Source organism: Beta vulgaris, chromosome 5, assembly GCF_026745355.1.
Source record: "Beta vulgaris subsp. vulgaris cultivar EL10 chromosome 5, EL10.2, whole genome shotgun sequence".
Lineage (NCBI taxonomy): Eukaryota > Viridiplantae > Streptophyta > Magnoliopsida > Caryophyllales > Amaranthaceae > Beta > Beta vulgaris.
Window position 1 is genome coordinate 62724307 of NC_079206.1, and position 60556 is coordinate 62784862.

Below are 60556 nucleotides of genomic sequence, written 5' to 3' on the forward strand. Positions count from 1 at the left end.
TTATATGGCTTGAAGCAAGCTTCAAGACAATGGAACAAAGAGCTCTGTAAGTTCTTGAAGAGTTTAGATTTTGTACAATCTAAACAAGATTACTCTCTGTATACTAGGAGTAAAGATGGTGAATTCTTAGTTCTACTGGTATATGTTGATGACATTTTGGTGACTGGTACTTCTTCTTCTCAAATAACAGTAGTGAAGCAGGCTTTGGATAAAGCTTTCACTATAAAGGACATTGGTGATCTTAATTACTTCCTTGGCATTGAAATTTGTAGAACTGATAAAGGTATTTTCCTTTCTCAAAGGAAATACATTAAAGACATTCTTGAAGATGTTGAGATGCAAGACTGCACTCCTGCTGCTGCTCCTTTATCTTGTGGATTAAAATTATCTACTGATGTGGGTGACTTATTACCTGAACCTGATGTATATAGGAGGCTAGTAGGAAGATTGCTTTACTTGGGAATTACTAGGCCAGATTTATCTTACTCTGTACAACATCTGAGCCAATTTATGAATTCACCAAGGGTTCCACATCTCAAAGCAGCATTACATTTGGTTAAGTACCTAAAGGGTACTCTTGATACTGGTTTATGGTATAATTCAGATACTGATTTTATAATCACTGCCTATAGTGATTCTGACTGGAGTTCGTGCCAATTCAGTAGTAGATCCCTGAGTTCTTATGCTATCTTTCTTGGCACCAATCTCATCTCATGGAAAACCAAGAAACAGTCCAGTGTTAGCAAATCTTCAGCTGAAGCTGAATACAGAAGCTTATCTGCCACTGCCAGTGAACTTGTTTGGCTTCAGGGTTTATTAGAAGATCTTCAAGTCTCAATTTCTCTACCTATCACCCTCTATTGTGATAATACTTCTGCTCAACATCTTGCTCATAATCCTATGTTTCATGAGAAAACTAAGCACATAAAAAGGGATATGCATTACATCAGGGAGCAGGTAGAAGAAGGTTTTATACAAACTGCTCATGTCTCTAGTGCTAATCAGTTAGCAGATTTGTTAACCAAACCACTTGCCTCTACTCAACATCAGCTTCTATCTGCCAAGCTTGGACTCATTTCTAAGGTCCAGCTTGAAGGGGGAGTATAGGAGTATAGGTGGTTATAAGTTATAAGTTTGTTACAAGTTAGTTAAGTTGGTTATAACTTCTTGTAATATCTCTCTATATAAGCTATCACCTTAGCTGTAATATGATGCTTGTAAGATCATAAACTGAGATTGGAATATAGAGTTTATTCTTCTCTCTAAACTTTCTTTCTCTCTCTCTTATATCAATACTGAAATTCTATATTAGTACAAGTTCTTTATTGCATAAGATAACAAAGAAAACTAAAAGCAAGGATCAAACAGATTTCTCAAGAGAGAAAAGGAGGTGGTGGTGCAATAGGGACATGTTGACGCCTTGGGCTCACGGTTGGTGCTGGTGGTGTTCTTGGGTTGCCACTTCTTAAACTCCTCTCTAGTGCTCGATTTGAAGGTCGCGATGCTTCCTGCAAGCCAACTGTTTTGAAGGCAAACAAACAACAAGAACCAATTCAAGTAAGTTATGCAGTACGTTGATCTCCTATTAAACTGTTTAAAGTAGCTACTTCCTCCGTTTCATAATACTGACTAACTATTTATGTTGCTAACTTAACTTTTAAAACTTGTATATAGCTTTCCATATATTTGGTTTACATACTAACTTTTCATTTATCTTCGTAACTCTATTGTTTTTCATTATTTAACTCATAGTAACGTAATCAGACTTAGACCTTCTTAGGCAAGAATTTGCGTAGTTTATTCAATTGAATGAAAGAATAACAAATAATGAGAACAATATTCTTAGAATGTGATACATTACCAGCTAAAGAAATTTCTGGGGCTAAGATGGCCAGTTGGACGAAGAACATTGCTAAAACTGATGCGGTTAACTTTGCTTGAAATTTTGGCATATTCTTGAAGCTGGAAAATAGCCTAAACTATTAAAGTGTCTAGTGAGATGATGGAATGCAAACTTTAAGCTTCATTAAACTTCTTTTATTGTAGTCTGTGTGTTTTGATTCAATTTGGCTACTTTCTATTTCAGTTAAAATGGATGTTGCCTAGAAATTTAACAAATCAATGCAAAATTCTTCCCTCTCAATGATAAAGTAAGATTTGACTATTGAATGGTTCCACGCCAAGGAAAATGAAAAAAGATGTGTTCTTACTAGTTTCATTTCCATCTTGGACTTGCGCTATATATCCTTAAGACTGTTACTGCTAACTTCATTGAGAAGAAGCAAAAGTTCCCACTTAAAAGAAGTCTTATATTGACCTTTGAGTACAAAAGTTGTAATTAACTCTTGACCAATTATCTTCATACATATTGATTACGATAACACCAAGTTTGCTTGGTGTAGTTGGTAAAGTTATAAGATCGAACCCTTCCTATTACAATATTTGGGAGTAGGGATTACCTTTATCACCATTCTCCTCTACTCTCAAGTGTCTAACCCGTAAATGATATTAGACCAAAAACATTGAACTAGTTAATTAAAATATAAACAAAATCCTTCTCCCGATCATAAAAAAATAATATTGATTTACGATTATTAATAGCGCACAGACTCATTTAAAGTACGCTACTCTACAAGTAGTACACAAAATCGTTGGTCAAAGTTTGATCACCTCAACACTACCCCTATAAATGTTCTTTTCACATTTCATTAGTAGTTTATGAAAATATTTAAAAAATAAACAAATAAACTCCATATGTATTCAAGTTTTTAAGGCTTTCCTAGAAACTACTCAGAGAATATCTTATAAATCTCTGTTCCTTTTTAATAGTTACACTTTTACTTTTGACACTATTCATAAATTTCTTTTTGACTATCATTTGTGATTTATGGTTACGAGAAAATATAATCATGTAGAGTCTTTTTTATTCATCTCGATATGTACTTCTAGAATATCGACCTTTTATATTTTTCCCAAATACAAAATTAGATGTAAAAGCTCAAATTAGTGCATCGACATGCATAAAAAGTGTAAGTGAAATCGAAAGAAATAGACTCCTCGTTTATTTCATTCCAACTTGGGTGTTCATATACACCAATATGACAACGTGATTCTTGGCTACAAATCATGCTAAAGATCATGATTACAATATTCTAAAGTCAACCTTTCTAATCTACAATATAACAGTAGATACAAATATATGGCAAGAATAATGTCTAAATATACACTATTCTAACACTAACTATTATTTAGAAACGGAATTAGTATTCATCACGTGTTATTAAATTAGTTTTAGTAAATTTCTCTAGTTACTTTGAACAATTGAAATTCACAAGATATTCGATCCTTAAGATGTATTAGAACATCACTTGAACAAACTTGCAAATAGAGTATGTATGTGTGGAGATATTTGGATGAGTTAAGAGGAAGTTAGAAGTTGTCATGGTTTGTGATAATAAGAAGCTCTAGTGTAAGCCTGGAAGGAAGAACAAAGCTACTAGAGGCACGCTGCACGCTCGTGAAATAGAGTCCACGCAGCACACCTCGTGCGAGACTAAGAATGTCTGTGCAGATGTAGTCTTATAAGTATTTATGACTCTAAGATTATAGAGAGATTTTAGTATCTTGCATTCGTTACACATACATTAGTATACGACAGAATTTTTTTACGGATATTTGTCATCAAATACATAAGTTTCTTTAATCTTTTTTAAATTAATTAGTAAAGAGAAGTGTTTCGGTATCGAAAACGGTGTCGGACTTTAGCACTGTCAGACAATGAAGTGACTGTCCGTGAGGGATGATCTGCAAAGATAACAAACGTGAGCTACCCTCGGGGGTGTTTCGAGAAAACCCCCTCCGACGCTCAAGTCAGCTAATGCCCAAAAGGATTTAAGAGAGAGAGAGATAAGCTATTTTTAGTATGAGAGAATGTACCCGCAGGAATAGTACTGATTGGCTATTTATAGGCGTACTATTCACCTGACAGGGTGCGTAATCCTGTGACACTTGTACTGTTGTGATTAACTTGTCAGAGGGAACGAAGATTCCCTTTGCTTTGTCGTTTTCTGCAGCCGCGACGGCAGTCTCGGCCAATGGTCAGAAGGTATGTGCTTTGTCTTTTGTGAGTTCACGTCCTCATAGTTTGCTTCCGGTCCACACAGATGTCCGCTAGCAAACTTTGGTAGCATAATTTTCTTGTGTTTCCTTATTATCGTTGTTTTTTTTTTTGAAATTAACATTATTATCGTTGTTTTTTGTATGTTATATTTGCATTATTTTTCTTGTCTATTGTAGAATTAGTTAGCCTTCTATTTTATCAGTATGCATGAATCATTACTATCACAAGTTTTATATAAACATATAACATTTAATATAAAAATTCCAAATAAAAATTTGGTCTTACAACATGAGCTTAATTACTAGCTGGTCTAGTGACCAATTGTTGTGATTTTCTTCAAAATCACCATTTCCATCAATTCATTATAAAGTTATACAATAAATAATAATAATACATAAAGCAAATAAAATCCATCATCCCATTACAAAAACTTATGCATGACTTGTTATTCTACAAGATCTTAACATGCATCAATAATATCTTTATAGTAGACAAGGAACTTCGGCAAAGATAATAATATCGGCCACCAACTTCTCAAATAAAAGATGATGTGAGACTAGGAACTAGGAGGGGGTAGTGGAACCCTTTGGCTTGCTGATGGTGGCAGTTGTGGTGGTGGTGGTGGTGGCGGTCTACGTGCTGGCCCTGGGGTCGGTACTGCATATGGTGCTCGGATCGGCGGCAGTGGCGGCGGCCACCCTCTTCTAGATCTTCTTTTCTGTAGACTCCCCTCAGTTGCAATCTTTGTGCTACCTTCACTTACCTTGTAGTAATTGGAAAACCACGATTCTTCTTTTAGTAAGCCATCTTTTAAGGATACATAAAAACACGAATGTCAGATACAGCAAAATTTAAATTATTATGATTTATGGTTCAATATTGTATGTTCAAAATTCAAATATAAACAAGGGAATGAATCGAAATTAATTGATAAAGATGAAATTGTACCGTTCGCTGATACTGCAAATTCTGGTGCGAAGATAACTACTAGTAAGATGATAAATAAAGCTAATGCTGCTATATCATGTGCTTTAGTTTTCTGCATCTTCAATCACAAAGTCTGGAGAGTGGAGGCCTAGCTAATTATTCTTTTGTTTCAGAATAAGTTATAGTACAATTCCTCCACGAAACAATGAACAATGATGGCCACTTATTAAAACATATGATCAAGTCAATTATTTGTGTTGATTAGTATGACGAGAAACGAGACTGATTTGTCTTACTACCGTAGTCTACGTCAAAAGAACTGTCTTTTAAGACTGGACACACTTTTTTCCAACTGTGTGCCGACATCCACACATTGGATTTGCATTCATTATGCACTACTAAACAACCAACATAACATTTTATAATTAAACAACCAATATTTCAACATCCAACATAAAGAGGGTTGTGACTTGTGACTCTAAGTCGATGTTATTTTGATTATTATAAACACTTTTTGCTATAACATGTATGTATGTAACAGTGATCTAAGAACGCTATCAAGATCGAATATTCATGAAAGCTCAACAACTTGAAGATATGAAAACTTAGGTCTAATTATCTTCTTAATCAGCATGTTTATGCAATGTAATTAACTTATTGGAATTTTGTGGCATGGAGGGTAGTAGGGGGTGGAGGACCCCAGTAACCCCATGGGGAGGTGCCCCAAGGCTGTTGCTGCCACGGTAGAGAAGAGGAGGAGACCCCTCTATCCTGGTGGCAACCGCTACCACGCCCAAAATTATTGTGGCGATCACCACAATCATCATTGCGGCGTAGTTGATGGTTATTAGTTTGATGAGAAACACCCCTATTGTTGTGAGGAGGGTAGGAGAGTCATCACGGGAGGAGTGAGAAATCGTCAAGGCCATGGTGTCAGCAGCAACCTCTTGTTCAGCGTTGTGGTTGCAGCTAGGTTCTTCAAGAACAAGGCAAGATCGGGCTTGATAAAAGGGTGAAAGTGGTTCTCTTTGTTCAATGAAGGTAGCAATAGTACTATATGCAGAAGTGAGACCTTTGACAAGTTCTAACACCAAGTGTATGTCAGTATGTGACTAAGACACCAGCAAGCTGACATTGGCGAGTTGATCAGCCAAGGATTTGAGAGCTTAGCAATAAGCCGAGACATAGAGAAATTAGCTAGTGAAGTTTTTGTGAATTGATCTTCTAAATATACGGCACGAGAGTTCTTATTATCTTGAAAAATATCACGAACGCGATTCCAGGCATCCATGGACTTTTGATCAGGGGAAATGATGGTGTAAAGAAGATTTGTGGATATGGTAGATTAAATCCACGTGAGAACTATGGCATCAACGTGGTTCCATGCAGTTTTATTGAACTCGGAGAGGGTGGTTTTGTCGCTGGTGGAGGGAGGTATAATATGATCAAGAACTTGAAAAGCTCGAGCATTTACCTTGAACAGCTCGGCCCAAGTGGAATACAAGCCCTTTTCAACCTCAAAAGTGATGGGAAGGTAGGTTTTGATGTTGCTAATTGCCTGAGCAGGGTGCAGGGGCTTCTTGGCGTCAGCCATGGTGGCCGAAGAGGATAGACAATGAAGGAGAAAAGGGGGAGAAGAGTGCAGCGGGAAGACGGCCGAGAGAGAAAAAGATGAGATCGAGAAGCCCTAAACCTAGCTCTAATACCATGTAGAATAATATTCTTCTCATTGATTTGCTTAACGTAGGATAATCATATATACAATATAATTAGATCCAAACTATCCCAAAATATCTCAACTAATATTTCACAAATATACACAATATCCAATCTATACTAATACTAGAAATATGAAATTATGATGATTAATTATGTTATTTGTGACTTGAAATCTTGTGAATGGCATAAGTCTGACTTTGAATGCACATATCTCTTAATCTATAAATGGTTTGATGTGATTTAAATTGGAGGTGATGGCTTATTTCAAGAGCTTTCAATGATATGTCATATGCCCAATTCCGCTGAGAAACGAGAAAGTTTCACCCGTTTACGAAGAATTGCCGAGAGCATACCACGACTCGCGGCAGCCACCACGCCTCGCGGTTTGCGAGATGCATTTCCGAATCAGTTTTATTTTTAGGGTTTTGTGTGGAGTATATTCTACGGTTTTTGTGCAGGATTCCTTATGTTATAAAAGGACCTCTTAGTGATGCTCATTATTTGACACAACTTATGAAACACTTTTTGCCTCTAGAAGTTTAGGTTTCCTTGTAATTATTCTATCTGTATTTTTTACCCATCATAGTGAAGAAGCTTGAATCCCCCATATGTGGACAGAGGTCTATTTTGATCGAACCACGTAAATCTTTGTGTTCTTCTGTTTATCTTCTTTATTGCTTTTTTCATCCTTATTATTTTATTGATTTTGTTCTGCATTAAGTAAACTAGAATACTTCCAACTCTACCAAAATATTTTCTTAGATTTAAGAAAATAGGTAATTACATTAATTCATGTTTCTATATTTGAATAATATAAAAAGGGGAGTTTTTAATTTTGAAAATTAGTTTTAAAAGGAAAGAGTTTTTCCGATAAAGAGTTTTCTAAAAACTGATTTTAAAGAAAATGTTTCTTGAAAAAATATTTTCGAAAAAAAAGAGTTTTAAAAGAAAATCTGATTTTTAAGAAAAAGATTTTGATAAAGATTTTCGAAAAAAGAAAAAGAAGATTTTCTTAAAAAAAACTAATTTATAAGAAAAAGATTTTGATAAAAGATTTTAAAAAAAACTGATTTATAAAATCAGAGTTTTTAGTTGGCAAAAGATAAGGAAGAATCTTTATCTTTTAAAGACAGCAAAAATTAGTTTTATTAAATAAAAGATAATCTTTGATTTTGGAAAAGAAAATATTTTATCCCTTAATTTTAGGAATAAATTATTCAATAAGATAATCATATCTTTTAGAATAATTCTTATTCAGTTGATAAATTATATAATGGTTGGAATCAGAATAATAACTCATGTTTATAGATTTATGAGATTAAGATTATGAGAGCTAAAAATGAACTTCCAGAGCACAGTTTACGGCACAAAGATCTAGTAAGTTAAAGTTTCTAAACAACGATTGTAACGATCCTCTATTTGCTTGAATAAGAAGCACGCTTTTGAGAAATCATTATTTCTATAATTCTCACATTATAGAGAGTGGCAACACTTAGGGTTAATTGTTGGGGAGCACTGTTAGAGTTAGTAGTGGGGGAATCATATTGTATCAAAAGTTTGATATTTTAAGTTCAAATAATAAAAGAGTAGTTTGTTTGGACGTATATCTCAGAGGTGAGATTGAACCACGTGAAATTCCTGTGTTTTATTTAATTTCATTGCTTTTTGTTTTGATTTAAAATTAGTTTGAGCAAAAACATCAACCGAAAATTTTAGGAGTGAATAACAAAGTGTGAAGCACTGTGCCATAGGAGTGTTTTTGCGAAATCAACTAATTTATGTCACTCAATTCAAACCTCCCCCTTTCTTGAGTGTCACCTTCTACTCCAACCAAGAACCAATCAAAACAACCTATCATAGCAGCAAGCAAGCAAAACAACCAACAACTAACTACCAATTTATTGATGCTAAACGACACTGCCAACACTTTTAGTCATAAGTTAAAATTCAAGCTTTGGGGAGAGATTATTAATGACACGTGTGGGATGCAAAAATATATATATGTATATATATAGGGTTGGGTTTCCAGTAAACAATCCTTATATGAAAACGTGAAAACACTTTGTAGATAATCCTTTTGTCTAAAATTGTAATCGTTATTTTTTTCTTACGAGCTAGCCCAACCCTACAAAGGAATACATTTTCAAGGATAAAAAGTTATCATATAGAAGTAATATCTTTGAAAAGGATTATATATATACTAAAAATAGATTATTATTCTATTATTCTCTCGTTCCATGATTTTTAGGAGTTGTCGAGTATATAATATATTACTACATTTGTTTCTATTTTATTAGTCACACTTTATTTTTTTAGAACTGATGTAGTCAATATTATTATTACTAATCCAAAATTTAAAATATTATCTATTTGAGATCTTGCTACATATAACTCGTGTGTATTTTGACATTATAATTAACTTCCTATACATATTATTAAGATGTAATGAAAAACATCTTCTTTTTTTATCCAATAGAGGTGAAAACACCTAGAACAAAGGAAGAAACTAACACAAATAAAAACGCAACAGCAAGAAAACTAAAACAAAACAGTAAACTAAGGGCCCGTTCCTTATCGTTTTTTGTTTTCAGTTTTCAGTTTTTTTGAAAACTAAAAACCAAAAAAGGAAACGAGAAAAAGATGTTTTCACTTTTTAGTTGTCAGTTTTCAAAATCATCATGTTCTTAATAAATTTGACTAACTTTTTATTCATTATTGGACATATATCATATGACTTTGAAAATCTAAAAACCAAAAAACAAAAAACTACAGTAATACCGAACGGGCCCTAACTAATAAATTAAGGAGGAAGAAGCCGAGGGATTGACACTCCCGGAAATCTTCGTCAATATAACATAACATAATCAATGAAATCACTAGGAACATACTACCTTCATTATTTTAGTTGTACGCAACAGTTTTAGGCTTTTAGCACATTTGCTTACATACAAAGTATTGATATCTTTTACTATGTACAATTCAAGTTTATAATTATTAAAAGTTGATATTATTAAACTATATTACGTTATAAATTTAATAACTGTTGAAATTCATTAAATGTCCACTTGTGAGTGTCCCATATTGGAGAAAGAGGAAAGAATAAACCACTTTATAAGATTAGGAGTTACTCCTCCTATCACCAGTTGGTTTTAGGATGAAATCTTAAACTCTCCTCCTCCTTATTGGGTTACCCAGACCCATTTTTATATAATCTAAAAATTAACAAATATTTCATATGAATATTTTTTTTTCTTATCTATTGATAATAGGAGGTTAAAGTGAAATATATGATAATATCAAAAGTCAATATGGTGTAACTAAAAAAAGAGATGGTAGCTTTTATCAACTTTTTATAATTATTTCCTAACAGTATCTATTAATCATTACAAGCACAATAAAATATATAACATTATTACATTCTACATAAACCCCTAAAAAAATTTGTTTTACATTAACTTACTAGTGGCTGTGATTTTGTTCAAATCAACTTTTCCACCAAATTAGAAATTATTCCATGCAAAATTATCCATAATCCAAATAAAATGATTTATGCAAACTCTTATAAGTTTGAGGAGTTACTCTTATTGTCAATATTAGTATTAATATACTTTTTTTTTAAGGGGAAGTATCAATATACTTCATATTATCAAGATGTGTGAGAAAAGATTGCAGTCTCCGCGTCACCTTCTTTAAAGTTGACATGTCGACATCTGCATGACTTTTTATTGTACTCCAATAAACAAGGGACAACGTAAATAATGCTACTAGGAACTAGCTAGCAAGGGTTGCAACAACCCTTTGGCTTGTTGCTGGTGGCGATGGTGGTGATGTTCGTGGCGGTAAACTTGATGTGGCGGATCACCCGGCTTTGGTGACGGTGGCGGAGATGGTTTTCTCCTGCTCCCCTCAGCTGCTATCTTTCTGATTGCCTTGTAATTGAAATACCATGATTCTTCTTGTTGTAACCCTTTTTCAGTATAGATAGATCAACAGCAATAACATTCAACTTGTCAGCATTTAATATATTGTACGTACAAAATGAAGAGAATAAGGTTATGTTTAGTTCACCTGAAATTTTCTGATCTGAACTTATCTGATCTGATCTGAACTTATTTTTTCTGATTACAAGATCTTATCTTTTAGATTTTTCTCAATATATAAGAAAAAAATATAGTCATGTGGGTCTTGTTTGATTCGTCTCAATGAGTACTTTATTAATATTCAATTATTATAATTTTTACTAATATGTAATGAAAGATAAAATGATTTTTAATTATAAGCATGATCTGAACTGATCTGATCTGAACTTATTTTTTCTGATCTGATCTGATCTGATTAGATCTGAAATAAGCAAAAATAAAGTGGACTGAACATAGCCTAAGTATAAAATTGTACCGTTAGAAACTGCTGAAAAATCTGGTACAAGGATAGCTAGTAGTAAGAAGATTAATAAAGCTGAAGCTGGTTTTGATTTCTGCATCTTCACTAGCTTGGAGTTGGACAGTGGAGGCCTGACTATTACTATCTTCTGAGTTTATACTTTATAGTAATAAATAAACAATGCGCACTTCAGTTGTCAAAACTCGTATACTCTCAAGTCTTAGCAACTTCCGTTGACAAATTAAAGAGGAGAAGAAATGTGACTAGCTTGGAGTATTAGGATCTTAAGTCAAAAAGCAACGGCCAAAATTTTCCAGAATTTTGTCTTTTGAAGATCATGATAAGACAAACATTTTTAATTCACATAAATAAAAAAAACATCGGCCTTGCCAGATCGGCACCTCTCGCAAGTTAACTCAGTCTGGATTTGCGGACATACACTTTTGAAGATCATAAGACAAACATTTTTAATTCACATAAAAAAACACCCCATGGCCTTGCCAGATCGGCACCTCTCGCCAGAGGGGTAGATGAGGGTGTGCAAGGAGCCCAACAGCACAGGGCCCCCAAAATTATAAAGGCCCCAAAATTAATTATTTTGAAATTTGTACTTCATATATGAAAAAATCATCATTGTTTCCCACCCTTAATAAATTTGTCAATGATTTATTTTTAGATTTTCATCTTTCTATCTTTAAAACTCTAACCTTTTATCTTTATTTTCTATAAATTTAGGGGCCCATTTTTCATGTTAGAATCGGGGCCCCAAAATTTTCAAGACGGCCCTGCCTCTCGCAAGTTAACTCAGTCTGGATTTGCAGACATACACTTTGAGATTAGGGGGATGTAAGGAGAAACCATGTCCCAAAGTGCTCCTAGTGAGGATCGAACACCCAACCTTGAGGTTGGAAGGTTCTTTCCATACTTTTAGGCTAAGCTTAACTTGGTATCACTAGTGGAAAAATGAAGAAGGGCTGCGCTAAAAAAGGCATGTAGGGCTGCGCTTTTTGACAGCAGCCCTTTCAGTAGCAGCCCTTTCAGTAGCAGCCCTTCTGGGCTAGAAGGGCTGCGCTTTTTCCTAACTAGCGCAGCCCTTCCTACCAAAAATTATAAAAAAAAATTTGCATGAAGGGCTGCGCTTTTTCCTAACTAGCGCAGCCCTTCCTACCAAAAAAAAAAAATTTTTTTGTCATTTTTTTACTCATAATCTCACATTTTCTGAAATTAAACAGAAGAGAAGAGAAACGAAACGAAAATACTAAACCCAAAACAATAAAAAGAATGAAACGAAAATGAAAAAAAGGAACAAAAACTAATATACAAAGAGAAGTATACAATAAGTATACAAGAACATTAATCAAAACAAAGATGAAAATACAAGAAATTATATAGAAAGAGAAGTATACAAGAACATTAATCAATATAAACAAAGAGAAGCATACAAGAATAACATTAATCAAAATAAACAAAGAGAAGTATACAAGAACATAATCAAAACATATAAACAAAGAGAAGTATACAAGAACATTAATCAAAACATATAAACAAAGAGAAGTATACAAGAACATTATAGATCTGAAAATACAAGAACTACAACCTAATAATGTTTAAATACATAAAACAAAACCCAAATACATAATTTAAGGAAAAAAAAAATTTCGGAAAAACTTAAAATGGCTATTTGGAGGCTTAAACGAACTCGGATGGCTTAAAAAGCCTAAACGTCAATAGCTGTGAGTTTGACTCGTTGGCTCGTTCCGCTTCCGAAAAGGTATCACAATAGGCAATTGGACTCCGTCGCCATGTTTAGTGCAAATCATTTCAAGGTTTTTGTCGCAAATGTTTATGGGAGATTTTGAGAGAGAAGAGAGGATGAGAGGATAAGAGAGAAGGAGGAAAGGAATAATGAGGGACGTGAGAGAGGAGAGAGAATGAGGATAATATATTTGACGAATCCCCGCTCAATATTTCAAACGCCGGCTGCGCACGCGATCCGAAATTTCAAATTTTTTCAAGGAAGGGCTGCGCTTTTTTAAAAAGCGCAGCCCTACTAGCAGAAGGGCTGCGCTTTTTAAAAAAGCGCAGCCCTTCACTTAGTAGAGGCTGCGCTTTTTTAAAAGCGCAGCCCTTCTTACCTACAGAAAGGGCTGCGCTTATTTAAAAAAGCGCAGCCCTACTAGTGAAGGGCTCTCGCTTTTTTAAAAAGCGCAGCCCTTCTGCTTAGTAGGGCTGCGCTTTTTTAAATAAGCGCAGCCCTTCACTAGTTGGGCTGCGCTTTTACGAAAAGCGCAGCCCTTCCTGCGCAGCCCTTTATGTTTTTTTCCCTAGTGTATGTATATAGAGATAATGGAATACGCATTTAAATATTCACTTATATATTTATAAATACTTAAGGTAAATGTAAGGAATCCGTATAAATCTTTTTTTTTTGTTCCCTTTTCAGGATCCCGTAGTAAAATGATTTTTTTCTGAACTGCCCTCGCACAGGACCACTCACCTAGAAGCCCAACAAATCCCAACCCTCTTCTCTCTCCCACAATATTAAAATTTTGCTTCCACCAAAATTTGGTTTTTACTTATTTCTATCATTCTATCATAAGTCCCCCAAAGACGTACCATTATTATACTTTAGTATGCAAGTTGATTGCACATTTACACTCACCAGTCACCACTCAGACACCCACCACCGTCCACAATCATGACTTGTATACATTTGGAATTTAGAAAGTATATGTCAAAATTGGTAGGATCTGTATAGGTTGACAAACTCCGTCTCAACTAGATAATATATGGACATTGTTACACCTATCTATCGGGTGAAAAATTCACCGGTAATAAAGCATTAAAAAATTATCATTATATTAAGTTGGATTCCGTTATCATAATATTTGACAAGTCTTCATTAATAATGGATAGTTTATCTGATGGATCGATTTAGTTTTTTCCGCAATATATCTTGAAAGTGAAATAAGTTACCAAGAGAAACACTATATGAGAATGAATCAATGTGAACTTGGATTGATTTGATCCATTATTATTGAATTAGATATTTATATTGCATGTGATATAGTTGAGAAACACCATATGAGAAGGAATCAATGTGAACCTGAATTGATTTGATCCATTATTATTGAGTTACATATTTATATTACATGTGATATAGTTTTTGGAAGTATTTGTGATTAGCTCTTAATCGACACAAAATCCAATACTTATGCACTAACAGGTCATATGATCAAATTGTTTCAAAATATATATTGGTTTATTTATGTGAATTGTCCAATATAATATTACCTCTTTGTTTCTTCTTAATATAAAAACCGTAACGTTGTTATGTAGGATATACTTTACTGTGTTAATTTGAATTTTTAATAATGTGAAAAATGGACATAAGCAACCCATATGGACGAGGAGAGTTCCCGCCTCGAGTTTATAAGGTGATATTTTCTGTATCTAGTCAATGTGTTACTACTCATAGATGGATATAAGTTGGTTTCAACATAAATTTATTAGAGCTTATATCCTTATAATTTATTAGACTTAAGGTTGGGATCAGTTGTACGGACCTCATAAGTATCTGAAACCATGTATTATTCCTCGAAATTTAGTTGCATTATATTAAAACTACTTTCGAATCCGACAATGTAATTTTCATAAGACCTTTTCGAGGCCATTGAGGTGCATTGTGATGACTAGACACCTGATGATTGAGACCTTCTAGATATATATTACCTTAAAATACATTCTACAACTTTTGACGTTCATAACTTGTCATTTCATAGCATGTTCCTAATATTCATAATTGGGCTTTGTTATAAATCTCGCCTTTTTGGTCATAAGACTATATTCCCGTGGAAAGTCTTTACCTTTTTATATTTTTAGAGGACATTTGTATGCAGTTTCAAGAAAGGAAAAGACAACATAATACAATAATAGTGCATAATCCATGAAAAAGATACAATAATTCCTTTTTTGTGGAAATGTAATGCATGCATATAACATATATCTATTCTTTTTGGTAATGTTATTTTAATAGAAAGAGATTTTAAAATTACAAGCTAGCTTGATGTTGCAAATGTAGCATATGGATGAAGAAAAGGTTTATTGTGCTACTGCTACCAATGTGGAATATTATTCACCTATTCTCCGGTACCCCCAACAAAGAGCTATTTTCTTGAGGATAACTCTTCTTAAGTGATCATCACTAGAATAACGTAAAGTTGAGATTATGTCTTATATACTTGTACCATTATATAAACCTGATCCTACAACCGCCCCTAAATATGCGGAGTGAGGATTGGACTTGGATCATCAATGCAATTCCAAGCTCAAATACTAATATTTATTGGCAAACATTCACCTTATAAAATAGTACTGCTTTTTTTTATAGAGAAAATCCACCTTTATGCTAAAAGTAGTTTAATTTGAGTCTCTAGTTTTTCACCATTTTGTTGACTGGAGGCAAAATAGGGATTGGATAATTTAGAGGCATATTGATATGAAGATCAATTGAGGGTTATTGTTAAGCTAAAAAGGATACCCAATTATTACTAGAGTTTTTTGTCAGAAACAACCTTTTATAAGTGTCATTTTGTCAGAAACAACCTTATAAAATTTTTTTTGTCAAAAACAACCTTTAAACTCAATTTTTTTGTAAAATCAGACCTGGTGCCTATTTTCCGGCATTGACCGAGATTTTCCGGCCTTGACTTTATTTTTACCCGCCTTCCCTCTCTTTATTTACTTGGTATTAACTTTCCCTCCAATTTCATGCTTATAATCCACCCTTATATAACTATTTCTTCTCTCTCTTCCTCATTAATCCCAAATTCGAAAATTCCCCAACCAAAATCCCTAAATCTGGTGTGTTCTATTTTAGGGTTCTTCAATTGGTAAGTTTATGATTTTTCATCTCAATTAATTTCTTCTTGTTCATAACATTTAGGGTTATCTTTTGAATTGAATTAGGGCTTATCTTATTAATTGAATTAGGACATTCCTTTGAACTTAATCTGTTATTTTCATCACACAAAAAAGGAAAACACACAATCACCAAAATTAGCAAAAAGAAGAGAAAAATGTACAGTTAAGAGAGAGAGAATTACTGAAGAAACAGAGAATTATTTACTGAAGAGAGAGAAATTACAGCATGGGAAGTTTAATGGCTCTTACTTGCTATTGCACAGAAGCATTCAATCACAGTAGCTAAGGTCTTCAATGCCTCTACAGTTCCAAAGAGAGGAGAGAAGGGTGTGGGTTTTGAAATAGGGTGGGTTTTAAGAATGAAATTGGAGGGAAAATTAATACCAACGTAAAATAAAAGAGAGGGAGGGGGGGTAAAAAAAAGTCAAGGCCGGAAAATTCCAGTCAATGCCGGAAAATAGCCACCAGGTCTGATCTTACAAAAAAATTGAGTTTAAAGGTTGTTTTTGACAAAAAAAATTTTATAAGGTTGTTTCTGACAAAATGACACTTATAAAAGGTTGTTTCTGACAAAAAACTCTTATTACTAACAAGTTTTTTTTTTTTTTTTGAGAGGCATTACTAACAAGTTATGTAAGGTGCAAATTACTCCTAATCAAGCACTACATTAATATGGTGTTGTATTTTATTCTCACAAAAATTGGTTTTATCACATACAGAGCTCATATTAAAATAAAATAAAAGAGCAATAAGCCAATGAAATTTTACCCAAAAAAAATAGAGAAAAACATAATGATCTTCAGATCGAGTTAGAAATAAGATATCATCAAAAAAATTGGTTACAAAATTACATACATTTAAAAGGACACAGATCCTATAATGTCAACTGGCTTAATTAGTAGTAACTACATATCACTCTTTTGGCTATGTAACACAAAGAAGACATCAATAATTTGGATACAAGGGAGTCATAAAATATTGATCGACCATAAATTACATTAAATATTTATCTTCGTTAGATGAGATGCCAAAGTCTATCCCTATAAAATACTACTCCGTCCATTTCAAAATATAGTTTATGTTTCTTTCTGCACAGTCTCGAAGACATACTTTTGACTTACAATATCTTCGATTTTGTATTAGTAAAAAATATGAAAAATTAATATTATGAATGTAGACATTGAGGCTAATCTAACAAGACCCCACATGAGTATGTTTTTTTTTTTTGTATACATTAATTAGAATATTTGGTCAAATTTTTAAAAATTTCACTCCCAAAATAAAACATAAACTATATTATAAGACGGAGGGAGTAATTTAATTGTTAAAAAAGAAAGGACGATGAATCCATGAGTCTTAAGAAAAAGATGGATAAAGCAATTTGCATACTTAGGTTGTATTCTGTAACAAAATACGTGAAGTTCTTATTTCAAAGAATTTTAATCTCAAAAAGACAAAAACATATACATCCTAATCAATGCTAAGGCAAGAAATTATGCTACCAAAAAAAAGAAAATTGTTGACTCTTCAAACGACAAGTTTGCTATGACATTGAGGTAGCACTACTTGTTTAACATGTCAACTTATTTTCACTAATGCAAAATCTATTAACAACAGCTTTATTTTTTTGTTACAAAAACATGAATAGAACCTAAGTCTTCTGTTGCAACTGATGAATGTTCATATGAATATACAGTGGCGGATCCAGGAATTTATGAATAATTGGTCACTACCGATTAGGTTGCATAGAGACGGCTAGTCAGAATATAACTGCACATACAACCATCATCCAATTTTCTTTTGAACTTGTAATTGAGGAGGATTGTCACAGAACCATGCTGGAGGTGGCCATAGTATGTCAGAATATCCAGGATAACCTGATATCAGCCGAAATTGTCGATCCTCTAAATGATACACTACAATTTCCAACTCTTTGCTTGCACCTTCGAAGAAAGACTCATCAGAATATGTAAACCCAGTTCTTACAGGGAATGCATCTTTCAGCAAGAATACACAATTTCCTCTATAACCTGGAAAATCAGCAGTTGATGCAAAAAAACACCAATCAACACTAATAAACAATACTCTATCATCGCCGATACTATTAACTTCGTCCCATTTACACCTCTCTTCATTCAACTTGTATACCTTAAGAAATATCAAACTCTCACCAAGATTGATATCTCTCTGAACAAGATACAACGTATTATCGGACAGATGATCGACCACTAGCCGCGTTCGCCAACGGTTATTACAGGCACTTAAAATAGGAATTTTCACAATACATTCACCAAACAAAACATGGGAAGAATTGTTTGTCTCATTCTCATTTCTTGTATGTTTTGAGTTTCGAGTTCGAAAGACATAAACTCTCCCTATACTATCAACCGTGTAAAACAATCTCTTAGAAAAAACAATGTCATCAAATTCGAAGACATTCTCGCAAACTAGAGGCTGTCGTTGGCGCAAGCTTACCTCCAAACTAACTCTTCCAGTATTACGGTTGAAGTCAATAAAAAAAGAATGCTTCTTGTTATACTCATCAAGATATGCGCTAGTAAGAGCCTTATAGTATGATGTACTACCGCTATTGTGGTCTGTTCTTGTTAAAATGAACCCATTAGTAATCAAAGAAACATGAAAATCCGACATATTCAGATACCCATTTTGCTTAATTGGCGTTCGATTTCGAGTTAACGGATGGAAAAGCCGGAGCTTACCTTGGTAGAATTCTTCGACAGTAATGAGAAACAGTTTCGAGTTCGAGGATTCTTGAGAATTCAGAGGACGGAGGAGATAGATTGCATTACCTGACAGACGGAATGTCGAATTAGTACTCTCGCGAAAACTAGTTACAGGATAGCGAGAAAATATGATATGTAGTGTTTTAGATTGTTTTATAGAGGAGAGTGAAGAATGCCATTTCTTGCATACTGCTCCAAAACTATGAAAATCGCGGCTTATTTTCAGACGTCCGGCGATATTAGGCAAGATTTTCTTTCGGCAGAGCTCCGACCAATCAATGTCGCGTTTCATTCTTTTATGTAGGAGAGGAGGATTCATCATAAAATGGATGAGAGATCAGAAGAGGCTAAAATTGAAGAATGGAGCTAATTGTATTAATTCTTGAATGCAAAATAATGTAGCTTAAGGTTGTATTTATACACAACCTCTTAAACAAATTGTAACAAGCTGTACCAACTACTTTTCCCGCCAAATCTAACAACTTGGATATTAACCCAAAATAGTAAGAAAATAAAATCTCCAGCCCAAACAATCTACTACACATTACACACACTCTTAAGAGTACACTATAAATAGACATCTCAATTCTTTACACCAAGAAACTCTTAAGAAATTCACACATTCTTTCATACATGGCTTCCCTCCTCCTCCTCTGTTTCTCCCTTTTCCTCACCCTCTCCACCTCCACCTCCACCGCCTCGGCCGCAGTCAATGCCACCATTGACAACCAATCCCCACTCTCTCTCCTCACATTAACACCAGCACCACCACCACAAACCCACGTCCAAAAACCACCACAACAACTCCAACTGAACACCATCATCGACTCAATCGTCGGAGCCAGCGATTTCAACAATTGGGCTTCCATGATCGCTGAAGTTGACCCTTCCATCTTCCCTCTAACCGCCACTCTTTTCATCCCCGACGATGCCGCTTTCGTCACCAAAAATCCTCCGCCGTATCCTCCACCGTCCACCACCGCCGTAAACTTCGCTGACCCTCTTCTTTTTACGTACCACATTATTCCCCGACGCTATTCTTACTCTGAACTCCGTCGCTTTCCTACTGGGTACCGCCTCCCTACTCTTCTCCCCGATAATACCCTCTTGATCACGGACAATTCCGCGGGAAACTTCACCATTAATGGCGTCCTCGTCACTCAGCCTAATCTCTTCCAAAATGCCGTCGTTTCTGTTCACGGTGTTGGCAACATTCTTGATCACACCCAGTTCGGTAAAACTGTTCCCTCGCCGGAAAAGTCGCCGGAGACGGTGAATACTCCTCTGCCATTGTTGGAGGTTTCGACGAGCGCGGTGAATATGATAAAGAATATTTGTTTGTTGGCATTGCTTTGTATGTCCTTTTTGGGGTTTCTTGGCATCGATCTTGATATCATTCTAGTTCAAGCTTTATCAGCCTGCTGTCTTTGTGCTGCGACAGTTAGTCGAGGTTTTTACCTTTACATGCAAGATGAATTTCGTTTTTTTCTGTGGTGGTGTTTGTTGTGCATAGTGGCTTTGATTTCTCTACTTCAGAGTTTTGATAATTGGGGGTTCTGGCCGTAATGGTGGGTTCGCCTGAAAGTTGTGAATGATTGATTCTAGCTTTCAAGCTTTATAGATTAATGGTTTAATGTGGTTTTTGCCACTTTGATGTTGAAACTTTGTTGATGTATAAGTTTTGTTTTCGTACCATTTCTTTTTAGTTTCAAATCTTTGAACTAGAAGTGATTAGTATGTCAAGAGTCAAAAATTAGCAATTAGCAATTTGCAATAATGGTAATGTAAATATGTTGGTATTAAGACTCCCTCTCTTTTTTTCTTTTTTTTCACAATGAGTTGTTACTCTTTGACGTGACCTATTTGTTCATGGTAACATGGGATGATGAGAAGAGTGTATCATACGTGTGAGGAAAAACTTAGTGTAAAAAATGCTTCATAACTAAAATATTAATGATTTAGCTCAAATTGAATGATAAAGTACTACCAAAAATATTTAAAGTATGCCAGGAAGAAATGTAAACCAAGGATTTGTTCATCTCCCGTATATTTAGAGAGCATAATGAAGCATGCTTATCTACATATTAGATCTTTACAAAAAAAAAAATTATAACTAAATGAATAGATAGCCAATTAAATTGAAGAATACTCTTTATCTTTTATCGAGACGATACGCAGTGGGAAAGAGAAATATTTAGCATGCAAGACTTAACAATGTACGTTGGATCTATGTAAACCATACCAATATTGAAGTTGTTTCTAAGAACAAGTTGTGTAACCTTCAAACTCCTTAAGTCGCTTAATGCCCAACTTGATGATATGGTAACATGGTAACATCATATGTAAACCATACTAATATTGAAGTTGTTTCTTGAAATCCAAGTTCGAATTGTCGAAACAAATGATTAACTTCTTAATCTATTCGAGCACATCCATACATGCATTTTCAGTTCTCGCCCTTCAAGAGGTCAAGACACTAATCCTGACTCTTAGGTGTTTCTCACCATATTCTAGCATAAATATCACCATTTGTTAATGACATAAGTCATTATTAATTTCTATAAATTTTTAACATGTGTTTCTCACCATATTCTAACATAATCATCTCTATTTTACGGAATGGTGGGATTTTAAGATCCTACAATTCGATCCTACCAACCCCTATGATTCAAAGTAGGATCTCAATCCTGATAACATTGATAAGCATACTTGAGAACGCCTTTTAATATATATTTTCTCCATTTCAAAAAAGTTGCATCACTCTTACTTGTACACATACCCTATTTTGACCTATTTTTCAAACCAATATATGAAAATAAAAGTTATTCTATAATATGTTATTGGATTTATCGTAATGTATATTTTCACAATATAAACATCTTATGATTTTTGTTAAAATATGATCAAAAATATAAATGATAACAGTTGTGTATTAACAAGCGAATAAAAAGTATAGCTTTCTTGAAAATAGTTTAACTTTTGGTAATTAGTTTTGATTTATGCAGAACTGCTAGCTTTAGCCTTTAGCTATTATTCTCTTATTATATAAGCATTAAACAAGCACTACATATTACACAAGTGACAAGTCGATAGTATTGAAAAAACCAATGTCTGGGAAAGACGGAAAACGATATACACCGTCTGTCTCAAACTAATACTTCTTCTGTTATGTTTTAAATGAAATATTGGGCAAAATAACACTATTCATTTATCAATTTTGACTCTAATTTATCACCATTATATAAAGAAAAAATAGTCAAGTGGGATCTTGTTAGATTCGTTTCGACGCATACTATCAAATTACAACTTTTTTATATTTTTTACTTCTACACGACTAAAGATATTAATGATTAAATAAGTGTATTGGGTTGCATGAAAAAGCAAACGTTTCATTTAAAACCGAACGGAGGAAATACTTGTATTTCATTTTTCACACAAGAATTAAATTAAAGTAAGTAGAATATGATACGATAACAATTAATGTTGTGAGAAAAAAAAATTGATTTTGATGAATAATGGGAGAAACAGCATTATACTCCTTCTGTCCCATAATAGAATGCTTGTTTCTTTTTTACACGGTCTTCGAGATAAATATTTGATCTTTAATATCTTCAATTCCTTATTAATAAAAAAAATATAAAAAGTTGATATTATGAAACTACACATTGAGACGAATCTAACAAAATCTCACATGAATATGTTATTTTATATATACAAATGATAATATTTGGTCATTAAAATTTGACCTCAAGAGAGTGAAACAGGCATTGTATTATGGGGACGGAGGGGAATGTATGATTAATTTAACCTTTTGACTAAATAAACAAAAAATAGAACTTATTTTCAAGGAGAAAATAAATGATGATAATTAATCAAGGAAAAACTTGGAGTAAAAAAAAGATAAACAAGCAACATGTTGGCGTACATTTAAAAATGAATACAAACACTACATTATAAAATTATAAAATGAATGGAGTATTAAGACTTTGTTTTTTTTAACTGAACTGAATAATTCATCTGAATTGAACTGAAATGAATGAAAACTATTACTTTCTTTATTTTTATTTTTTTACTTGCAACACTTTCTTAAGAGGGAAATAATTAATTGCTTGCAACACTTTCTACTTTTCCTTTTCCTTTCTCTCTATCTCTTTCCAATCACATGAGAGTTGAGACCCTCTCTTTCCCTCTCTACCTCTCTCCTAACAAAATTTTATATTGGAGTTGATGAAAAAAAAGTGTTGCAAGTAAAAAACGGAGGAAATATATTAAAATAAGTGAACTGAAATGAACTGAATTTATCTAAATTAAATTGAACTGAAATAAATTTTTATTAATTCAATACAAAACAACAGGACCTAAATAAGAAGTATAATTAAGAAGTAAATAGCCTTATTCAACGCGTAACTTTATAATAAATTCCTTATAGGTGGAGGGGACGGTACTTCTTGGTGCTTACTGAAATTCGGTATAGGTGAAGGCGGAAACCGCCATGGACCACCTGCTCGTAGACTTCTCTCCGCTGCACGACCTCTGCGTACACTCATCTTCCCGATACCATCACCTTCGACGTTATTCAAGGCCTGTGACCCAACTGCTTTTGTATACGTATTTGTTGATGGCGAGAGAAAAATAAAAGATTACAATAAATAAAACATACAAGAGCTAACATTATCATCATATACCAGAGAAAAGATTAAATTCTAATACATCCGTTTCATTTTAATAGTTACACTTACATTTTTCACGCATGCCGATGTATTATTTTGAGCTTTTGTATCTCTAATTTTGTATTTGTAAAAAAATATAAAAAGTTAATATCTTAAAAGTACATATCGGGACGAATCAAATAAGACTCCACATGATTATATTTTCGCTTAACTATAAATCACAGATGATAGTCAAAGAAAAATTTGTGAATAATGTTAAAAGTGAAAGTGTAACTATTAAAAAGAAACGGAGATACTACTAGAGAGGAACGAATAATTCTACCATGGTATAAAGTAAGGAAAATAATTAGATCAGGACAAATATTTATTCTATATAAGAATGAGAGAATTTTATGTAAGATTACCAGTAAGTAGGAAGAGGATGAACATTGCTAAAGCTGTTGCCACCAACTTTGCTTGTAATTTTTGCATCTTCAGACTCAGGAGTAGAATCTGGAGAATTTGGGGATTTCCTACACTCTTTAATAGCTATAATTTATGGTATTTCAAATCATTTTGACTCACTGAATTGGGGAGTACTAGTGAATTATTGAGGTGTTGTTAATTTGTTATTGACTTTGACTCTTTATGTCACAAAAAGTTGAATTCTTCCGATGAATGGACAAATAGAACTTTAATTTCTTGTAGTCATGTCGGCCACAGTGTCATACAAACAAATTTTGACGATTTTAGCTTGAGATTGTTTTCCATGTTAATCCCACTATAAATCTTGGTGATGCGCAATTAGCTTGTTGTTTTCCATGTTAATCCCACTATATAATGTGCTTGGGTTTTACATCAATATATATCCCACAAGTTGTGTATCATTTGTATGCCAATTTATCTATTAACTCTATTTCGTAGAAGAGAGTGTCTTATAACTTATTGCGTAACATGTATAATGACATACACTTCAAGAATAGTGAGATGGGATATTCAAATAATTACTTCCTCCGTTTTTTTTAGATGTTACACTTTCTATTTTAGAAAGTTTTAAATTAGATGTTACATTTTTATTTTGGGTAATAACTTCTCTCTATCTCTCTCCTATCACATGTTCACATACATGGGACCTTTTTGTTTTCATTCTCTCTATCTCTCTCCTCTCCAAAAATTACCTAGGAGTCCGTGATTTGAAAAGTGTAACATCTAATAAAAAAGGAGGAAGTATATGAATCTTATGTTATTTTGTCATCTATCTCATGTCATTTGAATATTTGTATGTAAAATAAGCGGGAATTTGTGGGTTGTTACACTATAAAGTATAGAGTAACGGTTATACTTTATAATTAAATTTTGAATTTTTTTAATCAACCAATAAAAAATAATGACACGCAAGTAGTACATAAATTATGAGAATGAAGATTTGAACTCTTTGTTAGCTACTGTAGGATAATTGATTCCTTCACTATCTCATTAACATAGAAGAGTGTATATATTCAAGCTAAACTTGCCTAATACAAAATATGACCAAGATATCCACATACTAGATATATGAATATTTACATTTAAAGAATATTTACATATATTCTAATATCTCTAATACACCCCCCAGACCATAGCCGTAATGGGCAGGAGGTTGTAGATTGTCCCCAAAATCAGTGAAGAGTATGAGCGAAAGCTCCTTTGTTAAAATATGGGCAATTTGATAACAGGAGGGAACATAAAGGACACAAACTTAATCTCCTGCCACTTTTCCCGTACAAACAAAATTTCTAGTTCAATATGCTTTATGTTGATGTTGTACAAGATTACCGGAATGGTAAACAATACTAATAACATTCTCATTGTACACCAACATAGCCTTCTTAATGGGATATTGAAGTTCCAAAAGTAGGTTTCGAATCCAACAATGACTCAGCAACGACATTAGTCGCACCAAGGTACTCAGATTTAGAACTAGAACAAGACAAAGTAGCTTTTTTTTTTGGACAACCAAGAGATCAAATTATAACATAAGAGACTTAAAATTTGATTATTAGACTCAGGGTCTGTTCTTCCCAATTTATTTTCAGTTTAGTTTAGTTGCAATCAGTTTAGTTCAGTTCTAATCAGTTCAATTCATTTCCTAATTTATTTATTATCATTACTATTAGGGCCTGTTCTCCCCAGCTTATTTTTAGTTCAGTTCAGTTCAGCTCCAATCAGTTCAGTTCAGTTCAGTTCAATTCCAATCTTTTATAACCATTTTGTTAAATATTATTATTATATTGGTATAATTTATTTTACTAATTACTCTTACTATTATTATTATCATTATTATTATTATTATTATTATTATTATTATTATTATTATTATTATTATTACTATTATTATTATTATTATTATTATTATTATTATTGTTGTTGTTGTTGTTGTTTCTATATATTATCTTGTTTATTATAGCTTTACTCATTATTATTACTATTATTAGGAGGAACATGGTTTAGGTCAAAGCACAAATAAACCCACTTTTTTTAGCCCATAAACCAATCAAATCGCGTCAAGATGGTTTATGATGTAATTTTCGCGGTCTAATTTAATTCAATTCTATTCAGTTCAGCTCCAATAAGTTCAGTTCAGTTCAGTTCAGCTCCAATAAGTTCCGTTCAGTTCAGTTCAGCTGTTTTATGCCAAAGAGAATAGGCCCTTAGTTATTATGATTTGATTCAGTTCAGTTCAGTTACAATAAGTTCAGTTCAGTTGTTTTATGCTGAAGAGAATAAACCCTCAGTGGGACAAAAGATTAGCCATTATCCATGATGTACATTCATACAATATTGCGTGACAATGTTAGAGAAGTACCACTCTTTTTGTCTTCAAATAATAAATCATGTTATTATTAAATTTAATTAAATAGGGGAAGATTTGCCTTTTGTTATAGAGTTTTTTTTTAGCCAGAAAAACAAAAAACTAGGGAGGAACCCAATTAACAGACCACCCTAAAGCATCCTTAAGGATGATTTTGGAAAAAGCAATATCAAGAACTTATTGGACCTTATTAGACCTTATTGGAACTTATTACCCTTATTAGACCTTATTGCAACTTATCTGTACTTATCTGAAGTTATCTGAACTTATCTAAACTTATTGGACCTGAAACTTAATTTTTTAAGTTGAACAGAACGCATCCTTAATGAGATTGAAGGAATATTAAATTAAGTTATCAAAAATCCATGTGAAAAGGAGGAGAGAGAGGGTAAAAAGTTGTGTTCAATAATAGAAACAACATTTTGGTACACCCAAAATGAAATACGAGAACTATAAAATGAGACGGAGCCACGGAGGGAGTACTTCCTAAATCTTGTGTCAAATCAAATAAGCACTGAAATTCTAGGATGTGATGGGATGGTGCCCGTGGTGGTGATGACCACAATAAGACTGATAGGAACCACTGTCTTGCTAGGCTTAAACTCTTGAACACACATGGATGATTGTAAATTGCTTCGACATCAATTAAGAGGTTTTACTTGGTGCAGCTGGAAGATGCGGGGGAAGTAAAGCAAGCAATTTTGCTGCAAAGTTCCACTCTTGCCATTGCTATGTTTTAGTTCACCAAATCACCAATCACCAAGTAGCAAACCAGTAGGAACAACTAAGAACATTACTAAAACATATGCCAAAAGTTCATTACTTTCAGCTGAATTAGAAGCATATTGAATTATGAATCAGGTGCTAATGGTTGCTGCAGACTGTAAGATGGTTTCCCTCTTGCAAAATTGACCCTTTCTATTCATAAGCTTTTTCTGAAAAGGAATTATGTTTTGGGGAATAAACAGGGCTGTTATCATTCACACGGCGCCATTTAGATTCAGTTCACACGGCGCAAATAGGAAATCATTAGCTCGACAATGAAGTCGGGAAGCAATCGTGTGAACCCCAAGAAAAAATATAAGTTCTGAATGTCCAAATAATAATTACTCATAGCAAAATGTCAATATGATCAATGCAAAGCAAATTTTGTGATTGAAAACAAATGCCAACATGAAAAATGCACAAGTGAGAGTCTATCAGCTTATGTTACTTGGACTATTTCTGCTAACGTAGTTGCACAAGAGAAAGATGCCAACAAGTATCGTTCTATCATGTAACCTTTTTCTATGATTTAGCACAAATGAAGATCATATTACAAGACTAAGCAAACAATAATACAATTTCAACTGTATCATCCAAGAATCAGGAAAGAAAAGAGGGGTGCAAAGATCACTTACAAACCAACACATGTATTATGTTCATTACACAGCACAGATCAAACAAGAAATCAATATGATTTGGTTGATCTTTCAGAAGGATTCTACATACAAAATTCAACACCTAATTTAGCATTTCTATCATTCCCTAAATTTGAATTTGCAATTCTACTTCTTTCCCAATTCCACCATCTTCATTTGGCAAGAATTGTATTTACATCCCCCAATGACAGAAACGAATTGGCAATAACAGTGAACTATCTCATTTCTCAAGTAATCCAATCCTAAATTAAAACCTAAAAGCATAGCATAAGAAGAACTATCCACCAAAAGGAGTCCACATATCAACATAACCCCTCAAAGACTTAGGCATTGCCTTCTTCCAAGCAATCAAATCCGGAAAATCGCCTGTAAGAGCAAGGGAACTATCATCCTCCCTATTCCCAAGTCCCAAAACATACAACTGACCAGGAAAAACCTTATACATTGCCTTCAAAGACTCTTCCATCACTAACTTCCCGTCTCTCCTCGAATCCTCGGCCTCAACACAACTTCCTCCTACATTAACCATAATCCTTCCACCTCTCCTCAACTTCTTCTTCAAATTCTTCCAAGTCAAAGGGTCCTGAAGCTCAGGTATCAAACTCCCTTCACTAAACAAATCAACCAAAATCCCTGAAAACCCATCTCTCACACTAGCTTTCAATGCATCACCAATGTACACAAAAACCCTATCAGGAAACTGTTTTTCGAGCTTCGAAAGCCCGAAATACTTCCTCCCCACATCAATAACAGCAGGATCAATCTCCCAACCATGAACCACAACTTGTGGGTATAACTCCAAAATGATTTTAGCAGCTGAACCTGCACCAAAACCCAAAACCCCAATTGGCCCAGGTGGTAAAATTGGAGGTAAAGTTGCAAAAACATCAAAGTAAGTATCAGTTAAGGTTCTAAACAAGAAATTTATGCTGTGAATATTACCAGGACCATCTAAAAGGAGGAGTCTTGAACCTCTAAAAGGGTGGTCTGACTTTCTAGAAACTTCTAAAACCCTAATGTAGTTATAACGAGACTTGAATTTAACAAGGGTTTTGACGTAATCAATGGGAATTCCATCATCTTGAGTTTTTGTTGGGGAAGATGAATTGTGGGTTTGGTCGGATTTTGAGGATAAGGGTTTAGGAATGGGAATGGGAGGGTGGGAATGGGGTTTAGGAGAGAGAAAGTTAAGGTTTTGAGTGGTGGAGGAGAGAGAATAGTGGGAGAAATTAAGTGGGAAAGAGGTAATAGTGGGGAATTGATGAGGGAAAGAGAAAGTTGAGAGGAATGAGTTCATGGAAGTGTATGTAACTGGGTTTTTGAGGTTCTCAGCCTCTCTTCGTTTCTTCAAGCCACACACTGATAACTGATAAGTGACACAAGTAGCTTAAATGGAACACTCTCGTATTCAGCAACTGGCCAGGGAAACGACACATCAAGTCTTCTATTATTTTGCCGTTTTCGTTTCCTTTTTCTTGCAACGTTTTTCTCATAGGGACCAAGGAGAGAAGAGAGATAAAATATTAAAAAAAAAAATGCATGTATTTAAGAGAAAGATAGATATAATATATTACAGAAAATAGAACGTTGTAAGTAATAAAGAATTGACAAAAACAGAAAACGTTGCAAGTAAAAAAAAAACAGAGGAAGTAGTTTAATTTTGTGCAAAAAAAAAAAAAAAAACTTGATGTTGTTACAATTTGGTGAAAATCAGCTCTTATTTTTATTTTACTTTTTTTTGAAAACGCTCAAATGGCACTTTTATCAAAGTAACTATCTTTGTACATTGCAAGCAAAAAGTCAAACATTTGATGAAATATTGACCTTTGACACTTCCCTATTTTCCTCCTATTTTACGCGTGAAGTTATGAAGATACACATCATATAATTAAAGGACGAAACATATCAAATTCAAGCAAATAAAACCTCCCTCCAAGAGAACGGTGATCATTTTAATTAAGATACAGGCCTAAAACACTTTTGTATGCCTTCTAATAGTTCTATTATGTCATTGTTTCTTCATATAGTCTTTCAAGAATATAAGAGCAACTTTGGAGCTTTATCATTGAAGAAAACTCATAAAGGCTAAAATTCCCAATCAGTAAACTACAGTCACACCATACTCACATTGACAAAGTGAAAACACCCCAAAAGGCTCAAGTGAACATCCCACCCGCGCTATTAAATGTGCTTTCAGGTTGAACCATATCTGTAATCAAGTCATCTAATGCCACAAAGAGCAGGAAAGGAGAAGAAACTAACATGACAGCTTTATACTGAACTTCTAGCTTAATGTTTACATATATTAACAAGAATCACCTATTTGAAGAGTTACACGAATCGACTAATCTGTCACCCAAAATAGAGGCAGTTTTGCCAATGTTCAAATAAGGTAGTGCCCATGCTAAGTGCTAGCTCCTTTGATCCTTTTCTTTACGTTCCCCGTATAAGAGGATGCACAGAGATTAATTACACCTAATTAATTGACATTAATACCATCTCTTTTGTCAAGTAAACTCCGAAAAAATAAAGTAATCTCCATCTTTAAGGATGGTCCAATGTATGTTTCTGTTCGAGCCATGATGCAACTATATGTTCCAATCCTGCATAGGCGTTGCTCTCACACTCCACATCTCAGATGTTATCTGCATAAAGCATTACACATAATATTGTCTTAGCTTGATACAACCCAAACTAAATTCTTCATTAAAAAAAAAAAAGCATAAACAGGAATTCAAATCATTAACACGAATATAGCAAATGAGATGTAGTAAAACCAAGAGAAGACAAGGTCACAAAAAAGATGGTATTATCAAGGATTGAAGAGAGCATAACAATCCCCTTCTTGTAAGCAGATGCTTTTAGTTGCTGTTAATAAGTCGGAAAGACAATAAAGAGAAAAGGCTCGTAGCATTAAAAACAAAGTACTGGTATCACAATGTCGAGTCAAAAAAGTAACTCCTTTTTTTGTGCTTTGGATTGCATTGTGAGAAAGTATATGCACCACTCTGTCCTCCCATTCGCATATGTAAGGTTCTGCCTAAAACAGCCTCCATGGATATCCTAAACATGGGTGCTCGACTAAAGAAGGGAACAGTTGTGGCTACAAATCATTATACTAGAACACCACCCAATGAAAATATCTTGAAGATCAATCTCAATATGGATCCATATACATCCTATTGTTTGTTTATGGCCTTACGGGCAATGGGATGAAATTAAACACTGGAAACACAAATAAGGATTAGGTAACAATATCAACCATACATGTTGTCAAGCATTAGACTTACCTCTTGCCATCATTTTCTACAAACCGTCCTCAGATTTTAAAGTCCGGTGTTAAGGCATCACATGGTCCTCGGGATCAGAATCATAATCCTCACCATTCCAAATGCGAGGTTTCATTCTTTGATCCTTATCTTCTTCTTCTTCCTGTACCAAATACCAACACAATCTCACATATGATTAACATCAGCACATTTTGGGGACAACACTCAAAAAGTAAAAACCAAAAGGTGGAATTAAAGATCAATGTTGTAGCAGTGGACCTCTTCTGGCTCCTTTGCGTTAGGAGGAGTTGTCTGAAATGGAACACTTGGAACATGAGTTATTCTAGATAGTTGCTCTAGAAGAATATTCCTGCAAGATTATATCCAAAAAAGGCATGCATCAAAATTAGAAGACAAAGGTGATAATTATAGTAACCGGAACAAAATCCGGTACAAAAAACCACTCCATTAACTCACAAAACTTTATTTCAAAAACACAGCCCTTGATGCATACAAGTAACGGCGCAGAGAAATGATACATGGACACATTTCACACAAACATGAAGTTGGTTAGTTCTTAACTTAAGAAAACTAAGATTGTGTGTCTTAGAGTAAAAAGGAAGAAAACAAAATAGGGAAAAAAAAATATAATCGAACGGTGTGAATTACTTAAAGCACAAAAACAAGACAACGTAAAATTTACTTATTGAAATTACCAGAACCTACAGTCTCTTACCACCGTGCTCGACCATAATTTAATAATCTATAACCTTAACATGATCTCTTTGAATGGACAATATAATTTCTAAAGAACCAGCTCATACCCTTAGCTGTATCCAGTTCAAAGTCAATCGATTACTGGACACCCAGAAATAGATTCTGAACACCCAAACCCGCACTTATCCTGGCACAATGGCACATATGAAGTATTTACTGGAGTTCAGCGGAATGTGTAAAGCCACGGTTAAATTACTAAAGACTTGGATATTTAAGATCATCTTCTCATAAATTAATAATTCAAAGATAAAGAATTCACCTAACTAAGCATTGAAGCCATCCACACCAGGTATGGGGCGTAGAGCTGAGTCGATAGACTCAGATTCTCAGACCAGACTTACAAATATATATGAGGAGACTAGCATCACCTTCAAACTGCACATTCCTGAAACATTACTCTGAAGAAAATTTATCCCCCTTATCAATGGTGTAAATTAGAACTAGGGTCAAGGAAATAGAAAGTTGCAGTGCACATCTCACTAGAAGAGGAAAGTGGAAGACTATTTAGGAATGCATCCTCAGCAAGATAGCCATATGCTTATCAACCAGACAAAGTGAGATGAAACCTCAACAGAAAACTCTGACAGATTCTAGCAGGCTTATGCAGACTGATTATTTCTTTTTAGCTTACATTGAGAGTTTCTTGGAAAACTAGAAACTTGTAATGTTCAAAATTTTAAATTAGCTAGTCACCTCTCTTGAAGCAATAATCTGTTGATCTAGCTGCCTCCGAAGCCACAAAGGACTATCTAAATGGATTCTTTTCCGCTGAAAAGCTCCAATTGCATCATAGGAATTACAAAAAAAAGGGTTCTTTCATATACTTATAATTATTATCGTCAATTCTGTCATTTTCACAGGATTTGTGATCGCGAATCGCGATCCCGCGAGGGTGAGCTAACCCCAAAAACCCGTCCTCAATTCAGATTGTAGGCTGCAAACTTGCCTGCATGTAGCCGGAATCGCTAGTAATCGCTGGTCAGCCATACGGCGGTCAATTTGTTCCTGGGTCTTATACACACCTCCTCCCGTCACACTATGGGAGTTGGCCAGGCCCACAGTCGTTACCTTAACCGCAAGGAGGAGGATGCCAAAGGCAGGGCTAGTGAATGGACGGATATTTAAAGAAGTGAACATCATTTTCAGTGGCAGGGTCCGGCAAAAGAATAGGAATGGTAATTTCACTATATCTTTTCCCAGGAAAAATAACCTCAAAGGAATTCTGTATAATTAATCCACAAAGTTCAAATAAGAAATGTAAATTACCGGATTTTCTCCAAATCTTTGGGCGAGTTCTGGTTTTCCATGTTGCTAGGCTCCACATGAAGGGTGTAATCTGGGCCAAAATACTCATAATACTCATTGTAAGGAAGCTTATTATCAGGTTCTATACCAACTGCGACTGCTGTCTGCAATTAATAAATCGAAACTTGTATTAACAGTAGAAGTTGCAATAAGTGCAAAGCAGAAACACACAAGCACACACATATACACAGAGAAAGAAAGAGAGAGACCTCATAGCACCAGCAACGAGCTACATTTCGTATAGTGTATCCTCCTCCACCCAGCACCATTAGAGGGACGTTAAAAGATCTAAGAAATCGCAAGCAATCAGCATGACCTTTTACAGACAAGTTGAAACAACCAAGCCTGTCACCAGAGAGTGAATCCGCCCCGCATTGCAGGACAACTGCATCTGGCTGGTATATATCCATGACTTTTTGAATGATGGGCCTGAAAAGACCTCTGAAACTGTCATCATCTATTCCATCATTGAGTGGAACATTTAAAGAGTAATGCTTCCCAGAATTAGCTCCAATGTCTTTGATGTGTCCAGTTCCAGGAAAGAAGTCACCGAACTTGTGAAAAGAAACTGTCATAACTCTATCAGTGGTGTAAAAGGCCTCTTCAACACCATCTCCATGATGCACATCAATATCGATGTACAGCACCCGCTGCACAAAGAGAGAGTGAGATTAACAGACAAAATGAAGGAGATAGCAGCCTTTGTACTCTCCATGAAGGGGCGGGAAAATACAAAAGCAAAGATTCCAGATTTAAGAGTGACCCTATAGGAATCAATGCAAAGCCTGTCAAACCTAGAAGGACAGGCCAATCAAAAGACCACATGTGAAAGCACAAATGCAGGCGGAGTTGGACAAAGATTAATCAGCATGAATAAATAAAACATTCACACAGCTCTCCCAAATCTATACAGGATAAATGCCAAGTAAAACAGCCAAACAAGTAACTCAGTAAACTCATCATCATAGAATACTTAAGCTAAACCATTCACACAATTCTCTTCCCATCTCATTCCCTACTCTGGCTTAAATAGTAAGTCACACATTTCAAGCTGCCATGTCTTGAGGGCCAAAGCTTTAGATAAAATTGACAGCAGATTCATCCAACAGAACACAAACCTAATTTTATTTTTTAATAGAAAAGCTCGATTACAACTTCAATCCTAATACACAAACAGAAAATCTAGATCCAAACTATTTCTGCCAAAGCAAACACTAATCCTGGGTTCATAGAATGCAGCAAAACAAATTTCCCCATATAGAGTCCTGTCTCCTATTGAAAGCCATCTTTGCCGCAAGTAGGTCCAAGATCAAGCCTCTATAGATTCTATTAAACACTTGATGCAAAAACGTATGAACCATCACAAATTAGAAAAAGAAAAATGAACAAGCTCAACGACCATAGCATGTGATTTTTAACAATTGAAGAAGCCAAACTACAACATCATCAAAATTGAAATGAAAAGATCAAGTAGCATGAAACACACACAACACAGCCTAAAGAAGAATGAGTAGGAGTACTTTGACAGATACTTTGACGTATATTCTCTCCTATCTTCTCCCAAAAAAACTTCTCCACAATTTTCTCCAAATTCCAATTAAATTAAACTCGGACTAATATAAGAGTTTGTCCTAAATTATCATGGAGATACGGAATAGTAGCATATCGAGAAAAAACTGGGAATTCCCCAACAAAATATGGGGTATATTGGACAGTTCGAGTCTTTTTTTCCTTACAAATTACAAAAATGTCATCGTGATAAGCATTATTCACATCAAATGAAATCAAATTTGGACTAATGAAACCTAATTCCAACCCAAATTCATCAAAAAAAAAAAGAAGAAACTCCTAAACTAGTCCTAACCCAAAAGAATACAGGATCATCTAAACACCAAAGCAGTTCACACTCGCCATTACTCTATATAGTAGTGAAATTTCAAGAATCCTACAACACATTAACAAATTGCTTCGACATGTATACTCAGATGTTCAAAGTGAAACTCTTAAATGATGACAAAAAAAATTGCAAAATCGAGCAAACTTCATTCATGTAAAGATAACAATCCCTTAAGCAAGATTCTTACTTCCCAATTTCTTTGGTTCCAATAATCACCAAAAAATAGTACTATGACACTAAAATTTTGCAGTGATCAAGCGAATACCAATTAATGCAAATTGATTCAAGGCATAATCTCAACAACTAAACTCAAATGAACATTCATAAGAAGACAACAAAAACAGCAATGTCACACCCTTAAAATAGGTTGACAAAAAAACAACACCCTTAAAATAGGTCTACTCCATGAGTTAAGATTTTATCTTCAATAGTCATCTATCAAAACGGAAACCAACACACCCAAAATCAAATAATATTTAATGGGGTCGGCTGCATAAGTCAAGATTTTTAGTCATCTATCATGAGAGAAACCAAAACCCCCAAAATCATATACTATTGGGGTCGGATGCATGAGTCAAGATATTATCTTCAATAGTCATCTATCATAACGGAAACCAAGACCCCCCAAAATCAAATAATAGTTTATTAGGGTCAGCTGCATGAGTCAAAATTTTAACTTCGAAAGTCATCTATCAAAATAGAAAAAGAAAAATGAACAAGCTCAACTACCATACCATGTGATTTTTATCAATTGAAGATCCAAACTACAACATCATCAAAATTGAACGAAAAGATCATTTAGCATGAAACACACACGACACCGCCTAAAGAAGAACGAGTAGGAGTACTTTAGACAGATACTTTGACATACATTCTCTCCTATCTTCTCCCGATAACTTCTCCACAATTTTCTGAAAGTGACACAAGCCTGTGTTACTCATATACTATTTGGGGTCGGATGCATGAGTCAAGATATTATCTTCAATAGTCATCTATCATAACGGAAACCAAGACCCCCCAAAATCAAATAATAGTTTATTAGGGTCAGCTGCATGAGTCAAAATCTTAACTTCGAAAGTCATCTATCAAAATAGAAAAAGAAAAATGAACAAGCTCAACGACCATACCATGTGATTTTTATCAATTGAAGATCCAAACTACAACATCATCAAAATTGAACGAAAAGATCATTTAGCATGAAACACACACGACACCGCCTAAAGAAGAACGAGTAGGAGTACTTTAGACAGATACTTTGACATACATTCTCTCCTATCTTCTCCCGAAATAACTTCTCCACAATTTTCTGAAAGTGACACAAGCCTGTGTTACTCATATACTATTTGGGGTCGGATGCATGAGTCAAGATATTATCTTCAATAGTCATCTATCATAACGGAAACCAAGACCCCCCAAAATCAAATAATAGTTTATTAGGGTCAGCTGCATGAGTCAAAATTTTAACTTCGAAAGTCATCTATCAAAATAGAAAAAGGAAAAATGAACAAGCTCAACGACCATACCATGTGATTTTTATCAATTGAAGATTCAAACTACAACATCATCAAAATTGAACGAAAAGATCATTTAGCATGAAACACACACGACACCGCCTAAAGAAGAACGAGTAGGAGTACTTTAGACAGATACTTTGACATACATTCTCTCCTATCTTCTCCCGAAATAACTTCTCCACAATTTTCTGAAAGTGACACAAGCCTGTGTTATTCAGACACGGATTGAGTGTATACTCGAATACGGGTGTCCAAGTGTCCGACTTGGCTATTTTGTAGAAAAAAGTCAAGTTTTTAGTTTAGAATGAAGTATCCAAGTAAAGTGTCGTGTCGGACACGACGCCCCATTTTTGAGGTAAACGAAGGTGTCGGAGTAACACTGACACAAGCCAAGTCCCCACTGTCACATAACTCTATGACACTTGCAAATTCCAATTGGATTAAGCTCGGCCTAATATAAGAGTGTGTCCTAAATTATCATGGAGATAAGGAATAGTAGCATATCAGAAAAAAAATTGGGAATTCCCCAACAAAATATGAGATGTTTATGACAGATCAAGTCTTTTTTCCCTACAAACTACAAAAATGTCATCGTGATAGGCACTATTCACATCAAATGGAATCAAAATTGAACTAACGAACCCTAATTCCAACACCCAAATTCATCAAAAAGATAAAAAGGTCCAAAGCATTTTACAGTCACCATTAACTCTATAGCAGTGAAAATTCAAGAATCCTGCAACATGGTAACAAATTGCTTCGACATGTATACTCTGATCATCAAAGTGGAACTTCTAAATGATCAAGAAATAGATTGCAAAATCGAGCGAAATTCATTCATGTAAGAGACAAAAATCACTTAAGCAATATTCTTACTTCCCAATTTCTTTGGGTCCAATAATCACCAAACAATAGTACTATGACACAAAATTTTTCCAATGATCAAGAAAATACCAACGAATGCAAATTGATTCAAGGCATGATCTGAGACAACTAAACTCAAATAAACATTCATGAGATGACAACACAAACAACAATGTCACACCCTTATGATAGGGTCGGCTACATGACTCAAGATTTTATCTTCAATATTCATCTATCAAAACAGAAGCCAAAACACCCAAAATCAAATAATCTCTATCTCTATTATATAAGACAATACATAGACAGCAAAAATTAGAAAAAGAAAAAAAAAGGGTAAGGTTAACTATATCTCTATTATATATGAATAATTTTATATGCTTTCGCACGCATTATATGCATACAAAACTAGTAATGTATAGAAGTCGGTTGCATGAGTCAAGATTTTATCTTCGATAGTCATCTATCAAAACACAAACCAAAACACCCAAAATCAAATAATAATTCCAGAAAGACAGAGATAAAGAGAGTTTAAAAAAAAGCCACAATACCCTATGATATTTAAGAAGCTCAAGAATCCCAAGCACAATATCATTAACATAACAAAACCCAGAAGCTTCAGACTTCTTAGCATGATGCAAACCACCAGCCCAATTAATAGCAATATCCGCATCCTTACGATTCAACTTAACCGCCGCACCAATCGAACCACCAGCAGACGCTTGACAAAACGAGAAAAGCCCAGGAAAAACAGGACAATCATCGCCAACATTAAACCTCTTAAGATGCCTAGAGTGCGAGTGATCGAGCGAAGAAACGGAAGAAGAGATAGAATTTGCGGCACAAAGTTCAGGTGAGACGGTGGAGAGAAAATCAACGTAGTCGTCGGAATGAAAGCGACGAATATCAGAAGATGCAGCGGGAAAAGGGCGGTTGATTTCCATGCGACGATGAAGAGAGTAGTGGACGATGAGATTGTGGGCCATACGAATGCGGTGAGGTTTCATGGGGTGGCCTTGACCGTAGTAATAGTCGCCGATTGAAGGTTCGTAGAAGTAGGTTACGCGGCGTTTCTTGGCGTCGGTTGATGCGGGTGAAGGGAGTGATGCGCCTCCTAGAATGGCGGGATCTTCCATTGTTGTTGTTACTTGTTAATGATGATGCAGTCTTTTTTTTGTTTTCTTCAGTTGTAGGAGTGATTTGTGGGAGTGTGAGGAGGATTTTCTTGCAAAAATGAGGGGGAAGAACTAGGAAGTGGAAAGGGGGGGAATTGTTGTGTGCAAATGGAGAGGCAAAGTGTTGTTGGGCCAACTAGTAGGCTGGGGGCGAGGGATTCCTAATTCGTAAGTCGCAAGTCGCAACTATTCGGAACAAACTAGTTATTAGGTCCGGGCTATGCCCCAGGTAAGAAAAAATTTCATTTATTAATATAATATTTTATGATAATAACGCTAAATACAACTTAGCCTAGTGATTAGAACTTTAGTATATGTACTTGAGGTCTTGGGATCAAACACTCTTGTCTACGTTTCTGGCTTTAGTATATGTACTTGAGGTCTTGGGGTCTTGGGATCAAAAAGAACTTAAGAAATTGTACTCATGTACAATAAAAAATTAAGAAATTGTACTTATGTACAATAAAAAATTAAGAAATTGCATAAATGAACTTTAGTATATGTACTTGAGGTCTTGGGATCAAAAAGAACTTTAGTATATGATATTTTATTGTACATGAATTATCTCTATTATATAAGCCAAGGGAGGAGGTGTGGTGTCCTTTTTGAAGTGACTAAAATACCCTTAATGATCTAATTAATGGAATGAAAAAAATTACAAAAGCAAATCATTTAAAAATTCTCATTCCAACTTGCCATTTAAAACAAGTTTAAAATGGTATATGCATTAAATACTTCAATCGAAAATTAAATGGACAAAATATTTATACCTTATAAAAAAAGATGGCGGCATACATAAAGTACATATGAAAAGTCTGAACATTCACTACCTTTGATAGTCTTTAATCCAGTTAAACCAACTCATTATTTTTGTTCTTTCTGTTCAATATTCATTCACAAAAAATTAATGTTAACAATCACTCACAGCCTTTTTATTTTTTTACATTAGCGAATTAATATATCTAAATTCATCTAACTGTTGAATTTTTCACATTTAAGTTTAATCATAAATAAAATACGAATGGAGTATCTAATAGAATAACAAATTTTGAAATTAACGCACGCATCGCGTGTATATGAAGGCTAGTATGAACTAAGACTCCCTAGGGAGAGCGTCACGTGGCACAGTTTCACACTTTTTTAATATATTTGTATAGATTAGGAGATGTTTTGGATGTTAGGGGAGAAAATATGGGGTTTAAGGAGAGCGTGGAAAAAATAGGGGTATATTGGTTACTTTATTAGAGGGGGTTTGTATTAGATTTGAGAAAAGTGGACACGCCACGACGATACGATACGAGCGGGATAGTAAAAGAATGGTTTAGAGTTGAGGATTTCCAATCTGTTTAGTTAAATGGGACGACACGATACGACATGTCTTGCTAGATAGGTCGTTTAGTTTTCAGGTTTCTAACACGAGTAGTAAAGAGTATCTTAACACGATACCGAATAGGAGACGAAAAAAGTTGTGGAAGACATAACTTATTAGAACATGCAACTTTCTATAAGACTAAAAACTTCACATTATCTTATTACATGGGAACTTATGTCGATTAATCAAACATTGGAATTTGAATTTCCTAGGAAGTACAAAATAGGGTAGTTGTTTGGTATGCAAGAAATAGGAAATTCATAAAAAATAGAATTTCCAGGAAAATGGAAATTCCTATGTAGTATAGGAAATTAATCACCAACCTCCCCCTTAGTGATTATAAATTCATGTGTCAATTACAAATTCTTATGCTCAACCAAACACCCAAAGCCATTTTCTAGGAAATAAACAAGGAATTTTATTTCCCATAAAATAAGACTTTCCATGAGAATTAAATTCCAAAGTTAACCAAATGAATCATAAGTTTTCAGTGAGTATATTGCAATTTCCTTTGGGGTTGGGATTGAGATGTAGCATTTTCTTATCACGTTTCGATATTTGAATTTTAGATATACAACTTTTCCCATATGAGATTATAAATCACTTTTTGGGGTTTTGCTAAAGTAGGGCGAGAGCAATTTGCAAAAAAACTTGGGGAAATAGGGCAAAATCCCTTTAAAGTATTAGGTCACAAGCTTCGAAGCTCAGGTGAATTTTTCGGCTCCCTTCGTAAATATTATGTTGATTTGATAATGATCATATATGTGACACTTCCTTCATTTCCTTTTGCAACATGATCAGGAGATACGATATATTATTTAATATTGGTAATGAAAGAAATAAAAAGAGAGACTCGTGAGATGATAAGTGATAAGAAATTATATGTAAAATAGAGAATGTTGCAATTTTTTCATAACTTTCTGGAAAAAAAATATTGCAATTAAAATAGAAATAAGTATATTTTCAGGTTTATTGAGCAAAATTAGTGATATGAGTACTTATGAGCATGACTACTTGCTAGCTTAGTGTCTTAATTGGTTAACTTTGTGTAGGATGGTTCCCACGATCTAAAATTAAATAAAAAGACCTAGTTAGTCTTCTCTAATATGACTCAAAACCTGAAGTTATTGACTCCTTAAGGGTCTGTTCTCCCCAGCTTATTTTCAGTTCAGTTCAATTCAATTCAATTCAATTCAATTCAATTCAGTTCAGTTAGATCAGTTCAGTTCAGACCAGTTCAGTTCAGACCAGTTCAATTCAGACCAGTTCAGTTCAGCTCTTGACAATACTTTTGCTCTCACATATCACTATTCATTTCAGTTCAGTTCAATTCAATTCAATTCAGTTCAGTTCAGTTCAGATCAGTTCAGTTCAGTTCAACTGTTTTATGCCGAAGAGAACAGACCCTAAGAAAAGCGCAAAGTTATGGCAATTAATTAATTATTTTTTAATAAAAACAAAACAAAAAAAAATGTATGACATATAATAATGTTCTTTTAAAGTATAACTTGTGTGTTTTGCTAGATGGTATAAAAACTGTAGTAACTAAATAATGAAATATTCCCTTCTTTCTTAAAGAGAAAAATATTACAAGGTCCGGGAAACCAATTTGAACTATCTAGCTATAACTAGACTAATAATTACATGTAATTATTTTGTGAAGTATTTCTTATGATAGATTTATTACTTGAAAAGTAGTTAAATACCAAACATGAAACTTTCGTAATAATTTTAAATTGAATATATCAAACACTTCTCATATATATCAAGTGTAGAAAGTTCATATTCAGTATTGTAAAATGGCATGTTTGGATGAAGTTAGGATTGGCAACGGGGACGAATTTGGGCCAACCCGGATCCAAACTTGTTATAGACTTTGGATCTCGATTTGACACGGATCTGACGAGTCTAGATAAATAGGACATGGATTCATATACTGCGGGTTCGATCGGGTCGAAAATGAGTATATTATTTTATACAGTTTACCTACTTTTCTGTGTTAAAATTTAAAAATTCAGCAAGCTAACCACAAATTTGCAACTATATTCAACAACTTTAACACGACTTGAAATCATTAAATTAATTCAACAATTCCAGCAACAAACCACAATTCGCAAATAAATTATAGCAATTTCGCAACTTAAAAATGAAGTAATCTCAAAAGAATTTACGGCTTTTCAAGCAGGGAGTTGTTGGTGCGGTGGTGCTTATGTGGATATGGTGGTGTGCGCGAAGAGTACGTAGGGGAGCTATTGGTTGCGTTGTGGACTAGTGGTGGAGAGAGAGAACTCGTGTGGGCCGTGGTGGTGGAGAGAGAGAACATGTGCGCAAAGAGGAGAGAACCAGCGTATCGGCTTTAAGTTCGATGGTGGAGCGCGACTTTTGCTGAGGGTGGGAGGTTGTTGGTCAACGATCATGGGTGGATGCTGAAGAGAGAAAGAGATACGAGGGTTTTGAGTGAAAATTTTACAATGGACTTCTCATGAAAAAGACTACCATAATACTTTAATGTGATCCACGCATCTATTTCTACACGTCATCAGTATGTTATTTATGGCTAGATATTACAGATAAAGTCAAATACGTTATATTCTTATTATGTATTTTACTTAAAGCAGTTTTGACTTTTCAAAATTAGGTATAGATAATATACTAAATTATACTCTATAAATTCTAAAATTGGGAATGCATGCTATTAGATTAACTTGACAAGCAATCACTATTCACTACCAATAAGTGGGCCAGAAGCGAGGTCTTATGCTTTGTGGATATTTAGCGTATTAGAATGGGTCACCCACGCGAGTCCAAGTTGGACTAAGTATTGGATCAATGCACGTCTGCGCATTAGTGGGCTTTGTGATGATTCCTGGGGGAACTTCATTAATCAAGTTGGTTTTTTGTAGTAAGAACTGACTGAAACGGGCATACCTATCTCTTATAACAACATCATATCCATCTAATATATCGACCATTTATCGACTAGGCCGCTGCAACGCTGCTTATGGTGGGTACATATCCAATATTTTAACAAAGAGCGTCCAATTAGGAGCTTCTATGATGTGAGTCGAGTTCGACTTTAAGATAGCTTGACTCGACTCGTTAACATTGTGAAGTCGAGTTTGAGTTGAGCCGAGTTCACTCGAGTCGAGTTTTAGCTGAGTTGGACATTGACCGAATCGAGTTTTAGCTGAGTCGGACATTGACCGAATCGAGTTTTGATCTGGTAGGTTTAGGGTAGCTTGCAAGTGTCTCATGTTAAAAGCAACTATAAGGCAGAAAAATGTTGAATTTTAGGGATTTTGCTATTGATAATTGATTATTCGAGCTTCTCACGAGTTTTTGACTCGAGTACCGAGTTCCTCAACTCGATTCACCAACATCTTGAGTCCAGCTCGAGTTCGATTCGAGCCGACCTTTGACCTAGTTTTAACTGATTTAGTGTATTACCTCGCGAGTTGTCTCGCTCGTCTCATTTACACTCATACATCCAATATTAATTTCACTATCACTTCTCTTCCTGAATTTGCTCAATAATATTGAAGTTGCTCTAGAAGTTATGCACCATCCAATAAGAACATCCAGTAAAAAAAGGGCATGTGGCTTGTATGGAGCAATCATTAAATGATTCTAATATTAGGGCATGTTTGGCGAAACTAGCGGTTCTAGTAGCTCTTAGTTGTTGCGGTAGTTGTTGTGTTAGTTGTTAGAGTTAGTTGCTAGCCGTTAGCGATTAGCGTTTGAAATACTTATTTAATTAGAAGTGTTTGACAAAAGTAGCTTTTAAAATTGTAAAAAACAATCGGTGATAGCTTTTAGTTGTGAAAGTAGTTGTTAGGTGTGCTGGTAGCTGTTAGTGGTTTGTGTGTAACTTTTAGTTGTTAGCTGTCCAAGTAGCGGTTTCATATGTGATGTTCGATAAAAGAAGCTGTCAAAGTAGTTGTTTACTAATAAAACTTTAATAAAACGTTTATACATCACCACTAAAAATTACTCTAAAATCTACAAATTATAGCTTTTGACAAACACTACCAAGACACTACTTCTATCACTAAAAGCTACTCATACCACTACTTAAGCAAATACTCTTATTTTTCTTAATTATGCACGCGATTCGTGTGACAATATATTAGTATTAATATTGATATCCAAAATCGTAAAAAAAGCATTAATATTAATGTAAAAAATAAACATGTTCTTTGTATTTACAATTTAGTTTTACAAAACGTAGGACTAAAAATGAAGATAAAAAAAGTTGATATACGCTTACTTTTTTTTTTCATTAGGTCTAACTATTTTGCTCGAATAACACATTGACTACGACAATTACGAAATCGAGAATATATGAGTTATGATGAAAGTTAATCTAGAAAATTCTAGATAGGTCATGTAATGTAAGGAAAAATCTTATATGCATGTTTTAAATTGTCTAGAAAAATCTTGTAAAATATCTATGTAAAAAAATCTAAGTTTAGAATATTTGAGTGTGTGTTAGAAATATCAAGGTCTAGAAAAATCTAGAAATTAAGGTACAACAACTATAAATATGTTGTATGTGTATGAATTAAGAGAGAGCTCAAATGATGGGGAGCCAAACAAAGTGAGCTCCACACAAAATATTAGAAAAGGTAGAAACAAGGGATTCTACCAAGGTGAATGAGAAACATGAGCTCTCACAAACACACTTGTACAATTAATTATCAATGAAAATTCAATTTTACGATACTATTCGAGTCCATCAAAACTCCCGTATGCGCCACAAATTCTATCATGGTATCAGAGCCAGAACGTGATAACACCAACATTCGAGTAGCAAGAAGAAGATAGAAGATGCAAATTATCAATTTGAAGGTTGAAGCAAGATAAAAGAAGTTGAGGTAAATGTCAAATTTAAAATATGTGGAAGAATTTAAATTAGAGGTGAAGATAAAAAAAAATTGTGAAGATGCATTAAGGATAAAAGCTTGAGGAGAAATTAAAAATGAAAAGGTATGTGAAGAAAAGATTAAAAAGAATCGAGAAATAGTTTAGTTAGTGACATGAGCACTAAAAAAAATGATGGGGGAGGTTGATGACATGAACATCAACAAATGAAATTAACATTGGAAGAAAAGGAAAGAATGAAAAAAATGGGAGGATATTGGTGACAAGAGCACCAATAGTTGAAAAAAAAAATGAAAAGAAAAAGAAGAAAAAGAAGTTCAAGAGAAGGATTTTGGAATTTGCTAATGACATGGGCATTAGCAGAGATGATTGGTGACATGAGCATCAATAAAAGAATGATATTGGATAAAGATATGTGAACAAGAAAAATGAAAAAGTTCAGATTAGGGGGAGTGAGTTGGTAACATGGGTACCAACACAAACAATAAAGATGAAGAAAATGTGATGAAGCTAAGAAATAAAGGTAGGATGGTTGGTAACAAGAGTACCAACACAAAGACAGAAAGAAAAATCAAGATCGGAGACTGTTGATGACAAGGGCATCAACAAAAAATATTTTGAAGTACAAGAATTTTCAAGATTAAGGGGGAGTGATGAAAGTTAATCTAGAAAATTCTAGATAGGTCATGTAATGTAAGGAAAAATCTTATATGCATGTCTTAAATTGTCTAGAAAAATCTTGTAAAATATCTATGTAAAAAAAAATCTAAGTTTAGAATATTTGAGTATGTGTTAGAAATATCAAGGTCTAGAAAAATCTAGAAATTAAGGTACAAAACTATAAATATGTTGTATGTGTATGAATTAAGAGAGAGCTCAAACGATGGGGAGCCAAACAAAGTGAGCTCCACACAAAATATTAGGAAAGGTAGAAACAAAGGATTCTACCAAGGTGAATGAGAGACATGAGCTCTCACAAACACACTTGTACAATTAATTATCAATGAAAATTCAATTTTACGATACTATTCGGGTCCATCAAAACTCCCGTATGCGCCACAAATTCTATCAAGTTATACTCTTCTTTAGGTAATTTTATGAATTTCTAATTTATGTACTTTGCAATTGTTATTGAATATCTAGGTAAAAGAAAACTTTGTATTTTTGGCTTTACAATTATTGAAAATTTTCTTTGTTATGTTAAATTAGTTTCCTTGTCGTAAGTAAAATTTTAATGGCAATCTTAAGCTTTTTTATGCTAGTTCTCTGTTTTTATAATTTTCTTTATTATGCATAATTGTAAATCAGGAAATGAATAAACTTTTTTAAATAGGTCCAATAAATGACATTTATTGAAATATGAAATTAACTAAAATAATTTCATTAGTTAGTTTAATAGTTAAATTCAAAATTTTCAAAGAACTTAATTACATAGAAAAAAGAGTATAAGACTTTTTAACTACCTCAAAGAAATGTATAAATTTAAGATAATAGTTAACTCTCAAAAAATTTATATTACCTTTTTAACTAAAATGCTTATGGAATTTGAAGTATAAAATATTGTGAAATATCAGTTATATCTTCTCTTTAAAATAAATATTTAAATCACACCCCTATTATTATAAAAGAAAACAAATGAATTGCCATTAAAAAGCAATTAATAATCAGAAAAAGGAAAAAGAAATTAAAAACATTGTTTCATAATTCTACGTTATACTATTATAGTATTATGTAGTATTTATTCACTAGTTCGCTGCCTATAAATCTAAAGCATTACCTGCAGTAACGTTTTACAACCGCCACCATAATCTATTTCAACCGATCCACGCTACTACAACCACTACCTTATTACCAAACACTTATAATTTTTTTGAATAGGGATATATTGTCGTGGATAATAATATGCTATGCCTTTTTTTTATACAAGATTACTCATAAATTTATTCGAATTAGTAGTACTATATGTTGGTGCCAAATGTATACATAGTTTAGGAGTTCAGACTATGGTTAACAAAGCGCATAATGGCTATAATGCATAAAAGGAAAAAAGGTAACAGAGTTGAAAACCATCCCGCGAATGGCCATCACTACTAATTTGGACTTCTGAAGTGATCTGAACATGGTCAATTCCTTACCATGTGAAGTTAATAATAATACTTCTGTTTTAACTTTGTTTCATAATTACACATATCACCGTCAAAAAAAAAAAACACTAATTACTCATATCAAAACATCAACTATGTTTCATAATTACTAACGTGCTTTACTTGAGGTAACACTAATATGGCGGTTGTCATTATGTTAGTTATTAGCATTAGTCGCGGGGAATAGAGACATGTGTCTTAAACAAAAATACTAAAAAAACAATTGAAGGTTGAAATTAGGAGTTCAACTTTGTTTAACGCCATTATAGGAATTCAAGAAAATACTACTTTATAGTTTATAGTACTGCAATCCTACAATCTAATATATTTCCTCCGTTTCATATTATTCGCTACACTTCTTCATTTACGGACTCCTATCCTAGACAATTTTGGGAGAAGAAAGAGGTAGAGAGTAAAAAGAAGAGGAACCCATGTAAGAGGAGAGAAATAGAGAGAATTTATTGCTCAAAAAGAAAGTGTAGCAAGTAATGTGAAGCTTCCCATAATAAAAAGTGTCGCGAGTATTATGAAATGGAGAAAGTATATAAGAATTCTTTTGAGTAACCTATGAGCATAATAAATTAATATTTGAAGTACTGAGTTTTTGAATATTAATACAAGTATAGCACATCAATTTACAACAATTTTAGTAGATAGGAAACTTAGGCTTCGAAAGGAAGCAATTTAGATCCTGCACCAGGGTGTAGGATGAGGAACCTACACCTTGGCCAAAACTACGTAGTTTTGATGCTTTTAGGAGGGCCAAAATTTGGCAGGCTTTTGGCAGAATTTTTAGGTGGGCCAGCTCTTTCTCTCTCATCACTCACTTATTCCCTCTTTTTCTCTCTCATTTATTTTTCAAGAACCATTTCAATTATCTCTCTCATTTATTTTGTTCTTCATTTATTTCTCCCTTATTTTCATTCATTTCTATTTTAAATTTCCAAATGTTGTTTGATTTTATATTCTGTTTTGCATTTTAAAAACTTTTTTTAATGTACAAATGCATATGGTTTGATGTACAATAATATACGAGTGTACATTTGGGGATTTTCAGTGATCAAAGTATTGACCATCAGTGTACATTGTGATTTATCCTTATTTACGTTGGTTGCGGAACCTTTTTTTTATTATTAGCTCACCTACAGTTGCATGTACATGCACGTACATTGCATGTACACTTTGTTGACATTCATGTACATTAAGTGGGTTACAATCATGTTGTTATGTGTTGACCTTTTAATCTAGTACCCATATTGAGTTTTTTTTTTTGCTTAGAATATGTTATGCATGCATGTTAGTGAAGCTAATGTATATTTAGTCATACACAATGATCATTAACGCAACTTTAATGTACACAGAACAAAGTCAACTCTATAAAATAACTTGAACATTCAGTCATAACAACATTGTACATTCAGGCTTAATAATTGAACAATCTTGTTAGAATAATTGTACAATGAGTCATATCCAGTGAACATTCAATCAAACAATAATGTATCCTTATTTCCAGTGATCAAAGTAATGACCATCAGTGTACATTGTGATTTATCCTTATTTACGTTGGTTGCGGTACCTTTTTTTTATTATTAGCTCCACATACAGTTGCATGTACATGTACATGCACGTACCTTGCATGTACACTTTGTTGACATTTTATGTACATTAACTGGGTTACAATCATGTTGTTATGTATTGACCTTTTGTTTTAATACCCATATTGAGTTTTTTTTATGGCACCTGGAGCACTATGAGGTATAGGACTGTAATTGTACATATTGAATTTCATTAATGAACAAACATCAACACACCAGTGTACAAAGATTGCAAATTACTCACTTGACATCAGCTTTAGGAATTAGGTTACTTTTATTCTATTATGTTTCTTTGTACATTCTAAGCTTCGTGGTTGTTCTTAACAAAATAAAATGTACAATGACATCCCCCCATAAAATCGTCAATAACACACAATGAACAATAATAGACATCCAAAACAAAAAAAAAACTCAATACGAGTATTAAAACAAAAGGTCAACACATAACAACATGATTGTAACGTTAACCCAGTTAATGTACATGAATGTCAACAAAGTGTACATGCTAGGTACGTGCATGTACATGCAATAGAGGTGATCATGGGCCGGGCCGGGTTCGGGCCGGGCCGCGGCCAAAAAAATTTGCCCATTGGCCGGGCCGGGCCTAAATTCGGGCCGAATTTTTGTGTCCAAAGCCCGCTATTTCAGGCCGGGCTTAGCGGGCTTTTGGGGCCAAAACGGGTCGGGCCAAAAATAGACTAAAAAGTCGTTTTTAGCTTGCCCAAAGCCCGCCCAAAAAAAAAAAAAAACGGCCGGGCCCGGCCCGGCCCGGCCCGCGGGCCGAAAAATTCTGCCCAAAACCCGAGCAATTAAACTAGTTAGATAGAGTTTTTATCATCTGAGCAATTAACGTTTTCGAAATGAAGAGACATCCATCTATTACATCGCTTATATATATTGTTTTGGATCAAACACGTCAATTCCCTAGCCTCATATAGCCTTGTAATTTGTAGGCATTCTTTAGGTACTCATGCTTATTATTGTAACTATTGGGTTGTGTTACTTGTGTGAAGATGGTTAAGACTTAAGTACAAAGACTGAGTCATAAAGCTGAATAGCTTATAGGTAGAAGTAACAATACAAAGAAGCGAAGAAGGAAAAAGGAGCTAAGAGAAAATTGCACGATTGGGTGATCGACCTAATGGACCTTGCCGATTACTTGGAACTCAAATTAAATTCTTTGCTTCTTCTCATGTGTGACTAGACGGATATGCCGGGTTAGACGTAGACATAGCCATGGGTTGGGTTGGGACGATTCAGCTCGACGTGAACCTGAACTGGATCGATCCGGTTCAATTCAGGGTTGGATTTTCTCAAACCTAGACCGCTTCGACCCCCGGTTCAATCCAGTTCAGGGATTTAGGCGTACTAGGCTAGTTCAGGTTTGACCTATCGGTTAAGTGTTTTCTTTTTGCCGAAAATGAAAATGTGTTTTGATTAATAAATTTTAATTGTATATGTACTAGCATTTACAATAAATAGTTTTCGATATCGTCCATATACACTAGTATTTATGAAAACTGGGCCGAGATGAAGTACATTTCTACATTTTATGGATTGGTTTGACAGGCCATTTTAAGGTTGAGTACGGTTTATGGTATGATTTAGGGGTGAGTACGGTTCACGGACTGATTGAGGGCTAAGTGCGGTTCACAGTCTGGTTCAGGGCTAGGTCTGAACCGATTTCTTCGCTCATCAATTTAATTGGCCCAAAAGAACCCGTTTGATTGTCTGTTTCCGGGCCGTTTCAGGCCCGATCACTTGACGGGCCAAGTCGTACCGGTCTTTTAACGGGTTGGTTTGGAGTTAGGTCCGGCTAGGCCCGCCCAATGGCCACCACTGGTTGGACGCATTAACGAACTTGTTTTACACAAGATTTGGCTCCATTGAAGTACCATATGTATTGTAATCCTAGTATATATAAATAGTTTGGCCGTTTGATAATATGCTTCTCATTTTAGTGAGTTGTGAGAACCAACTTGACACTCTCGAGAGATATAAAGAGAGATTTTGAGAGTACGTCACTCAAAGTTTTAGTATTGTTTTGGTAGTTTTTCTCGCTGATAGGACATCCATATTGAATACTCTTTAAGTCTTCATTATTGTTATTCTTCTAATATTCTGGATTGTGATTTCCCTACTTTGATATTGAAATTTTACACGATTTATAAGCTAGCTATCATAACACCCCAAAGTACGGACTTGAGTGCGGTACGTATCATAAATGAGGTCGATGTCCACAATTCTCACCATATTCTATCCCCTTTCTTATTTTCTTCTTTTTAACCATAATTTTGTTATTTAGACAAAAAAAGGTGTGTGCATTGATTTTGTCCTTACTCAACTAAACAAAAAGACTTTCTTCTCCAAATTCCTTTTTCTTCCCCAAATTTTCTCTTTCTTCCCAAATGAACCCTAAAATTCTGAAAGAGTGAAATATGTACAACAACAATGACCTCAACTTCATCTTCAAGTTTGAAGAAGAATTCAAATATCAGTTTAGGTAATGGTAGGGTTTACAGTCGATATTGATTGCTTACAGTAGTCCAAACTACTAAAAGTTCAACCACAATCAAGGAAAACACTTTTATGGCTGTCCAATATCTAGCACTCGACTTATAGCCGGTGAGAATTTCGATCATTAACCTCATTTATAGTACGGACCGCACCCAAGCCCTTATTACTTTGTGGTGTTCTAGCTATAAGTTACAGTTAGGGATGTTTGGTGCACCCACGCTATATCTATAGGTGTTGAGACCAATTTTGCCTTACTTATATGATTATTGTAGGTTGTAGCCTTGTAGGAGATGATTGATGGCATTTTCTGCCTCTCTACACTCAAAACTCTAAGTAGCTACCATAATAACCATATACATCAAAGACTTATAGCATGTTAGTTTGGTTTGTAATTTTACAAATGGATTAACCCAACTCTTTTTTTGATTTAAACTGCAAGGTTTTGTCGTCATGATTTGTATTTGTCCTAAATAATTAGATTAACAACAATTTTTAGATTCCTACTCTTTCTCTCACTAAAAATTGAGAGCCTATCTCACTAAAAATTGTGAGCCAGCTGGGTTTATTCCTTCGGTGGAAATTCAATCTTCAGCCGCCTTTCCATTTCATCGGTCTTCAGCCGCCTTTTCTTGCCTCGTTGATCAACATCTGGCAGCATGCATGAATTTAGTGTGGCTTCGTGGCGGTGAATGGTAAATTTCTTCCAGGTTTGCTTCGTTCTTGCTTCTTTTTATCAGTGTTCGTGTTTTATTTCTCACCCAAATCCGAAAAATTTCACTGCTTTTTCTTTACTGTTGTTTTTTCTTGCAAACCTATATATAACTAAAATGAGTACTGGAACCCAAACCACGCAAACTGAAAATCTTCCCATTCGCTCCATACACAATCGCATGGGGGTTTTCGTTCCACAACCATCGTTCCAACCACCGCGATTACCAAATATTAAGTGGACTCACTCAGTTGTTGGGCGGTTTTTTGACTATGCGCCACCTTCTACAAGCTTCATCACTAATATAGTGAATAATCACTGGGTCACTCGCGGTTCTATTAGGGTGCTTCGAACTGGTGATTACTATATCTTCGAGTGCCAAGACCAACGCGATCGTGATGCACTACTTGAGTGTCACACCACTGTTATTGATGGTAAATTACTTACCTTTCGTTCTAGTTCAGCTAATCAGGTGCCTTCTACCATCAATTTTAATTTAGCCACTATTTGGGTGAGAGTTCATAACCTGCCATGGCGATTTCTCGAGCATGACTGGACTTCCCGTGTACTCTCACATGTGGGTGTGGTGGAATTTGTGGAGGATACCGGGCCTGGGTTAACTAGGGAAGCTTTTCTTCGTGCGAAATTATTAGTTGATCTTTCTCGTCCACTTGTCCCAGGTTGTTTCTTGCCTTTAGATGATGGTGAAGTGGTGTGGGTGTACTTTAGGTATGAAGGGTTTTTAAATTTTGTAAGCAATGTGGGTGTGTAGGGCATCATACTGCGAGGTGTCCTATGTCCGCCTATGATGCTCATCATATTATTCATCGAAGGTTTTCGGAGTTTGAGCATGACGGGATGACTTTAATGTTTGGCCCTATTGAGACTCCGCTTTACACAAATATTCTCAAAGGACTACCTGATCGTTTTATTTATCGCAATGCTCGTGTAAATTTGGCAAGGTTTGTTCCGGAAAACGACCCCTTTATGTTTGACGAGAGGCATGTTGAGATTCATATGGTAGATTCGAGTTCCGAGGATGAGCCACGCAACTTTGATTCACCGAGTCTACACGAGCATTCGCCTGAACCACCTAACATTCCTTCGCAACCAAATAATCCTTCAGGCCGTGAATCTGATGCACATACAAATCCACCCATGACTTTTTCCAGCGGTTCTGTCGAAAGTGTTAACAGGGAAATGAACCACAAGAAGTGGTGGCGTTGTCGGGGAGGCGTGTTGGTGTGGATGATATTACTTGTGGGACGGTTCAAAGGCCGGGAAATAAAACAAATGTGACGCGAGTGCCTTCGACGAGGGTAGGGGGTGATCCGTCGAGTGGTCATGCAGCGGCCGAGGGTTCAGTTCGGAGGCCACGACCTTTTCGTAGACACCTGGGTATTACCACAAGACTCCCAACCACCTTTCTGCAGTGTTGTTAGCAAGGATCCAATCCAGATACGGGTACGGGTGATGGCGTGGATGGGGGAAACTGTCAGCATTTTGTTACTAGTCCTACTGGTGCTTGGAATGATTTACATGGGAATGGCACTCTTGAGGCTCTGGTAGAACAAGGATGGACATGGAATCCACCACCGGCACCAAATGAGGCTGGACCTAGTGAATGGCGCACTATGCGACCACCGCGTTCGTCCGACCAAGAGGGTGACATATGTGGTCGGAAACGCCATATTCGCAGCTACTCTATTGACGGGGTGGATGAATTGCTCGGGGACTCTAGTTCAGCAAGCCAAAGTAGTAAAAGACACCGTTTTGCACAATGGGAAACTAAAGGTGGATTTAATCTTGTATCTCCACTTGCACCAACTGGGATTCAGACTAAGGCATTGACTGATGTGTCCATGGCACGATCAATGGGAGTTGAACCTGGTGATGAAGTCACTTCCAAAGCTTCCAAAAAGCGCAATGCAGCAACTTCTCCACCACTTCCAGCGGGAAAATGGATTTTCAAGCGCATTAAAGGTAATGATAATGAGGCCACCATTCATCACACTGAAGCTGACAAGATTGATCGTCGCTTTTCAATGATGGTAAAATTGTCAGATGATTCTCCTAGGGTAGTGACTGACCCAGATCAGTCACCACCTTATCCATGAATATCCTCTCGCTCAATTGTCGGGGTTTGACGTCCAGGGACGCTCCGATAATTCTATATACTCTGGTTGACATCTACCGTACGTCCAATGTTTTTGTTTTTGCAGGAAACAAAATCTACAGTACATCATGTACAGGGTTTGTTTCATAGTATTAGGCCACGTAGTGTAGTTGGGGTTGATGCTGTAGGTGCTAGTGGAGGAGTGGTTGTTTTTGCTGGGCTCCTTATGATGTGACTGTACTTAGTTCTATGTGTAACTATGTTTTTTGTAAAATCTCTGCTAATAATGGAATGACATGGTACGTTTTGTTCTTGTACGGGGAACCGAGTCATCAACTACGCCCAATGTTGTGGGCTCACCTGTTCCAATTATTATCTTCCTATCCCGATTTTCTCATTATTGGTGATATAAACCAATTAGATCATTATGAGGACAAATTAGGTGGGGATGCCACTATTAGGGGATGGGAGGATTTTACTAATTGGAAACATGATTTAGAATTACAAGATATTCCTTTTGTGGGACCTCGGTTTACTTGGACAAATAACCGAGAAGGGTCAGGTTTGATTCTTGAGATCTTGATCGTACTATGGGTCGCCAGCATGGATTGATAAATATCCGCTTAGTTATGTGAAACATTTTCCAATCCTTCATTCTGATCACTCCGCAATTTTTTACCAGTCAGCGCCACCAGTTATTCCTCGGCGGCGACCCTACCAGTTTGAAAATTGGTGCCTTACACATTCAGATATTCCGAATATTATCACCTCTGTTTGGAAAAGGGCCATTGCAGGATCTTCTATGTACTGTTTTACCAAACATCTTTCATTATTACGTCAAGATCTAAAGAGATGGTGTTTGGATCACAAGGTAGTATGGGGTATTGATGGAAGGATATTTCTGCACAATTAACTACTTGCGCTGTGCCTATTGATAATCTTCAGCAAGGAAATGATTTTATGAGTCAACGACAACAGTTAATGCGCCAGGCTAATTTGGCTCATACTTACTGGTCGCAACGTTCTAAGGATAAGTTTCTTCAGGATGGTGAACTCTCTACTAAGTTCTTTTTTAATAAATTGAAACAGAAACAACGTTCGGCTTACATTTATCTCCTCAAAACTGCGGAGGGTGATTGGACTGATGATGTTCATGCTATTCCATTGAAATCTTGCGACATTTTAAAAAGGCTTACATACCTTCACCTTTTACGGAGTCTGATCCAGCGTATGATGAAAATATTGGATTGCTGCTTCGGAACTAAATCTTCCACAACTTTCTGCTATCCGAACAACAAACTCCTTATTTTTTTTTTCAGAATTAGAAATTCATGATGCCATGTTTGGAATTGGGAATGCTAAGTCTCCAGGGTTAGACGGTTCTACAGCAGAATTTTTCAAAACGCACTGGGGCTTGCTAGGGGTACCGGTATTCCAGGCGGTTAGTCGATTTCTTACCACGGGATTCATTTTGCGGGAATGGAACCAATCGCTTCTTGTCTTACTACCTAAAGGTCCTAATCCGAAGAGGTTACTCAATTTCGGCCGATTAGTTTATGCAACACCATTTACAAATGTGCGTCAAAATGTCTGGTAAACAGATTACGGCCATTGTTACAGGACCTGATCAGTGAATATCAAAGTGCCTTTATTCCGGGACGGCATATGGACGACAACATTTTGATTAGTCATGAGCTCATCACTCATCATCAACATCTCTGGAGGATAAAGACATGAATAAGGCCTATGATCGTGTTAACTGGGTGTTTCTTTTAAGAGTTCTCAGAGCATATGGGTTTCCTGAACATTGGTTACGATTGATTCAACAATGCATCTACTGTCACATATCGAATTCTAGTCAATGGACAGGTTTCGGAGGCCTTCACTCCTCAATGTGGGCTAAGGCAGGGGGATCCTATTTCCCCATATTTGTTTTTAAACTGTATGGATATCTTGTCCCGTATGTTAACACAAGCCACAGATATTCGGCACTTTGATGGTATTAAAGCACACAGGTATGCACCTCCTATTTCCCATCTTTTTTTTGCTGATGATGCTCTTCTTTTCTTTAAGGCTACTACTGCTTCTTGTACGAAAGTTTCAAGAATCCTCGCACGTTTCTGCTTGATATCGGGTCAAATGATAAGTCTCACCAAGTCATATGTGAAATTTAGTCCTAATATTCCTCAAGGGTGCTCACTGAGTATAAAAGTATTCTCAAATTGGAGGCTACAAGTTCTGATGGGAACATATCTTGGTACACCAGTGGATATTCAGGGGAAAAAGACTCAGCATTTCACTTATTTACTGGAAAAATCTCACAACGTATTACTGCATGGAGTCATACCCCTTATCACAAGCTGGCAAGCTGATTCTTATCAACTCGGTTCTCATTGCTTCAATTGCTCACATACTCTCTGTTTTTTGCTTCCAACAACCATTGCTAACAAGGTGGATGCCATGGTATCGAGATTTTTTTGGGCAAACCTTCAGGGAAAGGAATTGCTTGGCGACGGAAAGATTGTCTGCATATGCCTAAAGGTGCTGGGGGACTCGGACTACGTAGTGTTACGAATCATAACCGTGCATTGCTGATGAAAAAAGTTTGGCGTATTCATCGGAATTCGAAGTTACTAGTCAGCCAAGTCTTTGCATCAAATTCCCTACATCCTACTTCGCATATTTCTATGTTACATTCCTTAAAAGGACAGATTCTTGGGGCGCGCGAGTTTAAATCAGGCTGAAAGGATCCTTACTGATAATTATGCTTGGAAAATTGGGTCTAATTCAACTCTACGGGCTGGTCAGAATCGATGGGTCAATGGACAAATACCGATATTCCGTGATCGGATAAACTGCGAACAGCAGCTGCTGTCACTGTTGGGTCCCTCATTTTACCGCTTCAGCAAGCTTGGAATATTCCCAGAATTACTTCTCTATTCACTACAGAAACGATAGGCGCTATCCGAGGGTTAGAATTGCCAAGTCTGGCAACTCAGTGTGACTTCCGTATTGGCCTCACACAGCTTCGGGTAAATACACCACTAAGTCTGGCTACTATTTACTTTCTCGACAAATTGACATCTGCAGCATGACACCTCCTCTAAATTCGAAATTTTTTCGGATTTTATGGGATTGCGCATCATGCCTAAGTGGAAGATTTTTCTATGGAAACTTTGGCATAACAGTTTAGCAACAGTTGCTAATCTGTCAGCTCGGGGGCTGTCAGTCCCGAGTGACTGTCCTTGTTGTGCGATGGAATCCGAGACCTGCCAACATCTATTCAGAATGTGTCCCCTAGCTACTACTGCCTGGCGGACCAGTCAGTTGGGTATTATTTCGAACTTAGTTAGTTACGTTCCCTTTAGAGAATGGCTTCTTGCATGGATTTTATATTTCTATCGTACGGATGGGTATTTGGGGGATCGTATTCCGGTTTTCATTGCCACACTGTGGACGATTTGGCAGTGTAGGAATAATTTGGTTTTTAATAACATCACGCCTGATGGAGATAGTTTACATGTCCTTACACAATAGGTCAGACAGCAACATATAACATTTCTGGCTAGGCCGATGTTTTCTCCTCAAATGATCGAAGAAGGTCCTGGACCACCAGGATTCCTTATGGTACATTTTGGTTCCTCCTTTCGAGGGGTCCCGCAACTACAAATTCAAGTGGATGGGTCGTGGGTTTCTACGTCGACCTTGGCAGGTATTGCTTGGGTGGCTGAGACTGCTAACAATCAGATTCAGACAGGAGAAGGATCTTGTATTCATGCAGATTCTGCGCTCCTCACAGAAGCTAAGGCATGTCTTCAGGCCTTGCTTTGGGCACAAGGTCAAGGTTTTCAACAAATATCCCTGTACACGGATTCCGAAATTATCGTCCGAAGTTTATTAAAACCACTGGCATCTCCCATTTCGATTACTTGGACACTCCGTGATATTCGTTTGATTGCCCAGGAATTTGTATGGTGTAGGATTACCAAGGTCTCTCGGTTACAGGTTCAAAAGGCTCACGATCTAGCAACACATGTCAGGAAGGGCCATCTACCGTTACTACGTATTTAATTGCTTTTGTTTTATTAATGTACGTTTTACTGATGTCCAAAAAAAAAAAAAAAAAAATAATTAGATTACTCAAAACTCATTTAAATTATGAAGATATGAAGCATGTGACTGGCTAACTAGTGGACCATATATAAACATGTATGTAGTAGTACTTAAAAAAATAATAATCAATTGGTCTTGTTAATGGTGTCATATCTAGAATATCTTTTAGTAATACTATCAACTGGCTAGCTAGCAAGGAAAACGAAGTTGTTGATAGGACCAGCTTAACATTATGTGATTAGACATCGAAGGTTTATCTTTCTCAAGGCACCCTAATTGCAGCTTTTGACTTATAACATTCTATTGGATTGGCTACAAAAAATCATAAATGTCCATGGAAAAAAAGGGTCCATATATGAGGAATAATCACTTCTAAAGAAAAGGATTCAATTTTTGCTAATTATCCCTCTTTGAAGTTAAGTACTGCAATTATGTGACTAGATGCAGCCCACTAAATAGTCTAGTAGAAGAGAAAGGTTAGCTTTCTAGAACCAGAAATTAAAGGTCATTTCTTCAACAAATTACAATTAATCATGGCAAGCCTAAAGTAAAAAAGTTGTCTTTTCAAAGTCATAGATCGACTATGGATTTACCATCAGAAGTTGAATTTCTTTTTCTCCATAAAAGTTTACCGTCGGCATGAGTTAAAAAAGATAAAATTCACCGTCTGCCGCAAATCTTGCTAGAGATTCACAAATACCTTTAAATGCTTTAAAATAAAATGAAGAAAATAGAACTTTGTCTTCTAAGGACAAAACAATCAAAATTTTCATGTTATGCCCCCACAATCCACATTTAAAAGCGAGAAAATATGGAAGAGAAGATAAAACAAAGAAGAGTCCGTTTTTGGAGACAGTCTCACATTATTGTTAACGTGAGACTGTTGATGTCATGCTGACATCACACACATGCATCAAACCAACAGTAGAATTAGTTAAACGCTTGCACATATTAGCTATGCTAGCCCTAAATTGCTTCTGGATGAATTTGTTAAGCGCTGAAGTATATTAGTTAAGCGCTGGAGTATATTAGTTTATCATAAAAATCAAATTATAATGCATTTTATTGGCCATAACTTCAATATCACGCATAAATAATTGTGTCGTTCTCAAAAAAAAAAAAAAATCATGCACTAATCATCTCTTTCTTAAATAACTATCGTATTTTTGCATTAGTTATGCCGACCTCAAATAAACAATGCAAAAACAATGTTTACTAATGCATACAGTAAATAAAATTAATGACCTTAAAATCATAACTATTGACCTCCCATACTATCAACCCTCAAAGTATAATTGTTAGCCAAATATAAAAATTATAAACATAAAACCATGCATCATTGTTACTCATGAATTTAATAAATAATTATTCATATGCTATAATTGTATATAATCTTTCAATTATTTTCTAGACCAGAACTGTTAGGCATAAAATCGGAACAAAGAAAATAGTCATAACTAATGTAAAAGACAATAATAGCTAAATACCCAAGTATCATAACTATTTATCAGAAAACAGTAACTAATAGCTAGAATCACAACTATCAACTATAAAACCATAATTAAAGGTCGAGGCTGAGAGTTGGGGGAAAAACAGACTCGTCTCACATTAGTGTTAACGTGAGATAGTCTTTTATAAAACTTTGCGAACAAATAAATTGGTTAAGTGAGTGAGTGTCCCTATTTTAAAACTTCTTACTAGATTTTAGCTTAGCTTTAGGACACTCTTAAATGATATTGGGGGAAAATGTCTAATATCAGATCAAGGTTGTAGAACTAGTTTGGGTGACGATAATACTATTATGTTCATGTTTGATTCAAGTTATGTAATGGCTGAAAGTCAAGTTATAAGGAACGAAATTGAATAGAGTAGATGATAACAATAATCTTTTTAGATGTTTGGTTTCATTATGGAATGAAAAACTTCTAAAGTGCAAGATTGAAGAGGCAACATGGCACCACTAGTCATAGAGTGAAAGAGGTTATTAACTAAGTGGAAATAGTTAACCTCGTGAAACATATTTCAATAGTCCATCTCTCATACCAAACAACGTAACATATGATGCAGATGGCTTATTATTTATGTTTTCAACACTTAAAAATCTCATACCAAGCACTTTTGTATGTTAACTTAAGAATGAAGAGACTAGAGAGCATGCCACATTTTATTTTGGGCCATCCCAAAGTAAGAGTTTCCACATTTTAGTTTGTTGATCAGCTCTTAATGACTTATCACATCTTGATTTTTAAGCAATATACATGTATAAAAAGGAGAATATTATACCGCAAATGAACGTTGTCGTAGCACATAAGGGTCAAATTCAAGAAGGTGCAAGATTAATACTAGTTGATTTTAGATTATTAAATAACTAAACAATTCAAATGTCAAGAAGAATTTATAAACTAATAGCTAAACTAATAACTAACATGACAAATTCGATGGATATGATAAGTAAAACACTAAGATCAAGCATCGCCACGCACTAATTAATATTAATCGATCAAAATATAACTCACATCCCAGTTATTCAATTATAGCTTAGACGAGATTGATATTCCCTTATGACTTAGTAATAAA

General features: G+C 35.1%; 3 protein-coding genes and 1 long non-coding RNA gene across 6 annotated transcripts; all 4 read right to left on the reverse strand.

Annotated features, from left to right (window-relative positions):
• Positions 1 to 4348: 4348 nt before the first annotated feature.
• On the reverse strand, positions 4349 to 5504 carry LOC104894333 (uncharacterized). The gene is made up of 2 exons (XR_790213.3): positions 5069 to 5504; positions 4349 to 4927 (listed from the first exon to the last, which is right to left on the reverse strand). It is a non-coding gene; the product is annotated as an uncharacterized LOC104894333 (long non-coding RNA).
• Positions 5505 to 17560: 12056 nt separating this feature from the next.
• LOC104894335 (F-box protein SKIP23-like) lies at positions 17561 to 24175 on the reverse strand. 3 transcript variants are annotated; one of them, XM_057395271.1, is made up of 2 exons: positions 23888 to 24175; positions 17561 to 23396 (listed from the first exon to the last, which is right to left on the reverse strand). In XM_057395271.1, exon 2 carries the CDS (start codon positions 19133 to 19135, stop codon positions 17855 to 17857), a length of 1281 nt encoding a protein of 426 aa, XP_057251254.1. In that variant the 5' UTR covers positions 19136 to 23396; positions 23888 to 24175; the 3' UTR covers positions 17561 to 17854. The 3 variants fall into 3 exon arrangements, with proteins under 3 accessions (XP_057251254.1, XP_057251253.1, XP_057251252.1); XM_057395270.1 differs by having other exon boundaries at positions 17561 to 23407; XM_057395269.1 differs by having other exon boundaries at positions 17561 to 23410.
• A 3508-nt stretch (positions 24176 to 27683) lies between these two features.
• Positions 27684 to 29460, reverse strand: LOC104894336 (hypothetical protein). Its single transcript, XM_019249732.3, has 2 exons — positions 28677 to 29460; positions 27684 to 28556 (listed from the first exon to the last, which is right to left on the reverse strand). Exons 1-2 carry the CDS (start codon positions 29029 to 29031, stop codon positions 28012 to 28014), a joined length of 900 nt encoding a protein of 299 aa, XP_019105277.1. The 5' UTR covers positions 29032 to 29460; the 3' UTR covers positions 27684 to 28011.
• A 521-nt stretch (positions 29461 to 29981) lies between these two features.
• LOC104894337 (histone deacetylase 6) lies at positions 29982 to 38657 on the reverse strand. The gene is made up of 6 exons (XM_010680546.4): positions 37909 to 38657; positions 33295 to 33735; positions 33047 to 33189; positions 31283 to 31373; positions 31025 to 31166; positions 29982 to 30379 (listed from the first exon to the last, which is right to left on the reverse strand). The coding sequence occupies exons 1-5, from the start codon at positions 38491 to 38493 to the stop codon at positions 31074 to 31076; spliced, it is 1353 nt and encodes a 450-aa protein (XP_010678848.1). The 5' UTR covers positions 38494 to 38657; the 3' UTR covers positions 29982 to 30379; positions 31025 to 31073.
• Positions 38658 to 60556: the final 21899 nt, after the last annotated feature.

Excerpts from the sequence above, each read along its gene's own strand:
- LOC104894336 (XM_019249732.3), bottom strand. The coding sequence starts at position 29,031 with ATGAACTCATTCCTCTCAACTTTCTCTTTCCCTCATCAATTCCCCACT. Across the intron at positions 28,557-28,676 it reads CCTCCTTTTAGATGGTCCTG|GTTCAGCTGCTAAAATCATT; the intron begins GTAATATTCACA and ends GTTTTGGTGCAG.
- LOC104894335 (XM_057395271.1), bottom strand. The coding sequence starts at position 19,135 with ATGATGAATCCTCCTCTCCTACATAAAAGAATGAAACGCGACATTGAT.
- LOC104894337 (XM_010680546.4), bottom strand. The coding sequence starts at position 38,493 with ATGGAAGATCCCGCCATTCTAGGAGGCGCATCACTCCCTTCACCCGCA. Across the intron at positions 33,190-33,294 it reads CTCGTTGCTGGTGCTATGAG|ACAGCAGTCGCAGTTGGTAT; the intron begins GTCTCTCTCTTT and ends TATTAATTGCAG. Across the intron at positions 31,167-31,282 it reads ACGCAAAGGAGCCAGAAGAG|GAAGAAGAAGAAGATAAGGA; the intron begins GTCCACTGCTAC and ends TATTTGGTACAG.